Below are 72,089 nucleotides of genomic sequence, written 5' to 3'. Positions count from 1 at the left end.
GGCAGGAACCGTGTGCATTAATGATCATACTACAGCATCACACAAAAGTATCGAGAATAGCAGATCTACAAGCTCGAAACACGGCTACTTTTGAATTTGAAGTGACAGTTTTAGAGGTTTCCAGAAGACAGAGACAATATCTAGCTATAGGATCTAAAGTCTTGTGTGAAGTGAACTAACTAACATAAACGGGCAGTCTGATGTATGGTATAGGTTGAACTAAAACACTGAGACGTTCATAAACAAGTTGGACTTTCAAATGGATTCTGTACGACGCAGTGTAGTCTATAGTAAGACTGGAGTGAGACTGTATTGGTCACATGGCTAATATATAACTTGAAACTCAAATCAAAGTCTAAAATAAACACCTCGGTTTGTTATTTCTGGTTTGATCAAGGTAGTCGGGTAAACAAGTCATTTAAAGAGCTCGTCCCATTTTGCTTCAGGGCCAAGAAATACATTTTCTGTATTATCCTCATTTTAGAAGATTATTTCTCATTGCAGGCAGGCAGTCAGGGACCTTGACACGTCTGCGTTGTTTGGTTCAACAGATTTATCAACAGCTAGCTAACATCATGGTATTCCTGAGGTTATACAATGCTGCAAAAGGAGGAGATCTTATAAGGTTGATCTCAGGTCGACCTTTGTACAGTTAACTTTTCTAGATAATTCCGCCCCCTCTTTTTCATTGACTCACTGACTGATGTAGCTGTAGTCTGGCGGAATGACCTCGACCAAGGGGAAGGTTATGTATGGTCCCAAGGCGAGTGTGTCTTTTTGAGCCTGAGTTTGGCGGAGATGTGTTAGCTTACTGATAGGAAACTTCTGTAGACTGTTGTGTTGTTCACGCCCAGGGCATTCTCACTTCCAAGCAGGGCCAGATTATTAAGAATACTTCATCAAAGGGCCCATGCTATGCACCCTCTTCAGCACCATGGTCCTGGACAGCGAAGGGGGTCAGAGTTGATTGAGAAGAGGAGGAAAAAATACCTTAGTATATCCTTTGTCCACCACTGCAAACAAGACACAATTTCTGTCTGTACATTTGTATGGAGATTTACAGTATGTGCAAATGGGTGCATAAAAAAAGGACAAAAGAATAACCCTCTCTCATATGGTTAGACATAATGCATATATTTTGTATACACAATATGATACACATGTACAATATGGTCACAGGCATATCGTCTCTGTCGAGTGGAAACCATTTTTTTTTCAGGATAGGGGAGGTTTTTGCCCAACAGCAACCCTATACAGTACATATACAGAACACACTCTCTCGTGTGCGCACGCATGCACGCACGCACACACACACACGCATGCACGCACACATGCACGCAGCCCCACACACACACACACACACACACACACACACACACACACACACACAGGACGGCATCCCGCTGAGATACTCAGGAAGTGGTATTTCATGCTGCGTGCCATTTTGAGGGGCCCCGAAGGCAATTCTTCTTTGATATGCAAAAGGAAATAGAGAAGGCAGCATCCACTTGACACAATAATAACACTGTGGGACCAGGAGTGTATCTCTGTAGCTGACTCACATCTTCTTACGCTTTCCCCTTCAAAGAGCTTTTTGTTTAGTTTTGTTTTGTTTCCCCAGGATTGCCCTGGTGGTTCAACGCAGGTATACTATTTTGTTCCACACAGTCTTTAACGTCTTTAGAGTGGTTATACTTTACATGGCTCAATATTTCATTTCTTACCTGTCTCTGCAGGGGGTACCGATTGATACACCCTATAGCTTTCACATTACATGTGAAACATTAAATATGAAAGCTAGGGGGTAGCAATCGGTATAAAATACCAAAATACCAGAATTGTTAGGTCAAATTTTGAACTAAGAATTGTGGTATTTTAGGCATAATATCTCCTCCACCTGTTCCTCCACTGTTTTTTCATTTTACATTTATATTTTACTTTTCTTTCTGCGACCACACAAAAAACATGGCCCTTGTGGTTTTAATGCGATTCATGATGTCATGAATCGCATTCTTTGGCATGGAAAGGTTTGTGAACCTCTATATGACACTGTGGAGACATAAAACCAAACAGTTGCACAAGGGTTTCCAGAACACCGAGTTCCAGGACAAAAAATGTACCTAACCTTTGTGTGTGTGTGTGTGTGTGTGTGTGTGTGTGTGTGCTCTTGGGGAATTGTGTTAGTGTACGGAACAGAGAAAACAGACAAGGTGACAGTTCCCCCACGTGTATGCGTGTACGGCTGATTGAACCTGTGTGTGTGTGTGTGTGTGTGGTGTGAGGGAGGTGAATGTCACAGCCATCAAAGTGCAGGTAATGATGTACTGTAGCCCAGCATCACCCCAGGGAGACGAGCTGCCTGTCCGTTTACCTGCCCACACACACGCACACGCACGCACGCACAGACACACACACACACACACACACACACACACACACGCACGGACACATTCACACACGTGCGTGCACGTACCGCCCACATGTGTGCACAAACACATCACCTGCAGGCTTACAGTATGTGACTAATTTACGCTCACATCGCAAGACGGGGTGTCACAGAACCAGAACCAGAACATCTACAGTACAAGCCTGCATAATATGCCACGAGTTGTGGGTTTGTAGATCAGTTATTTCCGCTTCATGGCAGAGTATGAATCGTCCTTCGGACATCAAGCACGCACGCACACAGACCTTCATCCCCGGGCTGTCTGTCACATCATGCTTTCACAGAGCCCAGTGGAGCGTAGTGGTGTGATTCCAGCCTCATACCACCTGATGGACAGAGAGAGAGAGAGAGAGAGACAAAGACAGAGAACCTCCAGGTGGGGGGCGCTCAGAGACACACATGGACGGACGGACGGACAGACAGGGGCGACAGAGTCACATATACAAACTAGACAACCTCGGAGAGGTCGCAATTTTAAAAAATTGCAGAGTGTGGTTGCCGCAGTGGCTTACATATATATACCCCTCCCACTGATATTGCCAGCCTGTTACAGTTTCAAGTCACACCTTAAATCGTGTGTAAGTAATTCGGAGGGGATTTAACCCCCGAAATTCTGGTTTTTCGACAAACGGTTACATTTATCGCGTTTGCGGCGCCCCCTATGGATGAAAATGGAATTGCTTTTGGAACTCGGTTGAACGAACCACCCCGGACATGTGATTCAAATTTTGGATGGATTGGACATTCCGTTCGTGATTTATGGCATTTTTCGTGCTATAGGCCCCTCCTACTGACTTCGGAAGACGATTACGGCCGAACGATACGCACTACCGAAAATCTGCGTTTGTGTTTTAATCGGATGGGTCCAGAGATCACGTGTACAGATTTTTGTGAGATTTGGACAAAATCTGTAGGAGGAAAAGCAAAAAGTGTGTTTTGGACAAAATTCAAAATGGCGGAAAATCCATCATGGCGGAAATGGGCGTGGCCTATATGGGGAGATGCGTCATGACCCAAGGAATCCAGGGAAAAAATAATTTTGATTTTACGACATACGGTTCAAGAGTTATGAGCCAAAAGGTAAAGTGGGCTGTTATAGCGCCACCATGAGGCCGACCTAAAAATATATATTTTTAAGTAATTTTAGTGATAATTAGGAAATATTCCTCCAAGTTTTGTAACTATAGTGCTTACAGTCTCAGAGGGAAAAATACTTGAATGTGATTTTTTGCATTTTTCCATTGAAGTCAATGGGATAATTTAATTCACTAATAAATTCATATCAATTAAACTATACAACATTTCTCTTAGCAAAGTACACGCCATCGATTCCCGATTTTTCCGGTCAATTTGACATATGGCTCAAGTGCGTACAGTCAAAACTGAGGGAGGGGTAGTGCGTCAAAATAAAGACTAGTGGAAGAAAAATAATAAGTGGAAGTGGAATAAAGTGTTACAATTACAAGAGTCTGGTTGCCCTGTTGGGCAACCACACTAACTACAAAGAGAGGGTCTCAGAGAAGTCAGAGAGAGAGAGAAAATATCCTAGCTAGCTGTCATGTGGTGGGGGACAGTGGAGGTGGATGTGACAGTAGTAATACAGCCTCGCTTGTGTGTGGTTTGGGCGTGTGCATGCTATAGGCACGCACTCTGAAGGTTGGAGGGCTTGCATGTGTTGCACGGAGGCGTACTGTGTGTTTTGTGTGTGTGTGTGTGTGTGTGTGTTTGTATGTGTTTGCCCTCAGCAGTGTCAAAACAACGTCCTCAGCCAGAAACCGGCAATATCGCACGCATGCATGTATGCACGCATGTGTGTGTCACAGTATGACTGGAAAACCAGATTCTAGTTTCATATATTGAGACGGAGGTGTGACCAAATGAGTCGTGCTGTCACGAGGCGTGACCATATATGGAGGCGTGACATAAACGCATCGCTTCACGTCACATTTCAAGTGTGCAGATCTTCTATACTTTGGATGCTTTTGTGTGACACTAGTATGATATGATACTTTATTGTCAGTTTCCACTGAAATTTGTTTTGCGACCCAGCGGTCTTGTATTCAACACATATACACACATTTGACATAACACAGGACAAAAAAAGAAAATACAGTTACATACATAGAAACACAAGGGCAGAGAGCAATGTCTACAGCTCAGTCTGTCCTGGCCAAAATCCTGATTAAGCCTCAAAGTCGACTGATGGACAAAAGACTTCTTCAGTCTGACCTTATTATATGCTGGAACACCATATCTCCTTCCTGAAGGCAGCAACCTATACTATCCATGCAAAATATGGCTATAGTATTAGAGATATTCCTGGCTAACCTCAGGATGCTGTTATCATACGTGGATGTATATAGAGCCTCTGAAGTGGTTGGACAACAATCTTTGAACAAATGTTTAGTTGTTGCAGCAGTTGTGACTTTAAGGCTACAGACAAACATCCATACCAGGTTGTACTACAGTACTGAAGAACACTCATAATAACAGTGAAAAACAAAAGAAGAATCCGTCTACTAGCACCAAAGGATCTTAAACAGCGAAGGAAATAGATTCTTTGCTTTGTTTTCTTACACAGTGATTCAATCTGATCTTTCCACGACAGGAGATGATCAAGTATGACGTGAAATTACGAAAAGAAACAATTTCCCTATTTCAGTATAGATGACAATAAGTCAAGAGTGTGCGTGTGAGTGTGACATACGGCCACATTTCTCAATGTTTTGAAGCCTGCACAGCTCTGAGGCAGCAGCGTCACCTGCTTACACAGAACAATGAATTAATGCTCATGTTCCCGCACTGTTAACCTGCTTCCTAGCGTGACGCAACAAGCCACAACTTCAAACCTTTTTCCTATTATGGTAAACAAGCCAGTTCTCTCTCCCCCGCGTGACTCCCCCATACTCCCTCTAACCCAATTAAAAGAGTTCATTTGCATAAGAGAGATTGATGAGATAGAGGGTGGAAAACACTTTGCTCGCTGGTAAAATATGAGCTCTGTTTGAGACGGAGTGCAAGGATCTGGGATGGGATGCCACAGTGTATTAGAATGGTTGTGCTTCCTTGGTTTTTTTGCACCCTGCAAACATTTCTTTCCAATCTGTAATCAAGCCCTCAGCCGCAACAATAATAATAATGATAATAATAATAATAAGAAGAAGAAGAACTAGAAAAATAATGGACCAAGTCCTTTCAGGACTGCTTGGTCCTTTACTAATAATAATTATTATCTCATTATGGTGACAGTGTTTTAAATCAAGTGGCAGTGTGGAACAGTGGTTCTCAAATGGTTTCACGAAGGACCAACATCTAAAAATATGTTGTGCCAGGGAAAGATGTGTGTTGAAAAATTAGTAGTAAAGATTTTCCAAGAGTATTATTTATTTATTTTTCATAGCGTGTCACAGACAACTCTGTGAGAAGAACCACTGGCCTAAGATAAATTATATTGTGGATGACGGGTGGAAACAGTGTTATATTATTAAACCTGACATTTCTCAAAAATCTGTCCCAAAGGTCCAACAACACTATACCAAAACTGAATATACCCGTTCCATATGTCTGCGAAAATAACAAACTCTAGCATGCCTATTCTGGGGGGGAGAATAGTATAGGGTATGTGCGTGACATCATTATCATTACTCGGAAGTTATGCGGGAACGTCTAGTAGTGAGTGGCAAAACTCACTACTTTCTGGCCCTGGCATACATCCAAACTGAAAATTGTATTTGATTGCATTAAACGACGTTAAACGACATTAAACTGACTTTGTCACTCACTTTGCCACTCGATTTGATGCATGTGCATATACCCTCTATACTAGGTCTACAAGCGGTAAAGCTCTCAATGCATCGCGAAACACGACGTACACTTGACTTTGACGATCGGGTGTCTTAATTACCGCCTTCTCGGCTGTTGAGAGTAAAAAGAAAGCCAACCGATTATGGCGCCCTGGGGGACCCCGGTCAACTACCTATATGTAGGGTTTAAGCATAAAGCATAAATAGGTGGCTGAACAGGAAACGCCAGCGAAAGGCCAGGGTTACATAGTGAAGTGGTGAGGGGTTTTCATTTGCCTGCGGTGAAGATAACGCCTCGATTTACTGCAATCAGGTGCGTACAGCACAGGCCAGGGTACCTACTACCTAGTAGGATATTGTCTCGGTGCATGGAAACCTCATATGTCCAAAACCATTGCCTTGTATCAAATGAAAAATCAGCACAAGTAGCAGATCTCCAAGCTCCCAACGCATAGCTTTACGTCACGTTTCAAGCTTGTGGATCTGCTACTTTTGATGCTTTTGTGTGACACTGTAGTGCAGTGATGAAATGGATGAAAAAACACAACAAGGTAGAATATGGATACGAGAGATTTCTGCCTGACAGAGACAATACTGTGTGCCTTCTACCCCGTAGAGATATTGTTGTCAACAACCCACCTGACGCACGCACACAAGTGACACAACCACGCACGCACGCACGCACCACGCACTCCTTTCTTCAACTCCAGTAAAGTGCAGGTCAGAGTGCACGTCCGACCACCGTCCAGAGGCCCTCCCCCGCTAAGGGAAAGCTCCTTTTCCATTCCCGCCTCCACCTCTAGCGCGCCACAGAGAAAATGGCCGTTTCCTTTCTCCCTTTGTGGCGTGCCCTCCTCGTCCATTCACGCCGAGATTGAAGCATGCGGACAAAACAAATGTTTTACACATCACATTTGGTTTGCCTGCAGGCAAATCACAGGGAAGCCTCCCATTGAATATAAAATAGTAAATAGTTTTTAGTTTTTTTCCTTTGTTACACAGCGGTGTTTTGTTTCATTGCCGTCCTTGTACAAATTGGATAGGCTATTGCAGTGTGTACCGCAGATAGTGGGCCCGTGGGTGCATAGAGAAATTGGACCGCCGTGCCCTATTTACCAAAAAAGAAAGCAAGAGAGAACCTATCTTTTCTGTCGGGCAGAAACGTCTTATCTCCATATTTCAACGTTTTATGTTTTTATGTTAATAGTTCAAAACGCATTGCAAAGCGATGCGTTCTGAGCTTGTAGATCAGCTATCCTTGCCATTTGGGTATTTGAATCCTGAAACGTACCCGTTTTGGACATACAGTACAAGGTTTCCACCCGACGGCAACACTATGCCGAGAAAACCGCACTATGTTTTGACCACAATAAAAGCCAATGCGATTCGGCGTGTTTGCATAAACACTGCAGACGCGACGCGGCGCCAGGCGAGGAGGAAGACGTATACGCGGCGAGACAATTAATTTGCCGCTCACTTGGCCTCATCAGCCGGCACCGTCCTCTGGGTTTGACGTGTGTACCCGAGTGAGAGAGCCAAGCGCCGACTCGGACCATTAGTAAGATAATGTAGTCAGTCCGCCATAGCGAGAAAGGAAAGGGAGAGAGAGGGAGAGGGAGACAGAGAGAGAGAGAGAGACGGATAGCTCCCCCACTTTGCATACCGTCCCCGGGGGGGAAAGAAGTGTAGAAGTGTGGTCATAAATAATGCATCAGCTGCTTAATTTATGGCCAAACTTTAAATATAGCACTGGAGCACACTAAGACAGCACCATATAGTGCCGGACCCGTCATGTGACATTATTTGCTTATACTGATGGGGTGTGCTGGGGGATTGGAAGAACATACATGATCTGAGGTGCGCACGGAATGGTGCAGCACTTGGTAAATATAATAATCACACATCTCACACTCTTTGACACTTTTGGATAATGGATAATGCATTATACCAAAAGTTAACACTCATTATGCAGAAAGTTCCATTTCATGCGTATTTAAAATTGATGCTCTACTTGATCGTACTACAGCGTCACACAATAGTAGATTGACAAGCTTGAAACGTGGTGCGACGTGAAATGTTTTTAGCGTGTTGATCTGCTATTTTTGCTACATTTGAATTTGAATCCTGAGAATTAACAGTTTGGGACATGAGGTTTCCACCCAAAAGTTTTGTGAATCCTTATGTGCTATAGAAATTGTATTTGGAGACCTGCTTGGCCACAGTGACAGTGAATGGAGTCTTACACTGGGGTCCTCACATAGAAGCAGCAACAGATAAGATAATGGATTATAATACACTCTTTACTACGTTTTGTAGAGCAGTAAAACTGTCAGCGGACACAAGCTCGCAATAGAATCATTTCCTTTTTTCTTTTAAAGCCATGCAGTGGAGAAACAAGAAAAAGCCACACACTCTAAACCCAAACCGATCCCACATAATGTGCTCGCGGTCTCGCTGTGATGATGCAACACAGCGAGACTCTTCAAGTCTCTCTCTATATACATTCAGTTCAGTTTTTAAGGCAAAACAGTCTTGGCACTGTTATTGTCCTTTTTTTTTGCTTAATACCGCTTAAATGACACTGTTCTGTTTTGAGCCACAAAGACGTTTCGGAGGCGCCTCGTCTCAGTCTTTTCCACTCCTTCTTTGTTTGTGCCAAGACGTGTCCGTGAGAACCGGACACGTGCAAGTCCCATTTCAAAATGCTTGTTTCAAAAGGAGTTCAGACGAGCGATTCAGTTGTCCAAAATACTCTTACTTGACTTGATAATTTATCTCTGTCTCAGATTTTCTGTGTTTGAGGTTGAATTGTTTCCGCCAGGCCATATGGGGAAAGGCCATTTTGTCTGTGGAACAGCTAATCTTCTGAACCGTTGGTACAATCAGTGTGATAATTTACAGGAACACAGTACAGGCCAAAGGATCTTTTATTTTGGCCTCATGAGGGCACTATAACAGTCCCACTGTAGGACGTACCAGCAACATCTTTCTTTCTTTGGAATTCCTTTGATAAAGATGCAACTCTCCATTTAGGCCCCGGCCATTTGTGCCAGACTCGTTTTTGCTATTTTGTGTCTTCTTCAAAACACACTTTGCTACTCCTACTGGGACCTACAGTAGCAAATAATTACATTTTTGGAGTAGGAAAAAAGTGTTGCACACTCTGGCTCTATACCTCCATCAGTGATTCCCAACCAATGACGTTAGTCCAAATGACTGCCATCTGGAAGATGTCAACAGAACGTCAACACGTTGTTAAACATGATTATTATTGACCCTGATGTCCCTATTTTGGGGATGACATTATAGGCAGAACTCGTAAGAATTGCCTTGTGGGTGGGTGGATGGTGGGCGTCACAAACATAACATGGCCATATGGAGACTGTCAGGGTATGAGTGTTGACTAGGACTCATACAGGACGAGTAGGCAAGGTCAAACCCAAAAGGTTTAGTATCTCACCAAGTTTTCCCAAACAGGGCTGCCAAATGAAACAGTAAAGAAGACACAACTTTGTCACTACTGTCACTGAGATTAAAATAGGGGAGCTTAAATAAACAGCACTAACAGGACACAGGTGAATCGACTGACAATCAGCACAGTGATAGGCTGGGGAAAACAGGACAGAGGTGACCAGGGTTAACACGCAATCAGGGTGGTTAGGCAGGACAGGTAATAACAAGGGTAGACAGGAAGCACAAGAACACTAACTACAAAATAAGATACGCAAGTAACACCTGGGGAATGAGCAGACCTCAGACCTATAGTGTCTATAGACACAGTGTTACAAAACTAAACAAGTAAGTGTAAATCAGGCAAACAAAACTAAAGACCTAAACCGAACAGGGAAGTCCAAGTTGACAAATGGTGACATGTTGAAAGTGTAAAGACTTTTGCGTATTACTGACGTACAATGAAGTAGTGAGTTTTACCCAAAAAGTTGAAATATGGACGTACATGGTTTCTGCTGGACAGCGCTGGTAAACTGGTTGAATGAGATCTTGGGCGTGTTTCAATTAATTGAATGAGTGCCTTCTTGTTATTCCCATTGTCTCAGCCAATTCCAACAAGCCAAGTAAACATAATACCACGCACGCTGCCTCACCACCAATACTAAAGTCAGCGTGCAGTTGCAGGAAGTAATTAAATAAAAATAAATAAGTAATTTACTCAAGTAACTACTGTATACTTTGGCAATTGAAAAAAAAAAAAACCCAAATCAATATGTAAATATATAATACAAGATTGGTATTTATTTACAGTAGCCTACATACTCCTTCCCACCTACAAGGTCTTTCTGCCAATTCGGCCACACCTGAATCCCTTAATCCCTTTAGTCGCTTTCATTGTTTTGCCATGTCGCCGTTAATATTTCATAGAGATGTTTCAATATTTACTTACACTTTACTACACTCTCTCTCTCTCTCTCCCCCAGCGTAGATAAGCGACTCCAACTCCCTGGTATCATACATTTTAATGTGCTCAGTGATCAGGACGTCTCGCCATGCAACGTGTGTGTGTGTGTATTGTGTGTGTGTATTTTTTTTCTCTCTCTACCTCAGCCTCTGTACTTACAAGCCTGTTCATAAATAATGCATAGCTGATGTCTTTGCCAGGGAGCGCAGATAGACCCGGTGTACACTGTCTACCACGCCTATCTGCTGTGTTGTTGAAGATCGTCGGGCCGCGCGGAAACCTTGTATCTCCATGTTTAAACTTTTTTCCCCCACATAAATTAATGCCCTACTACTCCGTGCCCTATAGGGAATGTTGGACGGGAGGAATATGACGAAGGCTGTATGTCTCCTCTCGGTGGGGGCTCCTCACTGGCAGGTGAGTCAGTGGGATGCGAGAGCAAGTGACAATACAGCAGTTTGTGTGTGGGGAGGGATTCTAGTAATTGGCATATTAATTGGGAAGATAAAGGGGTTAAGAAGCAAAACAAAAGCAAAACAAACGCCCTACTTCGAGTGTCACACAAAAGTAGAGAAAATAGCAGCTCCACAAGCCCAGAACTTGCTTTGCAACGCATTGACAAATAAATAAATAATTTTAAAGTGAAATTGAAAGTCTGACATGATTGAATTATTGAACAATAGTCCTCCAACGTGTCAAAAACTCCAATACAATGGTGACTCCATCTAATAGAAAGTGGTGCTTAGGTGTGCAACAATTCAAAAGAGAAAAAAAGGAATTAATGAATCATGAAATTCTATTAGCATCTAATTAAAACGGCTACGTGATGTTACAAGACAATTGCCTCATTGCTGTGACCGTCACATCAAGGTGCAGTAGTACTTAATTAAAGCAGTTCCGGCCATTTAGAAACTTTACCTTGTTTTCTCCCTTTTGGCAAACTGCAAGACTGGATTAAGTTAGCCAGGAGCGAGGCAATGGGCTCCAGGCATAGCCAGGGGAGAATATAACCAGATTTAGGGGACAGTATATGGCTGGCCAATTAACGGAAAATACAATATCGTTGCTGTTCGAAACATCTCCATATTTTAATTGTTTGTGTTTTTCAGCGTTGCAGCCGCTCCAGTGCACAGCTTTATGTCTGTCCTCCATTTGAGCACGGAACTGTCCTTTTAAACACGGAATGTCCGTTTAAGCACGTCATCGTCCGCTGTGATTGGCTGGAAGGACATATATCGACCACTCACTTCACACAAGATCCACAAGCTCACAACGTGTCGCAATGAGACCTGTTGTGAGCTTGTATATCTGCAAAAAACGTATTAGTGGAAGAATAACTATGGAATTGCTTTGATTTTATTAACTTGTTTAGAAAAATGTTAGATTTCCTTCTTTCCTTTTTGTATGAAAAATGATCCACTATGTGATGTTCTTTCTTAAAAAGTGACCCACGAATGGGTCACGACCCACTGTTTGGGAACCACTGCTTTAAGCACTTGAACCCTATAGTATATGCATGACCGGAGTCCCTCAGGGCTCTATACTACTGTCATTTTCTGTTTTCTGTTGTTGTGGCGAAATATATAAAAGGTTGGGAACACACTGGATTAAACCATAATGGTGTGAGGAACTTGAGTGACTCCTATTCAGGGGCTAAATTATGCCTCAAAACGTATTCTTTCATTTGTTTGCAGGTTTGCGTACTCTGAAATAATGGGTTTTTAATGTGGGTTTCATTTGGGTTTTTAATATGCAAAGAGCATAATGTCTGCTCCTCTGGAATTAATGAATAGCTGTCTGCGTCAAATAAGAACCACTTTGGATCTGTGCGGTTATTAAATCCATTAAAAGATCGGAAAATGGCAAATGACAGCCCTATTGTTAAGAAGTAATCTTTTGTAATGACCTCAGTGCCTAGAAATGGTCACTTCACCTCTGAGTTTAACAGGAGAACTGGCATGAACTGAAATGCTTGAAAATAATGGAATTATTTAATTGGAGGTCTGAAAGGGAGAGTGAATTTGAATACATAGTTCGTCATCTGACATGTTTTCGTTTTCTCTCTAGTCAGAGTTTTAGTCAACTAAATAACCTATTTTGCCGGGCCTTGATAGATCCGCAATGCCTGATTTTACACTTGGTTGCATGCTGAAAATAGCCAGAATTATGACACAAGAGGAATGAGAGAGAGGGAGAGAGAGAAAGAGATAGAGAGAGAGAGAGAAGAGAGGAGAAAGAGAGAGAGAGAGAGGGGAAGGACAGGCCCGCAGGGGGCTGAGGTGCTATCATTAGCCTGCTGCCTTCTTCTTCCACATAATCAGCCTGAATGTGGACCGCTCCCATACTGGAAAAAGTACTCAAATGTACTAAAAGTATCAAACAATATAGACAGGTAAAAGTTCAGAATTCAAAAGAACAAAAGTATTGTTATACGGTAGTATAGTGGTTACTGTATGTTTTGTAATAATAAGTAACTAGTCAAAAGTACAATATTTGCCTCTGAGATGGATTCAAAGTAAAAGTGGAAATTGGAAAGACTCAAGTAAAATACAAATACCTCAAAATTGTACTTAATTACAGTACTTAAGTAAATGTACTCAGTTACTTTCCACCACTGACCGCTCCAATACGGACCCACTGGTATTCATTCAAGTAATTAAACTCATTTTCAGTGTCGTCGAGTAATAAAATATCATATAAAAACATCACAAAAAAAAATCAGGATAAGGAAAACAAAAGGTATACATATGAATTACATACGTAGGTTACAAATAGAAGCTAAGACAAATTTCAAAACAATCTAATATATTGTGGGGATCTGTATGCTCACCAAGGTTTTAAAACGACTCAAGGGTACCAATGTGGTCAATTCTAATGTACCGGTAGTTTGCAGGTCATTCCATGTATTAGGGCCACAAAAGCTAAAAGCAGATCTACCAAGTTCAGAGTTGACTTTTGGTACCTTGAATTTGGGGAATTGACCTGATCTGGTGTGGTAGGGTTCAGGTATATATTCATTCTCCATTCGGAAACTCATATCGCCATCCATCACAGACCAAGAAGAGAAACCAGGTTTCCATTATATGCCATGAAAACTATCGGCAAAAAAAAAACTGTGTTAAATTGGCTCCTGAAGACAGAGGTTGGCAAACCGTTCCATGCCAAGGATCCTCAAATAGCCATAGCCTCTGACTGTGGTTGGATCAGTGTAACCAAAGAACGCAGTATTATTTATTTCCTGTGTCTGTATAGGCTATCACAATGAACATTCCCTGACATGCTGGCAACATAAACACATTAATTTGACACATTACAAACGGTGTTGTGTGACATTATTACTGTGCACTGCACTGAAAAAAAGAAGCTGCACTGGATTTCTATAACAGTGAAATAGTATATATATACCGGTACGTAGTCCCCATGCGTCCATAATTAGCCTAACCAAAGTTCAAACAAATCAATCCAGGACCTGGCGGCCGTGGCGGGAGTTGGGGAGACATTAATATTTCATTTCTTTCCCCCTCTGTTATTAATTTAATCACATTTCGCATGCTGATTTGAATTGGCCACGCTCCTCCACTCAGAGCTGCATGCCTCTAATCCCAATCTAATTAGTAATTACACGGCTGCAGCTTGATTGGACCGATCCTTCCAGCCAAGGCCAATTTCACTGCCTCTGATATCGTACACCTTTCAACTTCAATGTCTCCCAGGTTTTGAGGACTGTGTGTGTGTGTGTGTGTGTGTGTGTGTGTGTGTGTGTGTACGCTCGCAGACATACTTTTACTATATGTTTGTGAAGGCCAAATTTCCCCACAAGTGTAGTAGACTTTGAGAAATAGACAGTAACAGAATATTGTGAATATATTTTATGTCCAAAGCTTATATGTGACTTACAATATTTCATCTCTATCGGGTGGGTGGAAACGAAATGTCCAGAACAGTTTTCGCTTTTTCAGTCACTTCGCGCCACGTTTCCTGCTTGTCGATCTGTTACGTTTGTGTGACGCTGTAGTATGATCAAGTAAGGCTCTGCAAATCTTCCACCCCTATCAAACAAAGATTTGGTGGCCCCCCCTGTAGTAACCCCTGTTGAAGACCCACAGAAAAGAAGATATTCTTCTGCCGTTTGAATACTGTATAGGCTGCATTCAAGTATCTTGCATTGCTATTAAGAAACATTAACTGAGTGTGCATGATATATCTGTGATGATGGACCGATGGAGAACACATTCTAATGAAGATATTAAGCATCATTATTAAAACGTGTTTATCACTTTTCATTTGAACAGCAGCTGCCAGGCCTTTTAAGTAAAACCAGTTGACGAGAACATATTACTCCTGTTTTAGAGTTCCTATTGGTTGATCATTATATTTTTACGATTGATTTGAATATTTTACTAATTACTAAAGCTGCACTATGTAACTTTTCTCTGCTACCAAAGATTTGAACCTGGCTGACATTTTTAATAGAGCCCGACTGCTTGCTCACCTGCTTGCTCATTGAATCTATGCTAGACCATCAAGATCCTGCGTCTAGCCTGGCATGGCCAGACTATTATCCCCCCCCCTGTGGCAGATTAATCTGGTTTCCAGGCTAGTCCAGCTAGTGATACATGACCTGAACTGACTACTAGAAATCATGATAGATCAATAACACACCTGTAGACAACGTTGCGTTGTACGCTCAAATAAATACAATAAGACCAAATCAACATTGCATCAGAGCAGGAGCAGCACCTAGTAAGCATTATTTTAATGGCACAGAGTGAAGTCAAAGTGCACAGTTTGAGTTTTGATTGGAGATCCTTCCAAGCCCATGGCCTAATAAAGTAAAACAGGCTTAAGGTGGAGTGTCCGGTCGCTTTGGCGCGACACCTTCGGCTCGTCTGAAGCATTGAGTTAAACATCGGGACTGGCCGGGTGTCAGCCAATAGGAAGGAAGCACTGTGGTTGACTAGGTGTGGTAGGCATTTATAGTTTTCTTTCAGCGAGCCAACCACGTAGATTTGCCAACTACCTGACATCTAATTAAGAGACACCCGGCCAAACCTCCCTTATTTCCAAGAAAAATACAGGATGCCCAGAAAAATATAAAGAGCCACAGTACAGTTTTTGTACATCGTATTAACCACATCCCCTTTTGTAACCACGCACACGTGTTTCGTAAATATCATGTCAATTATCTGCAGAGCCCCGAGTCTGTGAGAGTTCTGACGGTGAGATAATGAGCGGCGTCGCGCAGGGAAACCAACAGGCTCCATGGCAACGGACACAAAATGACCAGAGTATTCCAGCTCCAGTTAACAACTAGCTGCTATACCCAGGCCAACACGTGCTGAGAGAGAGAGAGAAATTACAGCACCATGTTGGTGCGTACAATATACTGTGAGTGGAAACACGCACTCACACACACACACACACACACACACACACACACACACACACACACACACACACACACACAGGGCAGATTGCCCACCGCTGGCGATTCAATAGCTATAGTGGTGATAGTAGGCTATACTCATATGTTTTACTTGACGTGTTATCTCTGTAGAAAACATTGCTGTCGGGCAGGAACCTCTTTTATCATGTCATCCCAATCAATCAAACAAACAATCAATCAATCAATCCCCTCCACCGAAGTCCACAACCTCGGCGTCATCCTTGACCCCACCCTCTCCTTCCAGCCCCATGTCAACCAGATCACCAAAACTGCCTTTTTTCACCTCTGCAACATCGCCCGCCTTCGTCCCATGCTATCACGCATTGCCACTGAAACACTCATTCATGCCTTTATCACATCCAGACTCGACTACTGCAATAGCCTCCTGTACAGCGTCACCACTGAAACACTCATTCATGCCTTCATCACATCCAGACTGGACTACTGCAATAGCCTCCTGTACGGCGTCACCACCAAGGTTCTCAAAACATACAGTACAGTATGATCAAAACGCCGTCTAAGCTGGAAGAAGCTCTTTCGTACTACGTTATTTATCCGTTTGTCCATCTTTAGGTCAGAATCGGTTTGAACCCCTGGCTAGATTGGTGGCAGTTGGCTTTAAAAAAGGGCTCAAAGTGGACCAAGTCATGGGAGGAAACACATGTGCATTGATGGGCCCAAACACCATACGTACTGTAACTTCATTTTTGCTGTCGTTAAAATTTTAAAAGTTTAAAGCCAGTGTAGCATTACGCGGAAGCGGGAATTGAACCCGGGGCTCCCACTCGCCAGTCCAACGTGCAACCTGTCGTGCCAATAGGGCTGGGCCCGATTGGCAGGGCCGTTGCAGGCTGGGTCTTGGCTGGGGCTACACCAGCATGCTTTTACATCCTGCAGGCAAGCGTGCAATGGTTTTATGGTTGGCTGCGCAAGGTTGGCTGCGCCTGTGTGTGCGTGCATGCATGCATGCGCACGTATGCCATATGAATACTATAAATCTGCAAAGTAACTAGTAACTTAAGCTGTCGAATAACTGCAGTGGAATAAAAAGTAACAGTACAATATTTGCTCCTGAGTTGTTTAACCAAGATCTTTGCCAAGAACGGAGAACCTTGTTCTTCTCTCTACGACCTGCCTGTGCCAAAACGAGGGAACTCGTCTTTCTTTAATTTAATTGAATCAATCAATTAAAATTAGACAGCCTACATACGGATCTGACGTGTATGCGCGTGCACGCCTATTTGTCCTTTTTCTGCTCCAAATGAGACAATCTGGGGTCTTTAGGATCTTATAAAACCTGAAAACAAGCACTGATGCTACCTCTGGGCGTTGCTGCCCCTCCATGCCTAATAATAACAACAGCTGTATGGGGGATACACCACGTGGTTAGCCAAAGAGCCTTTCTTCTTCTTTGGGTTTTCACGCATTCTTCGGGCAGTGGCGCAAGTACTCAATAAAATTGTATTAAACATTGTATTTAAGTAGTACAGCACCTGTTCATCTTTTCACAAAGGAGAGTGGTTGTGGTGTATCTTTTGAGGCATGGGAGTTTAAAACTTTACTTTTATTTCTCCCACGCTAATTTCCACCTATAGCGGGGGCTATTTTGAATCTCTGGGGCTATTTTGAATCTATTCTTTCACCCCCCCCCACACACACTCCAAAGCAACATTACTCTACTTTCCTACGAAGCCATTATCTCATACCATCTGAAAGAACGTCAGTAAAACCTTTTGTGTTAAATTAACTCAACGAGCATACGAACAGAACCAAATGGACCCTTTACGCTTTTCCGAGTTAAATTAAAACCGAGGACTTTACTGCGAAAGAACAAATTAGCCCTCGTTTCCCTCTCGGCTGATGAAGGTAGAGATTGAAGTCTCCCCTTTCTAATGGAGGCCCCCGTTTTGCATGTAAGACAATTAGGATCTGGGAGTCATTAAAGCGGTCTTATATCCATCACATCATTACACGGGCCACATCTGAAGACGGCGCACGCGGACATTAGCCGAGTCGCATTAAAATGTAATTGACTGGTAAATCAAGTAAACAAATAAATTAGCCTCGCAGCTGCACACAGCCCTATAGCCTCTGTTTGTCAAAGAACGGGAGGGAGGGGTGGGGGGAAAGAAAGAAAGAAAGGAGAAAAAAGGCTTTCGTTTGAGGCCTCGGCACCAAAAGGCTTTTGACACTTGATTTTGGAGGAATGTCGTCGGAAGTCGGGAACAGCTTGCTTTCAAGGCTCCGTGCCAAGTACAGATTAAATACAGAGTAACTACAGTATGTATATAATCAAGTGAGGTAGGCTACTTTTACTTCACTTGAGTATTTATGTTTTGTTCTGTCATTGATACTTCTATTCCACTAGGCCTAGGATATAGGATATAGATAATATCAAGTAAAATATTGAATACAGGACTTTAACTTGTAATAGAATATTTCTACATTGTAGCATTGCTACTCTTACTAAATGCACAACATTTGAATGTGTCTTCCACCACTGTTGGGTTTTGCTATTTGATTTTGGAGGAATTAAAAACCAATCAATAGCATAATGATTATATAACGCGTTGCTTTCAAGGCAGCGTGCCAGCGCAATACTTTTGAGGATATCGTCTCTGTCGGGTGGAAACCTAATATATCCAAAAATGTTACTTTTAGTATTACAATTCGAAAATAGCAAAAGTAGCAGATCTACAAGCTCGAAACGGAACAGAAATGTAATTTCATATATTCCAGTGTACGGCAAAAACACAATTAAATCGTTAATTGCAATTATTTGAGTGACAATTAATCCTCAAGTAAAGTTTCTCTCCAACAGAGCTGTTTATGACGCACCGCAACAATGGGCCTGATTGAAATGAACCAATCAGCCCATATCTAAATATCAAGCTTGATTAATAAGTAAGCGCCGTTATCACCAGCGCTGATTAAATACACTGCGTTATTAATTACTCCAATAATCCCAGCTGGGGGCAGGGTGGGTATTGTGTCTTAAAAATAAAGGTGTTAGCCAAAGGATTAACTTTGGCGTTCTGGCTGTGATTAAAGCCTGGTTGATTTGCGGTGGCGTGGTTGACGCTATACCGCTGTTAGCCTTGGGCACAGGTCATAAACCCAACATTCTAAATCCTACTCCAGAAGTGCCTCTCACCTACAACAACTGCGGACTGTATTTTAGGGTCGATAATGTATAATTTTAGAGGCGTGCCATCTCAAGCTAACTTGAGCCACGTGAGGCACGATCGAGCAAGGAAAAATCTTTGGCTCTGTTGCAGTGCAACACTACATCTTTGCAGGACTTTTCTGCACACCCCAGATTAAAAGAATCACTGTTGAGGCAAGCGCCTGCAGGGGCACATGGTCAACACGAATAGACTCAGCAAGAGTTTATTTTTTCTTCACCTGAAGCTATCAGAGCCTGCTGCATGCATATTCTTTATATTCAGTTAAATTATTCTCACTTCATGTGCTGTATATGGCCGTGGGAAGATATTTACAGTAGGAGGTGCTGTATGTTCAGCAGGGGGTGCATCTTGTTGTTGTATGTTATTGCTGTTAGCACAGTCTAGCAGTGCATGTCACGACTACATGTCGATGTTTGTACTTGTGTGCACCACTTTCCATCTCTGCAAAACATTTAAAATAATAAAAAAGAAAGACAAATAAGGGAGGGGGGACAGTTGGAGCAAGGGGAATACATTTGTAATAATAAAAAATGTATTACAACTACAGTTCTCAAACTGTGCCCGAACACGACCCGACATTTTAGGACTGGGCCGGGCCTAAAATCTATGGTAATCAGTATGTTCTGTCTGTTTGTGTTTCACTTTTACTCTGTGTAGAGTTCTCAAATTTTTCCCAAACCCGACCCGACGTTTTGGGCGGGATCGGGCCTAAAATCGAAAAGCGATGACAATGTCCCCCCATGGGATCAACAAAGGTCTGTGATACTGAGAGGGAGCCAGCATTTCCTCATTGAATATTAGGATCGTTCACAGAGAAAAGGAAAAGTAGACTCATCATTCGATCTCCTATGAATTTGGTTTTTATGCATAACTGCATTATTGATGAATTTTTCAGGAATACAAAAGATCGGCCATGATCCATGAAAATTCTGTTTTTATTTTTATTTCTTCAGGCTATTCCCCCCCCCCCCCTCCCCCCTGGCTGTGTGTCTCCCGGCTTCACGGAGTGCTGGCTGGCCTGGGTTGAAAACCTCTTTGACACCGCCAAATTGCATGCCGATGAAACCATATCAGTATCACACTCCTCAAGATTTCAATTCGACCTCCTCGGGGGAAATCTTGCTTCAAGCCATTACTCTTCATCAGGGAGGCATCATACTCTGCCAGTGAGCTTGACTATTGTCCTCTGTGGCCCAGCCGTCTCTGGAAACATCACAACCGCCAGCCCCTCCGGCGGTGATCTAATATATATGTACCGTCGTTCAAAAAAGAAAGCGCTAAAGCTTGGTTTCAGTTCAGCTCTCGGAGGGGGCCGCAATCCGAGGAAAGTCTTAACAAAGGTTTCATCATGTATTTCAGGAGGAGTTGGTATAGCACAACACCATGCCACACTCACTTGAAATGATGTAGCTTAAAGCAAAGTAATAACCCTTATATGATTTTTTTTTTAATATTGGAGACATTTTTGGTTGTTTTAGATTTTAGAAAATGTACTGATTATTGCATTGTGTGTGTGTGCGTGTGCATGTGTGTGTGTGTGTGTGTGTATCCAGAGTTAATCTCACAAACCACTGGGCGGATTATTAGCACCAAACATCACATGCACACTCCAGTATGCCACAGAAGTACCCCCACTATTATTTCCTCGCATTTTATACTTTCTGAAACATTTCACTATAAATTCTACCAAAACAGCACTGCACACAGCGAATCACCCCGCAGCTGTCACAGTGTCACACATTCCCGGCTGTTGGGCGCGGAGTAGCGCTGTGCGGCATGGCACGCCACGGCAGCAGGCGGCCGCAGCGCCAATGATCTGTGGCCGCTACGCATCCATCTTCGCCGTGTCACTCTGTGTACGCTAATGCCGCAAATTGCAGTCTCGCAGGGGATTCACGCTGATGTCATCCTCTGCACAAAACTGAGAGTGTGGGGAGCCATGTTGCTTCCCTCGGGGGTGGGGGGGAACTAAATAAGTAAATGCAGCAATGCAACACTATAGTCTAAAGGCCTGTATTTTCTATTTTGGTGCACTACTTGAGTAAAATGAATTACAAATCGTTGCTTCGAGCAGAAACCTCTTATCACCATATTACAAAAGTATCAAAGTAACAGATCCATATAGGCTTGAAATGCAGGGCAAAGCGAGTAGCGACACATTCTGAGCTTGTACTGTAGATCTGCAATTTCTTTCCACCACTGCCTGCAGCGAGGGGACGTGTGGGAGACCCTGCCACTTAGTATCCCTCGGGGGGCAAATGATCCCACCACCTCCCCACCCTGGCGCTCTCAAATGATCCCACCACCTCCCCACCCTGGCGCTCTCGCTGGCGTGGTCTATCTCACCGTATTATTATTACCCCCCCCCCCCACCCTGGCCACTCCCCCCCCACCCGGTGGAACGGAAGATGAATCATACCTGTCAATCTGTGTCTCTGGCGCAGGGGGAGGCCATGTTTGTTTATATCGACCGCCGGCATATGTGGCACAGCTGTTGGCGGAGGCTCTCTCTCTCTCTCTCTTCTCCCCTCCCCCCGGGCAACAGTACAGTTGGCAGGCGAGGGGGCGAGCGAGGCGATATACGCACTCGGCTGATCGATGTGAACAATGGAGCGCAGCAACTCAAGAGCGATGTCAGAGCTGGCCCCCGAACGAGAGTGTTGACGGAGGAGAGACAGAGAGAGAGGGAGAGAGAGAGAGAGAGAGAGAGAGAGAGTGTTAGTTTCAAGGTCATTTTACTTTGCACTGGGAGGGGATCTTTCTCTAATTGCTCTCTGATTCTTTTGCTTTTGTTTTGTTTCAGTGTAAGGCCTGACCTCACACCTTCACAACAGATTGATGTATAGCTGATGCATGAGACGTATTGACAGTTGACTGATGCAAGCTCACAATTCATTTCCAATGGGAGTCACATGGTTTGACACAACATTTTGGTTGTATGAGGGGGAGGGGGGCAGTCGAAACACAGCCGAAAGCCGTACAACAAAAATGTTGTGTTAAACCATGTGACTTCCATTTGAAATGCATTGGGAGCTTGCATCAGTAAACAAGTCTCATACATCTAGCATGCGTCAATGTTGTATGCTATCGAAAGGTGAGAGTCAGGCCTAATAGAGAGGGGGAGAAGGAGCTGCAGAGAGGGGAGAGAAGAGAGAGGCATGGGAGTGTAAAGGTGTGAGTCAGGCCTAAGAGAGAGAGGGGGAGAAGGAGCTGCAGAGAGGGGAGAGAAGAGAGAGGCATGGGAGTGTAAAGGTGTGAGTCAGGCCTAAGAGAGAGGGGGAGAAGGAGCTGCAGAGAGGGGAGAGAAGAGAGAGGCATGGGAGTGTAAAGCCAGATTGATACATTGTACAAAAGGTCTTGTATGAAAATAGCACATCTACAAGCTCAGCTTGTAGGTCTGCTGCTACATTCGGCACGCAACACCGTCGTACGAAGGAGTATAAATTAGGCTTAAGGAATGCAGGCTTTATTGGATAATTGCCTTTTTTCATGTGATCGTCAGATGTTCCGTTTGGCCAGGAGAATGGTCTGTTGCCCAAATGTAATCAGCATCCATGGTTTGGGTTTTTCTGGTAATGGGATCAGCAGAGCATCGTACACAGTTAATGTTACACAAATGGAAATCATTACTGCGACTGCAAAACACACTGTTACTAGTATGTCCTGTTGTTTTGTGCTGAAGCCGCCTGTCCCCACTTGGAAGGTCGTTTGGTCATGCATTTCTGTTTTTACACACATTTGTATTAACACTTTCAACCAATCAATGTGAAGACATAGCAGATCTACACGCTTACAATTTGTGGAATCTGGAATGATGGTTGTATGACGACGTATAAAATAGGGCTTGAAGATTCAATCTACCTTTTATGGGCTACCAGACCACTCCGGGATTCAAAGTCCAGGATTCAAACTCGGCTCCCTGAGACTTGGAGGACAACAAAACACACAACACACAGGGCTGCAAACATTCATCAACACCTTTCACACATCTGGTTGAGAGACAAAGTATAAGCAATGTGGAACCATGGAAAATAACAAGCCAGGATCCCATTTCACTTACAAATGGAGAAGAAGTGTCGAGGCAGGAATGTCAACTGGGCAGATCTCGAAGAAAAAACTTGAGTGAAATGGAAGACATTTGTCAACGGCCTATACAGTATGCACCTTAGAGCGAGAGTGCACCCCTGTAAATAACATCTTCATCCACGGCACCCCTAAATTACATTGTTACTTTATGGCACCTTTTGTCATATTAACGGTAAGTAAATATGAAAACCTTTCCCCCAAAGATACAGTATGTCACAAGCAAAACTGGAGAGAACATGTGTTTCCATTAGGACAAAAATAGACGACATACAAGCTCACAACGCGTCACAACGCAGGCTCACAATGTGTCGATGTAGATCGGCTAGTTGAACTATTTTAAAATGTTTTTCAAAATAGTAAAATAAGTTTAGGGATAAGCACTTGGTGTACTGTAGGCTGAAAAATAACGCCCAAACTACCGTTTAACTTGGGTCTATTGGTTAAACGGAAGTGACATTGTCATTGATAAATTCCAAACATCATCAAAGTATTCTGAGGCACCCCCCTGGACTTGTCTCACAGGGGGTCTCACAGCAATCACTTTGAGAAACCCTTCCCTAGAGGAGAAAAGGGCTTAAGTCCAGTAAGTAAGTCACCCCTTACGTAAAAAGAAAAGAAAAGAAAATGTCACAGCTGTGCGTGAGTGGAATGAGAGCGTGAGAGAAAGTGAAAGATGGCTTTGCGTTGTATGTTCTGTGTTCAGCATTGCACATTATACTACCAGAGACGTGTGGCGGAGCCGTATGTGTGAAAGTGTAAGAGCAAGTGTAGGAAGCGGGGGCAAATTACTCATAGCGGAGCATCTGGCAATGATAAGTGGCCATTAATTGGTGTTAACTGGTGCTACCAGTGTTTATAGAGTTGAAGGATAATTAGTTGGGGTGGGTCAGCGCCAGGCTGAAATTAGCATGTCAAGAATACCGCCGACGTCCCTTGACAGCTAGCGGAGGTCCCGCGGCTCCCGCCAGGGGTATGGGTATGGGTGGGGGGTCCAGGGGGGCTTCAGAACTCGGCAGAATTTGCCTACTGTAGCATAGGATTACTCCATTCTGTACGAGTAGTGGTGGAAGAAGGACTCCAAGTTGTTTTATGTCAGTAAAAGTTGCAATAGCAGTAAAGTACCTGTATTAAAAATGTCACTTGTACAAAAGTATAGTCATTAAAATATGCGTGTGTAATGTCAACAAATAACAGATTCATGAGGACGGAAAAAATACACTTTTGACCGAAACAAATATAGCTTAAGTGCAGATATGCTTATGGGTTCTGCTCTATGCTACTCTGCTGCTACAGGGGCTGATGGGAAAAACGGGCAACAGGGGTAATTCTGCAAATATAGACCCCATGGCCAGGCATTTGGGATCAATATACTGTATGAAGTAGTAAAAGAAATCTAGTACTTCTTCCACCAGCGGTTCCATATCCCTATAGCTAGTGTAAACAGTGAAACGCAATCTACCACGGCCAGGGCCTTGTCTGCAGCCTCTGGTCTGCATAGGGAGGGAGGGGAGAGGGAAGGGGAGAGAGGGAAGGGGAGAGAGGGGAGAGGGAAGGGGAGAGAGGGGAGTGGGAATGGGAGATAGGGGAGTGGGAAGGGGAGAGAGGGGAGTGGGAAGGGGAGAGAGGGAAGGGGAGAGAGGGGAGAGGGAAGGGGAGAGAGGGGAGTGGGAATGGGAGATAGGGGAGTGGGAAGGGGAGAGAGGAGAGAGAGGGGAGTGGGAAGGGGAGAGAGGGGAGTGCAACGGGTGAGACCCAGCTGCAGCACCTGTGTAAACACTGAAGCACAGTGCGGACCGCCACCTCACACAGCTGGGGGAGGGGAGGGGGGGCACAGATGGAGACAGGCTGCTGAGGAGCCAGAGAGACTGTAGTGCTTACAGGCACTGTTACTCCGCTCTGACTTTTGAAAGAGTCGAGTCCCATCATGCATCATCTGGCCCCATAAAAGAAGTGATGGAAAGTAACTAAGTACATCTACTCATGTAAAGGCTCCCTAAACTTTGAGGTAATGCGTTATACTTCTACTCCACGGCATCTCAGAGGCAGTACTTCTTTTCCACTACAGTTATTCGAAAACTTTAGTTACGTGTTGATTCGTAGATTTAGATTATTATTAGGAACCATCTACCATACTTGGGCTATTTAAAAAAAGCAGATCTACAAGCTCACAACCTGCTGCATCACTATGCCTTTACTCAAGAATAAGTGTGAATACCGGTACATTTGTACACTGCAGTGGTGTGAACTAAACTAAGTACATTTTACTCAAGTGCTGTATGCGTTGCATCTCGACGCATTATGAGCTTGTAGACTGGCTATTTTCAAAAGATTTGTATGCAATTTTATTTGAAAACTTGAAATGATACATTCTGCACAATGAGTACTTTCTACTTTTGGTACTTTAAGTACATATTGATGCCAATTTTGTACTTTTACTCGAGTAAAGGTTAAAATCCGGACTTCTGCTTGTAACAGAGTATTTCTACATTGCAGTATATGTTTACTTAAGTAAAAAACGTGAGTATGTTCCACCACTGTTACATTAGGGCATTGCTATTTTTACTATACGTACTACTAGGTAACAGAAAAAGAAGTACTACCTCTTCCACTACTGCCCATGCATCATCTGGACGATAAAAGCAGGGGGAAATAAGCTGGCACACAGTTATAACCTCGGAAACATGCCCAGAGCGCAACACCATTTGTCCAGTGCCAGCTGACTCTGGGAACAATGCATTCCTGAGCTCTGTGGTAATGCACGACTGTCATCCATGCCCCGATCAATATACGCTGCCTGTAATACAGTCGCCCAAATGTGTTTTCGCCCCTAAAATTCATTTTCGGTGGTAATGTGATAACATTTAACGGGCTGAGAATTTGTGGGAAATGGAAATGAAAGTATATTTATGATTCTGTTCCCTCTTTTAAAGCCAAACTCTGGTAGAACCTCTGCCTGCGCTCCCACCTGGGTACCGTATAAGTCCAAATATTGTCCATCATCTTTATCTGCTGCTTCTGTGCTCCGTGAGCGAGGAAGCAGAAGTGCACAGTAAAACTTTTGACTCAGAAGGGTGCAACCAAATGGACCGGGGTCCAATTGGTTCCACTTGTGCATTGCGGTTGTATTTGTTTCGAGGGTTTTACAATGTAGTACTTATATTGCAATAAAAAACGGGTCTCAATGCTTTTGGCATAATGACCACAAAGAGTGCAATTATCCTTCTATTAATTCACAAAATCAACGTGTGTGTGTGTGTGTATGTGTGTGTGTGTGAAAGGGAGTGAGTTCAAGTTGTTCTTGACGCATCTCAAGAACCACCTGACCAATCGACTCCGAGTCCAAACCACCTCACAATTCATTCATTCAATTCTTATTGACTATATACGAAAGGTTCGGGACCTCCAGGGGTCCTTGTGGGTGTTCCATGGTGACCCCAGCTACATGCAATTTGGAACCCTTACAGGTGTAAGTGTACACATTGTGGTTCCATTTTGTACACTCTCAAGAGCTATAAAACCAAGGTTCTACCAAAGTTCAACATCATTTGCAGATCTCTCTCTCTCTATGCACGCCATTCCCTTCCACTCCATCCCATCTGCTGAGCATCATCACATACCGATGTCCAACACCGTGATGCATTCACCCGATACGTACGAAGTACGAAGCCTTCCACACAGGCCGTGGGAGAGACTTACGTGGTCCGATACGTGATGATGACTGCAGCGGAAATGGGACAAATTCCATAGTGAGATAACTTATCTCTGTAGGTTCTGTGGGTCTCTCTCCCCCTCTCTCTCTCACACACTCTGTAGTATGCTGTTATGGGCCTCTGTTTCAATAAAAGAAACAAAAAAAGTTAAAACATTTTGCACTGTATCAGTGCTGATACAGATTCTCGAGCTGAGAGAGTATATCAGTATATTTAACATTGGATTCATTGCAAACGCACCACTAGTGAGCGAGCCCAACTCGTTTGCGATGTTTTTTTAAAACATTATGTCCATACCCAACACCATGCCAAACATCTAAAATCACCATCACCAAGTGCACAATTTTAATGAATTCTGTCCCAGGTATAGCAACCCATAAGAAAAGGTCCAGGACCGCGACCTACTGTTTGGGAAACAGTGCTGTAAATAGAAAGATGGGCATGGAGGGGTCGATAACATGGTGTCTGGATTAGATAGACAGCCAGCTTGCAGCCAGACAGACAGCCAGACACTGTCTGCCTTGTTGCTTGTCCACAGATGCAAAGATTGTTACTTGGATGTTGTTTACACAGATGTTAGGTTTGATGTTTTCCTGGTATCCTAGTTACTTTGTAGCACTTAATCGATTTAACTTTGCACTCTAAATGACCAGCATTTGCCCTGCTGTTTGTTGACCAGTGTTCATGCCTTTTAGTCTAAGCCTCCACTTTGTTTGTAAGTCTCTCCGGATAAGTTCTCTGCTAAATGCCTAAATTGTAAGAATGGATCGGAATTGTAGAATTACTGAAGAGTGTGAACGCCACATGTCCCTGTACAGGGCCCTGGCAGACTAGCTTAGGGTAGATTCACAGAGTCTGATTGATTCAAACTGTTCCCAAATACGATAGCCTGCATGGTTCCCACTGGCCGTGACTCACATTGGCCTTGATTCTTACTCACCCAAATACACTTCATTTAACTGTAATAATACTTATGTGCCTCAGAGGAGTGCTGTGGACTATGGTTCTTTGAGAGACAGAGAAAAAGAGTCACTTGTCAGAGTTTAGGTGGAATAATAAAGTTTGACTGCGTTCCTGACGTTGTTTGAGTCATAATAATAACATAACAACAATACACAACCAAAGCAGACGCCGATGGTCTCTGAAAACAGCGCAATGTTACGTCTACGGTGACGTCAGACTAAACCTTGGTATTTTTGTCCTAGCTGCAGTGCTCCTTACACGCTTTCTTTGTCTACTTTTTTCACAGGTCGTGCTACTCAAACACTAGCAAATTATTATTTCTTGTCAACATTGAAGTTAAGCTACCAGAAGGTATACCGCACTTAATAAAAATATATAAATGATATATGATTACAGTCCACTTCTTCCTTTTAGTACGGATGGCTTTCACAGTCATTGCGGCGTTCCGTATCCCAGCGAGTGCACTTCAATCGGTCCCGCGACTACCTCCCCATGCGGTCAACTACCATATCTGCCAAGTGGTACCAAGTGCGCACAGGGGACCATAGTGTGAATCTGCCCTTAGAACATCCGGTTCTGCCTGATGTGCAGCAGTGTCTATGTTGATGGATGCAGAACTGTATCTTGTGCTCTTCTGGGGGGTTTGTGGTGTCAGATTCTGTATCATGCTTGCGCAGGTCATTTGTTATATCACACCGCCAAACTAAATGCAATATCATTGCTTGCAACAAATGGTGAATGATTTATAGTTCACGTCATTGCTATCGTGCTTGGGTGTGCTTGTCCCTTTTTAGACCCAGTGAGCTATCGTTGTACCTGTTGACCGATGCTGCTGGTAGTGGAGGAAGGGGTTGGCATCTGGCTATACCAAGGCCAGATCAAATGCAGCGAGGGGTCCGACACCGACCATAACAGCCTCATGGACAAAAGTGTCCTTTCTCCGAAGGTCAGGAGGTCATGGGAGAGGGGGAAAAAATAAAAGAGGAATTAACTGAATGTTCCCCATGCCTGTCTCAGATGTCAAGGATCTCACATCACCCAGATTGTTCTTTTGCTTACAAAAAAGCTCCTTTAATGTCAAACACACAGCATTCCATTCACTCCCATTACCAAAAAGAAAAAAAGTCAGACAGCACAGATTATGCAAAGGAATGGAAGAGAGGAATGACCTTTTGTGCATCATTACACTGTAACTTTAAAGGCATCGTATGCAATACATATAACTATACATTTCCTTTGCCATCGTTTCCCTCTATACTAGCAGTTTTCAGCCACTGGAGTAGTGTGGTAGTGTTTACCTGCAGAAACACATCGCATATGGGTGTCTTCGCTGTTTGTTTCGGTAGACAGGCATGTTTTTTGGGGGGCTACCAAAACAAAAAGCAATATAGCAATGTTTTTCTGCAGGTAAACATCACCACAACATGAACCCCGGTATAGATAGAAATGGTGGGTAAGAAAATATTGTTTTATGTAAACACAGGGCAAAGTTACATGTTATCCCTTGAATAAATGTCAATATCCGACACCTTCACACGTATTGCTCTACAGATTGCTTATTTTGCTGTGTGCCAGTGTGGAAAGCCACAAATAGCTGATTTACAAGTTCGTAGATTGGCTATTTTGTGAAACAGTGGACACGCCCTATAAGTATGAATCATCAGTTAAAAAAACACACACTAGGATGATCGAGAAAAACATAAAGCCGTTTGGAAAATAGAAAGTCATTGAATTAATGAATTTGCATCAAAATACAAATACTGTAGCCTCCCGTTCTGAGCAAGAATGCGGTAAGAAAAACAGCAAATGGACCTGGCTAACAAAACCTCTTTCAAAGAGTAAAAGCGACATGTTGTCAAGTGGAAGGCCATGTGTTCTGGAGCCCTGAGCCTCCCAGGTTCAGAATACAAAGAGCAAGGTGACGGCAGGAAAGAACCAATTCTTCATGTTCCCACGAGTATAATGTATATTACTGTACACTGTCGCTATTGAGCAGAAACCTTGTATCTCCATATATCAGCTTTTATTTTATTTATTTTTAAATATATTTCATTATATACAAGTCATACAAGTATGTCGCGCAAAGGTAGCTAAAATAGCCAATCTACGAGTTCACACCACGGTTTGACCTCGTAGGTATGCCATTTAGCTCGTTTTCAAAACAGTGAAAGTGTCTGGGGGTTTTAGGGAGGCCAGGTTGATAGTTTTTAACCATGTAGACCTGAGGCCCATTATAAAATGCCTTCTATATCCTGACATAAGTTTTCTGAAAAATGTCAAATATTTATTCAAACATTACTTGTTGCTTTATAGTGCATATAGCAACAACTACCCCAAAAGGGGTTCTTGTCTTGAAAGGTAGAAACCGCAAGAGGGATTCCCGTCCTAAATGGGTTAAGTCTGTCAGTGGGTTTTTATAAACTTGCAAGAGCTTGTGACTAAATAATATCTACATTGATAATATCTACATTGAAGCAACATCACAACAGGTGCTTTTTAAACCTAATTTCCTGAAAAGTAACTGTCTTTGCGTACAAGATTTCTACCCGACAGTGACGATATGTATATATATATATGGTCAAAGACCACAAGGTGTTCACATGAAGCTATTCAGCCTCCCTATGTGAAATGAAAAGCTGGCAGGGTCGTTATTTGTAATGCTAATGGTGTGTGTGTGTGTGTGTGTGTGTGTGTGTGCGCGCACACGTAGTGTGGATGTCCGTTAGTTTCTCCGGGTTCTGGTTGGCATTGTTCTGCATTCCGCGCACGCGTTTCAATCAAGGAAGAGAAAGGGCTTTTGTGATCTTTTTAATCTCACACTTTCGCGACTCATCTTCCAGATCTCTGCCGCGATGAGAGAGAGACAGAGGAATGCGAGGCCACGGTCTCGTCTAAGACGTGACACGGATTTACATTTTTTCCATTAGTGCAGGAGAAGTGGGGGAGTGGGGGGGCATTACGGAGCAGGATATTGGCTATCAGAGCGCTGCTCGTCTCTACTGGGGTTAGGAAGACTCGAATCCGACATTGTTCGTAACTTGTTCTACAATCTACACTTTTGTTCGTTAGTTGTTTCCTAACAGTTTCGCTGTCGAGCAGAAACATCTTATCTCCATATTCTAACTTTTTGTGCTTTTTTGTAAATAACTCCCCATTTGACCATACTACAGCGTCACACAAAGGCATCAAAAGTAGAAGATCTAAAAGCTTGTAGATCTGCTAGGTTTCTTCATTTGAGTCCTGAAAATTAACAGTTTTGGACATGCAAGGTTTCCCACCAGATAAGACAGAGACGATGTCCAAAACATAGTTACTTTTCGGGAAATGGGCAAAAGAAAAAGAACCAACTAGTTGATCGACAAGCTCACAACATGTCACATCGCAACACACAGGGGGAAAAAAAGGTGCTTATTGGTCTTGAGAAGCCTCAGGTTGGATGGGGGGGGGCAGTCTTGGAGACTTCTGCAGATACGCCGTTATGGCGGTTTCTGTGCGTGTGTGTGTGTGTGTGTGTGTGTGTGGTCAGTCCATATCGTTGTCCAGGTTAATCTCGGTGCTCAGGTTGAGGTAGAAGAAGGCGTAGACGCACAGCACGAAGAACACGATGGCCATGATGACCAGGAAGGCATCCTGAAGGGAAAATAACGATACAAGATCATGACATTTCATTTGACTACGTGTAATGAAAATAATTGCAGTTGATGATTAAATTGTGTTTTTTGGCATTGAACATTGGAAAATATTTAAAAAAAATATGACTTTGCATCTGCACAGGGGAGATTATGACAAATAACGTACTGTAGAAAGAATTGACTGAAAAGGGAGGGAGACGTGCGTGCGTGTGAGAGACAGTAGATGTCTTGGAATTCCTCATGTAAATGTAATTTTATGGGTTATTACAATGAAGTCACTAATTCACTCACTAATTTCATCTCCAACAGGAATTCCCGTATTCCACCAAGTGGAACTTTGCCGGAGACTCACAACTGTTGGATTTGATAATGTTCAACAGTGTTGGGGAAAGAGGGGGGGGGGGGTTCATTATCGCTCTCTCGCGCGATAACAATCAGTGGGCGTTTCATTAGGGCCGAGTGTTGAACAATGCCAGTTGTTTCGTAGTGGAGAGACGTCATTAGCAAGGGAACTTTCTAATCAATGCTGAGGGCTGTTTTAGCCCATTTAAACCTGAGGATGCATCTGTGTCACCTTATAGCTTTTAACCACTTTAACAATTATTTTAAACTTTAGCTGTTGAAACATAGCAGTAAATCTGCTATTTTTGAAAAAACAAGAAAATGTGGCGTAAATCTTTGAATATGTATTATTTCAATTCAAAGCAAACGTTTTTTAACTAATAACTCTAACCCTTGCTTCTGGGGGGTCCCTGGAACAACATATTTTGAGATGAGGGTCAATTACTGTACATACAATTGTTGTGGTCCTTGACATGAAATAGTTTGAGAACCACAGACATAGAAACATACGTTTTTCAGAAAACCGATTGGATTAAGAAGACATTTTTTGCAAGAATTGGCCTCAGGTCTCAATGTATTAGAAGAGCTCAGTGAGCAGCGTGAGTGACTACAGGCTATTAGGGAGAAGACAGCCCAACGAGGGGGTGGGTGACTTTAATGTGGCGGAGGGTCACCAAAAATGTGTCTGTGACGCACACAATTCTCTTAGACCTGTTTTTTGACGGCAGGATATAGTTGTGTTAATGTTATACTGATTTCACAGGTATGATTTATTTTAGTAAATGAACATTCAAGATTCAATGTTCAAGATTTGCTTCAGGGGAAAAAAATACAAAATTATATCATGTTTCTCCTCCTAACTAAGACAGCAATTAGTTTTATAAAAGAATAAATAAATAGTGCAAAGGTATACTGCATCAATACCAGTAAGACGCCCTGAGGTCGAGAAGCGGCAAGGTCGCGCTGAAACAACAGAGCTTCTTAATACGGCACAGTTGAGAAGCAGGAGTTAAACTATTCATCTGGTGTTAGTGAGGTCAGATGTAGAGTTGCTGGCCGGCTCCATATATGCAATATTTGCAATGTAACGACACTACGACGACTTTCTGATGGAATAAAAACATTATTTTAACATTCCAACTGTGTTAATGTGGCTAAAAACGAAAACCACCCTTGTGGGTGAAAATACTGGAAGGGGTCACAAATGTGGCCTACGCTCGCAATAAATAAATACATAAATCCTTAAACACTAGAAGCATTCATGTCATATAACCAGATAAAAACTATATAAAATTCTAGTAATTTTTTTCAGTAAAAGCCACCGGTTTAAGCTCCAAAATGTTTCCATCCGCTACAGAGGCTAGGGCATATTATTTTCTATTATAACTGTTAGGATTTTTTTTTTTTAGATTGAGTCTCAGCCAGGACTAAATGGGTTTACTATTGCAGCGTTATTACCAAAGATACTAATTAAGGTTAGTGTAGCAGAGCTTTTGCAGTGAGCCAATAGCAGCACGATGACCTGAATGACTGTATAGCCCTAACTTCAAACCACATGGCACAGTCACACAGACACCTCCAGTGGCACCAGGCACAGTGGCACCAGGCACAGGGTACAGTGGCACCGGGCACAGGGAGACAGTACAGTGGCACCGGGCACAGGGAGACAGTACAGTGGCACCGGGCACAGGGAGACAGTACAGTGGCACCGGGCACAGGGAGACAGTACAGTGGCACCGGGCACAGGGAGACAGTACAGTGGCACCGGGCACAGGGAGACAGTACAGTGGCACCGGGCACAGGGAGACAGTAGTGGCACCGGGCACAGGGAGACAGTACAGTGGCACCGGGCACAGGGAGACAGTACAGTGGCACCGGGAACAGGGAGACAGTAGTACGAGACCAAAGAGGGAAAGAGAGATAACACTGGTTACAAATGCAGAGGAGCTCATTATAATTCCTCCCTGACGTGGAGTTGGGGAGTGTGTGGGTGTGCTTGCATTCGCTCACGCATGCAAGAGTTATGTTTACAATGACGAACAGATTCAGGCTGGGGTTACGATTAGACATTTACAGTATACAAGTTAGATTCAGGAGTTTTACCAGATTTATGCTTAGTTGTGAGTTAGTTGTGATGCTTAGTTGAGCAATAAAATATCTTCTATTTTTGGCTTTTGGCTTATGGTGTTAAACATAACATTAGATTGCTGTCCTAAAATATTAGATGTCTTCACAAGTATAGTACTATGTGTGTGTGTGTGTGTGCGTGCATGTGTGTGACTATGTGTGTACACTGTACATGCAGTATTGCCTAGTCATCAGCAGAGTTGGTCTTCATTAGCTGCGGTCCACATTTATCTCCTTCCCGGCAGCCTCCAAAACAGCTTAAAGTACCCTTTGCTTAATTGGAAAACTTTTACATTTCATGCACTTTAGTTTCATATATTAACTGGCGAGCCTCCTACGGCTTGATTTATTTTTTCTATTTCTCTGGGGGTGAGGCGGGGTTGGGGGAATTGTTATCAAATGGAATGTTTTTTTCTTTGGTTTGCTGCCCCTCCCTTATGTTCTCTTAAGCTTGATTATAAATTATTCTTTTGCTGCCCAGCAGCAACGATATAGTTCACCTTTTCATGCATGATTTTATTTTATTTTATAAATTAAACATTTTGGCGTGAATTATAATGCCCTACTTCGCCTTACAAGCGTGTCTTCCAAAAGTAAAGGAAACTAGTTATTTTAAAATGTTTTAAAAAGGTTTCCACCCGACAGCAACAATATTCACTTTTTGAAGATAGAAGTGCTCTATAGAAGTGCTCTTGAATAATACAAAATGCACCCCAGGCGTGTCGTGTCATCATCAAAATATTAGCTAATCAGATTTTTTTATGTCATTAAATACTATCCTCTTAAGTGCTTTGCCAGTTATTTGGGACCACAGGTTGAGAAACGCTGCTCTACAATGACAACAAGATGTGGGAGCAGAACACCTGTGCCTGATTGAGATCACTGTGCAGGAGGAAGAGTGTTCACTCCGAAGACAGTGAAAAAAGAATGGACGAGGGGGGGGGGGGGCGTGACGTCACCCATTGGTTTACTTTATACAGACCCATTTGAAGCCAAAATAATCGTCCGCCTCTCATTGAAAAATAATTACCAAGCAACAGTCACTTCCTGTGTGAAAAGGCCTATCCCTGTTTAAATGTACTAGACCTCTGGGAGATGGGATGCTGAGGGTGGAGCGCAACACCTACCATCAGCTCCCAGTACTTACCGCACGACATCAAGCCGTGCTACTCACAACCTAACCTCTAAATGTCTAATCCTACCCACAACTTGAATCCTGTCCCACTTGTAAAGCCCTAACCACACCAAAGAGTCACCACGCAACTCCTTGGATCCAAACGGTTGCAAGGAGTTAACGCTAAAACAGTCTTGACCCTTTGGTGTGGTTAGGGCTTAAGCCTCACATCCTTATTTTAAACAATTGAAGAAAAAAACATCTCTGTTGTGAGGACCAGGATAAATGCATTATGTATATATTTCTGAAATTCTACTATACTATTCGGCCATCACAAACAATACAATGACACACACAGACACACACAGAGCCTCTGGTTCACATAGAGACCTGTGGCACGTCATCATCATCTCCAAGTGGACGGCAGCTGTGGCACGCTCTGCATGCTGGGAGCCCGGGTTCCCGTCGCCCTGGCGACCAGCCATGGCTCAGCAGACGTCCCCTCATCTGTGTCTCCAGTTATGCTTTGTCTGTCTCTGTGTGTGTGTGTGTGTGTGTGTGTGTGTGTGTGTGTGTGTGTGTGTGTGTGTGTGTGCGTGTGCGTGTGTGTGTGTGTGTGTGTGCCCTAACGTAGAATTTGACAAATACACTGATGTCCTCACTATGTGTCTTGGTCCTCATAAGATTAATGGTCGTTTAATATTTTCAGAGTCAGGATTCCAATTTGGAAAAGATCCAGATCCATCAGCCATTAAAAAAAAATCTTGATTAATAAAAAAAAAATGTTTGAGAAACACTGCTCTACAAACAGCATTAGACATTGACTGACCTGCCCTTGTCGCTTATTTTGGGCCCTATTTTCATAGACCTGGTTGCTTGTTCCTCTCGCAAAACCTGGCAACTCCATATCACTGCTGTAAAACAAGCGTGCAGCTACCGGCTCATGCTGCGCGCCAAAATACATACGACTGTAAATAAATTGGTATGGGAGGGCCGTAAAAGCCACAGGCTCCCATACGCTGGCTGTCAACGCACATAAAAGGCACTTGGAAGGTGTGAGAAAGCCCTATAAAAGCTAACAGCCAGCGCAGACAACACATCCAACATGAGTAGCCAGGACAAACACACGTAGTGGACTGGTTCCAGGTTGTTTTTGTTTTTTTCTTAAAGCAGGACAGCTGTTTTTCGATGGCACGGTTTGAGTCACTGCCTGGTTGCTTTGTTTTTTTTGTTTTGTTCATCAGGAAGAGCTTAACCACAGTCATAGACCACTGCATTGATATTCTAGGGGCAAAATGAGCCAGAAATAGGAAATAGAAGAAGGCTCTGTTTGGCGAAGAGGTTTGTTGTAGAGGAGGTGGGGAAATAGCCCAAGTACAGAGCCAAGAGTCCTGTTTACCAAGTCTAGAGGCTTTAAAGTGATTCACCCATTTTTATCTTCATATAATTGGTCCTCAATAATGGGCATAATTTCTATCTACTCAATCTTTGTCATACAAGAGGGTTGTGGACATTTCAGAAACCTGCCATCATTGGTAGGCAGCAGGCAGGTTTATTTCAAACAACATTTAGAATAAGTTATTTAAATGCATGCAAGGACAATGGCTTCCATTTCAGCATGCCAACTTTCCAGGGAGAGGATGGCTCTAGTTTATTTATTAGCTGGGAATCTCCATCGATGATGTCAACAGTAGGTAAGTTTCTGAACTGTCCGTGGCCCGTTAATGAGACACAGAGTGCGTTGACGGGAAACTGAGCTCTTCCTATAATCTTAATGAGCTTTAGTGAGACCAATTATATGAAGATAAGACTGAGAATGTGTGGAGTTTAAGCACTGTATTAATAGGATCAGAGGAGAGGCTGAGTCAAGATTGTAAAGGCAAAATAATCTAGCCTAGAAACTAGAGACAATTACAGCTCCTGTGACTATAAATAAAATATCTGTGCCATTCAGTCGATCCACTGTCTCTCTCCTTCCCCGTACAGCAAATCGTTGTTGTCACTTGGAAACCTCATATGTCCAGAACTGTCGCTTTTCAGGATTCCAATTCAAAAGTATCAAACGATAGCAGATGTACATGTAAAAGCTCAAAACATGTCGCATCGCAGCGCATTTTGAGCTTGTACATCTGCTATTTGTAATACTTTTGTGTGACACTATAGCATGGTCAAGCCGAGCATTCATAAACGAAAAAACATAAACATAATATTATTAAAATATGGAGATAATGGGTTTATGGCCTGACAGCAACGAAATGACAGCTGGGAGGGAGAACCAAAGTCATTATCTGCAGCCTGGATCCTCTGCCAATTCCATAAGCGCTTTTTCTACACTTTTTGAGGCTCGGTGGCTAAACTAAAAAAAAAAACTGCAGAGTGAACAGAAGGCTAGCATGCCAATTAGACATGCCATCAGGCTGTGCTTCCTATGCTGGGAGCTATCGCTATAGAGCAAACTTTTGCTGGCAGTGTACTGTACTGTACTGTACTCCTGCAGTAGGATATTTCCATGTCAGTTTTACGCAGCGAAATCCCAAGTGTCAGTTTTAAGCGCAGCACATACTCCTTCCGACAGCGTAACATCTCCCGGTTCAGTTAGGCGAGTCAGCACATTTGGAGGTGCACAGGTTCCGAGGAAAATTCCGGGAACACCCGTCCGAAGCTCGGAATGACGTCAATTTTTTGTAGTTACAAAGAAAGGTTAGGTCGTCAGAAGGAGTATGAATTGTGAACGTATGAACGTGTAGGACAGTGGCTTGAGAGCCTTACTGTATGTCTAACTTCATATACATACCTGCTGCTATGTAGACCTAGTACCGATGCGTTGACAACTTGACACTCTTTGAATATTATGTCTTAACCTTATATACTGTAGTGTACATACCTGCTGCTTTATGCCATGCTATGTACGTATATACAGTACATGTAACCAAGATGTATTATGTCCATCCCATGATGAAGCTTACACGAAAACAAATTTCACACACTGATTTACGCCTGCAAACATGTGAGTGACGATAAAACTTGTTTCTGATTTTAGTTCTTAACTTTCAATTATTGAGCTGTCCTGCAAGGCTTACAGAGTTGCTGTACAAATCATAACGTTTCAAAAAAAGTAAAAAAGTTTGCCATCCCATTGAACCGGGAAGGGGCCCAGGATTTCAATGGAAATCAGGGGGGCCTGAGAGGTTTAATATAAATGGGATTAAAATGCTCATCTCTGAGGTATTTTTAATCCCACCTCGGAAAATTCTTCACATCTTCAGCGTAAAAAAATGAATAAAAAAAATGAATTATTCATGAGAACTATAAATATTTGAAGATATGGACGACTCTAATTGGATTAAAGACGTGCTTAATGAGGCCGCGCGTGTCGCATATTTTAAAACCGGACCGTTTTGCTCCAGGCACTTCATCCTGGTCATTTAAGAATACATTATTTTATCCAATTTGTATGGCACTCCTACAGTACTGTACGGTTGATACTAGATAACTAGTAGTAGGTTGGATGTGGGCTGCCTACTCCTCCATTGACTCCTCCAGGACCCATGTCTGGGTCGTGAACTGGACTGGGTTTGCGAATTGCGAGTAAACGGGGGTGGGGGGCTGCGTCTTGTTTCATTGTACCAAACACGGACAGTTGACTGTACCTAAAAATGTAAATAATAAGCAGACTTGGTAACCTGACTGTAGAAAGTAACAGTACAGTAAAGAACCTGGGCGTTATTATTGATTCTGAATTGAATTTTAATTCACACATTAATCATGTTACCAAGATTGCCTTTTTTCACCTTAGAAATATTGCACGAATCAGAGCCTATTTGTCCTTGGACGATGCAAAAACGCTAATCCACGCCTTTGTTTTTTCTCGGCTTGACTACGGCAATGCACTTTTTTCAGGACTGCCTAAGAAAACAACTGAAAGATTACAACTTGTCCAGAATGCAGCAGCCAGAGTTTTAACTAGAACTAAGATGAGAGAATATATTACTCCAGTTTTGGCATCACTGCACTGGCTTCCGGTTGTTTTTAGGATTGATTTTTAAATGATTTTACTTGTCTATAAAGCTCTCAATGGTCTCGCACCTTCCGACCTACATGAATGCCTGCCTAAATATGTCCCAAACCGCCCCCTAAGGTCTTCCACTGCTGGCCTGCTCGCTTTGCCAAAAAAAATGGCAACTAAAAAATACGGGGAAGCAGCTTTTTGCTTCTACGGGCCGTCGGCATGGAACAAGCTCCCAATGTACCTTCGTCAGGCAGCCTCTGTAGACATTTTTAAAGCTCAGCTCAAGACCCACTTCTACAACATTGCTTTTAATTGATCTTTTATTTTTTATTTTTGTTATTCATGTCCTCACTGTATTGCATTACTGCTTGTTTTTAATGTTGTTGCCTTGCTTTTCTTTTATTCTCCATTTTTCTGTAAAGCACTTTGAGCTGCATTTCATGTCATGAAAGGTGCTATACAAATAAAGTTTTATTATTATTATTATTATTATTACCTTCCTTGAACTGTACTTGTACGATAATTTTTTCAATCAATCTGTAGTACGTATGTTTAGTGGATTTGTATGTTTCACTTTCAATCAATCTGTGTGTAACTGTAATGTCTGTATATAAGTGCAGGGCTGCAGCCTGCAGGCTATCAGATATGACTTTGGACAGATGGAAAAAACTTAAGTTAAACTTGTAGAGTGACTTAATTTACATCTTCTGCAGTTGTACTTGAATGTTGACATGGATGACATAATAATCCCATCTAGTGTTTCGCCTGTGCATAGGACACAAGGTTCTGCCTGTTGTCTCCCTCGTGTGAGACCTGGGTTTAAATCCTACTCTGGACTTAAAAGTTACAGATGGCAGCCTTGAACTAAACATCTGACAGGGGCTCTTTAAAGGCTGGTGACTTTTATTTCTCATTCATCTGTTTTTCTAATTCCTTTCTTTAAGTTCTTTAACCCTCTAAGACCTGCATTCATTTCTACTTGCAAAAAATAGATTTCAACCTTACTACTACTTTGTACTAGTAGGACTAATACTAAATAATATGTTAAAAAAAATAAAAAAAATAAAGTTTGATGAAAAAATTATAATAATTACCGGTATATAATAATGATATAATAATATAATAAATTAATAATTTACATTTGGGGGATATCTTTCACAATAATGAATAAAACATGTTCTAGACATTCTAATGATCACAAAAAAACATATATTACAATTATTTTACCTACTTTTATTAGGGTAAAGGTCAAAAGTCTTAGGTTAAAAAAAAATCTAAATTGTCTGAGTCCAGACATTTTTAATTTGTGTGAATTTCAGCTTCTGTGGGGGGTATTTATATGCAAATATCATGACCAATGGCATTGAAATGGCATTGCAATGAACATCACTGATGACGTTTAGGTGAAAAAAGAACAGAAATAATAATTTAGTCATTAATTAAAATAAAATTGTTGCTAAAAAGCAACGCTGGGTCTTAGAGGGTTAACCAACCATTTCATGTACTTTTATGTTAAACTGAGGGCACTAACTTTTTACATTGGTTTTCAACGTCAGTCACTGAAAACTACAGGACATAAAAGTACGAAAGTAAAATTATTTCTGTTAAAACTATTCCAAAAATTGCAGCTCTACAAGCTCACAACCTGTCGTGATGTAGTCTCTCGAGACAGATTGTTGACCAACGTCAATATTCAAAGGAAAGTTGATCTTTTAAATTCATTGTTATTCATGTCCTCACTGTATTGCAATACTGCTATTATTTTTATGTTTTATGCCTTGCTTTTCTTTTCTTTCCTCCATTGCTCTGTAAAGCATTTTGAGCTGCATTTCATGTCATGAAAGGTGCTATACAAATAAAGTTTTATTATTATTATTATTAAATCTATTAAGTAGCTTGAAACTAAAGTTGTTGCGGATTACACAACAGCGTGATTTGAGTCTGGCTTATTAGCCACTAGGCTACAAACATTTGCCTCCTTGATGTAATGGAGTAGAAATAAAGAAACAGACAGGCAGAATGATGATGTAATGGAGCAGAAGTAAAGAGACAGACAGACATATTTTTACCTTGAGACCAGTATTAGTCCTCTTGGCTTCCGCTTGCATTCGTGTGAATTTCAGAGAGAGCTTGGTCTTCTTGTAATCTTGTTTGCCTGATAGAAAGAACACACACATGAGAATGTCAGCTGACAGGACCCATATTGTTGCTGTTGGCGGAAAACTCCCATATTCTAACTTTTTGTGTTTTGTGATCACTTGGATTCTAAGGGATCCAAATGCCTGACATCAGTTGTGGCGACTGAGAACTTTAATCCGTTCAGTCGCCGTCATGCTGCTTCCAACAACCGCTTGATTGCCGTCTCCAGGGACGCAACACCATCACGCAATACTGATCTGATAAAAAACCTGTTCATTTTCATGTTTTATTAATAGCCACCTAGCAGAAAATTCGGGAAAACTAATCACAAGTGTCTCACGTGCTTTGCATGGTCCCTGACAATGAGGGATGTTTATATTATTAAAGGACCAAGCAGTCCTGAAAGGACTTGGTCCTTTATTGTTATTGTTAGCTTTTCTAGTTCTGGCGGTGCAGTTGGTTTTCGCGAAACTTGGCAACATGCTAGAGGTCCATTGAAAATGCTAACTTTGAACGCACATAGCTCATGAACCGTTTGACCGTTGGCAATGAAACCTCAACACAAATATGCGTTCTCCTCATACCGAACAAGTTTTGTGCTCTTACTTTTGACCTCTGACCTCTAGATCACCCGCCATTTTGAATTATATGAAAATCTATTAAAATGCATCTCCTCCCAGGGTCTTTGATCAAAATGCACGAAAGGTTTAGTCAATGTTCAGGTTGGGTGGGTGTAATTGAGGCATAACCTCTAATAGCCTGAATATTTTCATAATTGTAAGCCTCTAATAAAAAATCCCTTTCAACCATAAGACAAGCATTTCCCTTGTGAGGACCAGGAAATATCTCAAATTCTACTACAGTATACAATGTAGGGACATTTGGCACTCACCGCTTTAGTAAAACAAACACACACACACACACACACACACACACACACACACACACACACACACACACACACACACACACACACACACACACACACACACTCAGAAGCAGCCTTCTGTCCACTTTGTGTGTGTGTGTGTGTGTGTGTGTGGGGGGGGGGTCACCTGTGTTTTGGCTGTCTACCAACCTCTGGGGCAAACCTGCCACCTGGCACTGCATGTAGGTTAGGTGAGGCGTGCGTGCATGCATGCATGCGTGCGTGTGCATTTGTGTGTGTGTGTGTGTGTGTGTGTGAGAGAGAGAGGTAGAGCAGGCTGTCTTGGTCTAATTAGAAAACAACCACATTGCAAAAAAAAGTCTTTGCTAACAATCGGGCGGATGGGCAACAGCTTGAGCAGGCTGAACGGTGTGTGTGTGTGTGTGTGTGTGACCGAGCCCAGGGTCAGGCTCAAGGTGGTCTCCAGCGTGACGTGTTAAAGCCACTTCAAGTTTCCATCTCTACCAGCCAATTACGCCTCATTTGCATTGGAAGGAGGCGGGGAGCGGGCGAACGAGAGAGAGACGGGAGAGAGAGAGAGAGAGCGAAGGAGGATGGAAGGTGTCCTTATCCGTCTGGGGTGGGCGAGAGAGGGGGAGAGAGAGAGAGAGATGCACATAGAGGGCTGTGTGTGTGTGTGTGTGTGTGTGTGTGTGTGTGTGTGGGGGGGGGGGGGGTAGTAAAGTTGGTGAGAAAGAACAGCAGCTTAAGGACCAGACTAATGGCCCTGTCCCTCTCTGCTGTCCCCAGACGGACCACCATATGTGCGGCCCAGAGGACTAGCTCTGCTCCCAACTATCTGACAGGCACACACACACACTGTGATGCACGCACGCACGCACGCACGCACGCACACACACACACACACACTATGTTTTTGTTTTTTTTGGGGGACAGACAGTAGGCTGAGTGGAAATGGGGGAGTGACATGCAGTAAAGGCCGTCGGGATCGGGAGTCGAACCCGCGGCAGGCACACTGCCAGACTCGGACTACCGGCCAAGATGCCTGGACCGCTGAGCCAGGGCCCAGGCACACACACACACACACACACACACACACACACACACACACACACACACACACACTTGTCACATCACAGGTTTACAGGTGAAAAACAGTGGCTTAAATTCAGTTCTGTCATGTGCAAGCTCCATCGTTTTTGTTATTTCCAGAGGAGGAAGAAGAGAGATAAATACAAAACAAACAAATGATCTACATACTGTATTTACACATTGGTATGGGATATCTATGGACGTTAAAAGGGCGGTGTTTCCTTGCCGTTGTCACAAATGTAGGCTACTACAATGAAATGAATTATTAATTTACAAAAATCCACAGTTGCTTTTGCCACACTTTCCAAATTGCAGCGAGATACGCTTTGCTTTTTCACCCATCTGTGGTTTAACAAGCCACAAAAGGCAAGTGGTTCTTTGCAAAGGTTTTACGCCACCTCAGATAAAACACCACCACATCACGACGCACCTGTGCTTGTTTTGGTGTGTGTGAGTGTGTGCGTGAGTGAGTGAGTGAGTGAGTGAGTGAGTGAGTGAGTGAGTGAGTGAGTGAGTGCGTGAGTGAGAGACTCGAGTGAGAGACTCGAGTGAGAGAGAGAGAGAGAGAGAGAGAGAGAGAGAGGACTAATTTAGCTCCAAGTCTACATGGATGCATTAGGCCCCGCACGAGAGGAATTCATCTCAACCCAATCCACCCATAGCCATCTGGTAGGAATCAATAGTTAATTGCAACAAAATCAAAATAATTACACAGCCAGTAGGAGTATGCAATGGTGCTATGCATGGGGGAGGGGGGTTGCTTTACATCAGGCTGTGTGAAAAGTATTGTAATGTCGTCATATTACAAGCACTGTGCTCCTGAAAACTGTGTTCTGTTCCCCCTGTGGTTTTGTTTACAAAGGTGCACGCACGCACGCACGCAGACAAAGTACCCTTCTTAAAAACCTCCATGGGAATCAATCAATATCACACACACACACACACACACACACACACACACACACACACACACACGACACACGACACACACACAGACACACACACAAGAGCTAAAGAGCACTCCTATTAGCCAGTGCAGTCAGCGCAGTGAAGTCACTTCCCTGTCAGACCATTATCTACCTGCCCCCTCCCCCTCTCTGCTCCGAAAAGGCATCGGTGTCCTCGCCAGGTATATGGCTCCATGCCCCATGGTGACAATGCCACGTCTTCCCAAGGAACATTAGCCCTCGTCAGGCAAGGCAACCAGCCCCCGGGGCGGAGCTAAGCGACCTGCTGAGTGGCTCTTTCAAAAGAACCCCTTGCTTTCATGTCAAACAGAGAGACGGAGTGAAAAGAAGACATCTCTTCCGTCAACCACAAACCATTTATGTCCCGTTTGTTGTTCTGAGTCTGACGCCTTTGTCACTAGCTTGTCCGTCCGTTCGTCTGTCGGCGAGTTGATGTCTGATTAAGCCATTATTCTACTTAAGGACCCCTTAGCTGAGAGAGAGATGAAACTGAGACCTGCCCACTACATATTGTATTATGTTACTTTTACATAAAACGTTTTCATGCCATTTTTTACCCATTAAAAAAGACAAATACAACAGGGTTTTTCGAGTCCCAGTCCGCCCGGATGGGGGAATTAGCAACCACGACGTTACGTGCGCTATCGTGAACACATGCACACACTTTCGCAGTAGCCTAAAGGTGTTTCTAGACCCCAAAATGGAATGAGTGGGTCCATTTTATATCTGTTATTGTTATATCAATAATATAATCCACGCCCAGGCGGTGGCGTAACCGTCTGGGATAGAATGAGCACTTCCGCATTCCATTGTTACAGTGAGAGTCAACGCTAGTGTCGCCACTCTCTTAATATATTACTCTGGGTTGGACAGACACACTTAAGCCAAAGTTCAAGTTTGATCTCCGATTAACGGCAAATGTGCCCCCCAGAATAGGGATGTTAAAGTAAAGGTTAAAGTAGTCACCAACACAGGGAGAACTTGGTATAAGCCTGCTATTGCTTTCATATTGTGACGATAGATAGATAGATAGATAGATAGATAGATAGATAGATATCTGGAAGCTCATAACGCATTGAGGTTGTAGATTGGATTTGTTAAATGGTTAACAGTGTTTCCTGGTGGTGCCATAGTTTACTGGCTGCTCCATGTATATTCCTGGCCAATAATGACAAGCATACTCCCACACAACTGAAATGTCAGGAGAGAGAGAGAGAGAGAGAGAGAGAGAGAGAGAGAGAGAGAGAGAGAGAGAGAGTCATCATGCCCAGGGCCGAGTTGACACAGCAGAGGTGGTCTGTGCGCACATCCACATCAGCTGTCCTGGGGACAGCAACGCACTGACAGCGACTGTGACAGTTCCCTATGCTCCCATCCCACCGTCCCCGCACCCGTGTCTGCATTTTTTTACATGCATTGAATACATTCACTCAAGTACTGTACTCAAGCACACTGTTACTTTTTACTTTTTACTAAAACTTTCTTTAGGTATTGGGTTGCTGTCGGGGAGAAACCTCTCATCTCCATATATATATATTAATTTTCTTTTGTAAATTAACGCTCTACTTGATCACACGAAAGCATCGTGTGAGCTTGCGGATCTGCTACTTTTGTAGTTTCATAAATTCATATACAAACCCATTGCAACTTTGTAAGTTGAATCTTGAAAAGTAAGACTTCTGGACATATAGGAGATTTCAAACCAACAGAGACGATATACAGGGGTGGGGGGGCTGATGGCGAACGCAGTGGAAGTTATTTGTGCCTTGTCGCTTGCATCCCGTCAGGACAGAGAGAGAGAGAGAGAGAGAGAGAGAGAGAGAGATGAGGGTTAAGATTCTCCGGTGGCAGGGGACAAGTCACACTGGGAACAACCCCACCACTCAGACGAGGTGACAGTATGGAGCTCATCAAGGCTCGCTGTCACAACCCGAGTCCCTTTTTTAGGTCTGGAGTTTATTTTGACAAGTGATTTGGGTCATAGGTGGTGGTCCGACGTTTCAAGAATAAAAAACACCCACCCACGCGTACACACACACGGGCACGCGCACACACACACACACACACACACACACACACACACACACACACACACACACACACACACACACACACACACACACACACACACACACACACACACACACACACACACACACACACACACACACACACACACACACAGTGTGATTTATATGTCATTGCATCATTTCTACGCTGTGAGAGTGATGTTTTTGTAAAGGTTTGACACTTTGAGTGTGCCCATGGCACGGCACACTCAAAGTGTGCCATGGGCACCGAGAAATGGCTTAATTTCTATCGTTTTAGTTGCCCTGTGGTGTATTCAATATGAGGAGAATTTGTCTGGAAGATATTCCTTCATAAATTCATGAATTTAAGTAAAACAGAGGCCAAGATTAATAGAAACCCATATCTGAATTCTGGTTGAAAAAAAAAGAAAAAAGCTCTCACAGAAAATTTAAATTAAATTACTGGTTCTGAATGTCGGTTTTGAGATAATTATTATCGGTCAATAACCCAGCCCTAGCTTCTAATCAGCCCTATAGCCTAGACTGAGATAATTATTATCGGTCAATAACCCAGCCCTAGCTTCTAATCAGCCCTATAGCCTATCGGTCAATAACCCAGCCCTAGCATCTAATCGGCCCTATAGCCTAGACTGAGATAATTATTACCGGTCAATAACCCAGCCCTAGCATCTAATCGGCCCTATAGCCTATCGGTCAATAACCCAGCCCTAGCATCTAATCGGCCCTATAGCCTAGACTGAGATAATTATTATCGGTCAATAACCCAGCCCTAGCATCTAATCAGCCATATAGCCTATAGACTGCTAAGGTTTTTATTGTGCATGTTTGTGTCAGACACAAAAGTATAAAAAATTGCAGATGTAATGCGACAGGTTTTGAGCTTGCAGATCTGCTTTTTTGTGCTAGCTTGTAGATCTGCTTTTCTGTGCTGCTTGTAGATCATTTTTGACATACAGTTATGAGGCTTCTACCCGAGATGATATCTGTCCTCTGTAAACCTCATTATGTGCAAAAAACTATTCTGTTCCTATTCAGTGTTCAAATTAAAATATAGTTGCAAGCAGTGATAATGACGGGGCCAAGCCATAAAAGCAATAAAGAAAAAAGCTATATGCAATATGAACGTGTTCCGGGCTCTTCGCTGTTTGGAGACTGGAGTTGACGGGCACTTTTTTTGGTACGCTGATTGGCTGAAGGTGTCGTCTGTCAACGCTGTACTCCCGTAGCCAACCATGCATTAGCAGGGTCCAGACTCTTCCACACAAATTAATGGAAAGTGGATCAGTGGATCATATAATTCATACAATCTTATAATTCACCCTTAGTCAGCCTTCTGATTAGTCCCTGACTAGCCTCGGAAACCCAGATGTTTTTATTTCCAGGGAGGAAAAAAAAAGTCTGGGGCCGAGTCCACTTCAATTCGGCATACACAGTAGTGCAAACGTTTGTCTCTCTCTGCTGATTTCTGTACGTCTGCACCTTTGTTAAATTGACGCAGACACACACACACACACACACACACACACACACACACACACACACACACACACACACACACACACACACTTTTGTGCGATGCTGTAGGATTATCAAGTAGGGTGTTCATTTACAAAAAAACATAAAAAGCTAGAATATGGACATAAGAGGTTTTTGCCCGACAGCAACTATATGAATATTTTATTTTACTTTACATGGGACTTGTTCAGCGGGCGGCAGCACAAATCGCCATCAGGCGGTTGGCGGGTTGACCGCTGTCGTGTCCAAAGCGCTATACCAGGCAGCTCGGCCTCATCTTGCCTCGTTCTATTTTATTTTTTTCCCGCGGGGTGACAGCCTCGGCGCAGTCAATTATTTGGACCTAATAATAGTATTTAAAAGTGAGTGTGTCAACAGTAGGGCCCTTGACAGGCCCTTTCTGCCTGTGACATGACAACAGCTCTCCGGCGATAAGGAGGAGGAGGAGGTATATACGGGCTTGACAAGACGACGGCGGCGGTGGCGGCAGACAGCTGCTGTCGGCCGCCATGAATTACCCACCCTATTACGATTTCAAATTACCACATACAGCCAAACCGTTGCAACTCTCCAGAGACCCGCTATTTCTGAAGACTTCCTCTCTCTCTCTCTCTCTCTCTCTTTCTCTCTCTCTCTCTCTCTCTCTCATTGCGCCCTTAAAATAGCCAACCTACAAGCTCTTAACGCGTTGCAGAAGCAACATGTTAAGAGCTTATAGGTCGGCTATTGTAGGCATACGACAAGAGCAGAAATTAGGCTTCTCTCACCCCCCCCCCCCCCCCCATCCCCCACCCCAACATCTCTTTCTGTCCTTCTCTCTCTCAACTCTCCGGCTTCTGCTGCTGTTAAACAGCGGTTTGCTGAAATTGCCTGATAGCCACTCTTTTCAAAAATCGACAGACGAGAGGGCGGAATTGACTGGAGGTGTAGGGTGAGGGGAGGGAGGGAGAGCGATAGAGACTTAAGTGTCCCTGAACCCCCAGCCTCCACACCCGCATTACATATTCTTGAATTGATGAGACGTGAAGATGGAGATGGTTAAAAAAAAGAGAGAGAGAGAGAGAGAGAGAGAGAGAAGGATGATATCTGCGGAGTGGAGGAAGGAAGGAGGGGTGCGACAGTGGGAGATGAGCTTGTTATATTATGACTGAATCTCGGTCGACGACAAAGCCGCCAGAGGTTCTTATTTATTTTAAAAATAATGTATACAATGGCTGGCAGTTAAGGGATATCAGCAGGGAGAAATAATCATTTCTGCCGTCACACTGGCAAAAAACACACAAAAAAACAAAACATGCAACGGCCCCGGCGAGATTAAGAGAGTAAACACGAGCGACTGAAATTGCCCAATAGGTTGTCATACCCTTAAGAGAGACAGATATAGCCTATCGGTGTCGGCGTGACAATGTCATCCGTTTTGTCCCTCTTCCCTTTGTACAAACGATAGGAACGCTGCACGGTAACAGATAAAAGTCAATACCTCACTCTGTGCTGAACGACATTGTGGCGGCCGTTCAAAGGGATCAAAATGTGTTCGCTCTCAAGAGTGAGTATGTAGCATTGCCCTGTGTTTACTTAACAATGAATACATGTTTCACATGTCCCTCTATACCGGCAGCCATCAGCCTTTAGTAGTAGTAGTAGTAGTAGTGGAGTTTACCTGCAGTAACACACTGCCCTCTCAGTGTATTTTGGTGTTTTAACTGTTTGTCTTGGTAGACAGGGACGTTTTTGGGGGGCTAAAAGACATTAAGCTCCCGATCTGATTCCGATCATTTGATTTTGAGCCTAGAACACGTTTATGCCATAACACAATGGCACAATATCCCAAACAGACAATTTCCAGTCTAATATCATATGAATATAATATTGATACTAGGGATGTCCTGATCACGTTTTTTAGCTCCCGATCCTTTTCCGATCATTTGAAAATGACATGATCGACTCCGATTCCGATCACCCCCCTCCCCTCATGTCTGAATGTACCATGTTATTTTATACAGTAGTCAATCAAAATATATCAATCAAACTCTACAGTATTTTTACGCAATAGGCACGTGTTCCGGCTCGAGTTGTTCGCTACCATGCATGTCCTCACTAGTATGCATGTCCTGTCCTCACACGACAAACCAAGAAGATGACAGTGGGATATGCTCCCCCCCCAAAAAGAATCAATCTTGATTGATCCCTACCACCATACTGCCTTAGTTAAGTATCCATGATCTCAGAGAGAAGACATGGCTGGAAACTAAATACGGTTGGATTAGAGCGCCATTCAAATTTGACCAAACAGCTTCTGACGTGATATCAAAGAACCTTTCTCTTCTTTTCTTTTTTTTTTTCTGTAAGCATGCCATTCGCCGCCATGTCAGCGGCGGTGACCTCAAATGGCAGCCGCTCTGGCGTTGTCCTGCTGATAATAATTACTTCCAGGGACTCAACAACATCCTGGCTCCGGCGGTTTCGCCCAGGCCCCGAGGGTTCCCCCGTTCGAACCGACACATGAAATTCGGGAACCATTTCCCAGGACGATTTGGAAGAGATGTGATGATTCTTGCCAATGTTCATCACAGTCCTCTAAAAGCAGTGGGTCTCAAACGTTTTTCTTTTAAAGCCCGGGTGCATGTGTATAGTTAGACATACCAACAGTCAGGACTGTTGGTATATGTCTAACGTATGCACCCCTAAGTGGTGAATCATTTTGCCAGGGATCTTTGACCCCTCACGTTTCCCGTTGTCTGAGAAGCGCTGCTCTGAAGCGGGCTGGACTTACCTATTTGTTTCCGGTACTGATCAACAGGCAGGTTGGCTCCGCTGGCTCCGCTGGCATCCTTACGGCCCATGGTCACTGCTTCCTCCCTCAGTCTGTGCGTGGAGAAGGGGAACACAACGTAACGATGAGCACTGAACCTCACAGCAACACTGAACCTCACAGCAACACTGAACCTCACAAAGTGTTGGCTCTTTTAACCCATTTTGACCTGAGATCAGATTCTAAAAATGTCTTCTACATCAGTTTTCTGAAAAAGCTATGTTTCTATGTCAGTCGTTCTTCGAATTTTCAAAAATAGCAGACCTACAAGCTCGTAGCGCGCCACTCGGTGGTGCGCTATGAGCTTGTAGATCTGCTATTTTTCAATAGCTAAATTATAACAAAATGTTTAAAACACCAAAAAAGGTTCCCGCCCAAAATGGCTAAAGACAGACAGAAATGCGAGTTCACACGCAAACGTATAACGTTGGCGCTTTATAGTTGCTATTTGTATACATTGCCATATGACAATGTATAAAAGCATCAAAAATATGAACATTTACCTACAGTATCTGCCCAAATCAGGGAGGCCAGTTTGAAAGTTAAGTGTGCTGGTGGGGTTCATAAATACTGAGCCAATGGAAAGTATTAACAAGAGCTTATGACTACGGTAAATAATAACGACACTGGATACTGGCACAGTTTTTTCTAAAGGGGTTATTAGGGACACACCTGTACAACACGACACCAACGATATACAGTATTATAGTATTATCGAGGCAGGCCAGTACAGTAGTCAGTTTTGATAAGGCAGATGGTTTATCTTGCGCATGCATCTCCTGGTGGTAATTAAATGGATTCTCACCACCTTCCATGTGTGTGTTATGTTCACAGTGTGAGCGCCTGCTATCCATCTCATTTAGGCTAACACACACCACTTCCCCTCACACCGCCGTATCTGTTTGATTACCATCACTACTCACGCTGCTATAGTAGCACGGCTGTTCCACCTGTGCGCGTGCGTGTGTGTGAGTGAGAGACTACTTGTATTGTTGTACTTGTGAGGGCCAAATGGCCCTCTCAAGTACAAAATATCGCAATCCTCACAAGTATAGTAATATTGCGTGTGTGTGCGTGTGGCTCATTGAGCACCCACCGCTCAACAACAGGAACGTTCAACGGTGCAGCAATCAATAATAACTGTGCAGTTTTGTTTTACAACATTACAAGAGTGGAAAAAAATGGAGTACGAGTTGCAAGGGACTTGCATGCTTCAAGACGTTACTAGACCCCCCCCCCCCCATCACCACCACCACCTCACCCCGTGACCCTGAGAGGAGGAGGTCCATCTGAACGCATCCACTTCCACACCAAGGTGGACAAATAATATCCTCGCCACCGCTAGGGCTGGGCAATTAACCGGAAATATATCGTAAAAACGTAGATGTTTTGATATAAACGAATCGACACAAAAGGTTGTAATGGGTGGTTTCTAAATGACTAAATTGATTAGTCTGTGTGATTAATCACTTGACCCTGTATTACAGTATGCTTCATTGTACAATGGTGGCAAAAACAGTGAACATAGCAGCACTAGAAGCTCAAAGCACACACTAGCATCACGACAGACACGAGGGAAAAGTTAGACATAATTGTCATATTGATTTGAAGTCAAATCAGCCTATTCCTCACTGTTCCACACAATACCGGCCCAGAATTCATGTGCGTCCGTGCGTGCGTGTGATTCAGAGACAAACAGGGAGGAAGAAAACAGCGAGATATAGCGATAATATAATGGAGACTGATTGCACACACACACAGTCACACACAGGTGCATTTTACAGTGCGGGTGAATGGAGAACAAAAAAAAGGGAAGAAAATAGAAAAAGGGAAAAAAATGTGTCTGCGTGCATCGGAGGAGAACGAGTGTGTGTGGTGGAAGATTCTCACGGTGTGGTCAGGGGAATAGAGAGAGAAGAGACTGAATTAGCATGTTCAAGAAGCATGGCCGCCTGCCTGATGGGCTTCCCCTGGGGTGCAAACAGCCCTCAGAGAGATACGTTTGTTTGTTTGTTTGTTTGGGGGGGGGGGGTACGTTACGACTAAGACCACTTTTTTCTGCAACGTTTTCATCAACAGAATCACACGAGAGAAAGAGAGAGGGTGAGAGAGAGAGAGAGAGAGTTAAACAGTAAAATGTCCCTTTATATTTATATTATGTATTATTTTGCTCTGTGTTTTTGAATAATTACAGTAGATATACAGTACTGTCACGATTACAAATTTAAGTTGACGAATAATTGTCACGCACATTTTAATGAACAATTCCATTGTGTTTTTGGCATTTAACATACTAGAGCGGTGCCCGTTGGGCACTGGCCTACTTGAAACGATGCAAGTTGGAAATGCATGCAGCACCCAGTTATTATGTCTGTGTCCCTTCTATGCAGATGTAACAGGCCAGCTCCATAGTCCATAAATGCAGATATACAGTATGGGTGAGGCTTTTGTGCTGGTTCTGGACAACCGGTGACACCGGGCACTGCACTCCCTGTGGTGATGTGGAATACTGTACGTGTGTCGTGAAGTCGGTGGAGCAAACGGTTCTCGAGTTACGTGGATTACAGACATACTGTACACATGACACACGTACGTACACACAGACGTGGTGCATTTATAGATAGATGAATATACAATTTAAATTTATGTTTGGTTTTTAGGGTTCATAATCAAAAAATGCACAGGCCAGATAAGACAAATAACAAATGTACTTCAAAACTTTGGGACGAGTTGTAAGCTAGTAGATCAGCTATTTATGCAGTGTTTGTATTAGCATTTTCAACATGGTAAACGATTATGTGAAAAAACTGTGATTAACCCAAAAGATTAGAATCAGACGATTATGTTATATATTTCCTTGTTGAAATGTGATATACACTGGAGGAACAACTCGGTACCGGGCCGGAGTGGTGACCACACGATCGGGCCCTGCCGAACCTGACTCCCAAAGCCCCCCATGCCATATATCGACGGTGACGCTTGACATCGCGTAACATCACTTTTAAACAAACATATCCCAGCAACTGCAGATACGTTGCTCTCTCAACTTCATTAAGGTACCGTAGTTCTTTGTATGCTTGCAAGAACCAGACCGCGGAGCTGCAGGTAAAAGTCCCTGCACTACAGTGCACGGGACAGTACTGTAGGCCTACTGTAGCCTGCCTGCCTAGTGCCTAGTTTCCACTTCCACCATGTTTAACGTATATTCCAAAGTGTGTACACAACTACACATTGTTTAAGTCCAAGATGAGCAGCTTTCATAATTATGGTAATATAAACTTTGGCTAAAGGCAATGCACCACCACCATCACTTCTAATTAGGGATGCACCGAAATGGAAATTCTTGGCCGAAACCGAATACCGAATATAGGAAACCGAATATCCGAATATGATTAATATTATACACGGCCATTGCTCTCATGGCCGTACCTTAAAGCTACCTGATTTATGGCAAAATAAATGGTTATGGCAAAACTTAACTTAAATAATAATCACTATTATGGGTCCATAAAACATTTATTCAGCCCTTTTGAATGCATTAATTGCATACACTATTCGGTGATATATTTTCTGCCTATTTGGGCCGAAACCGAATAGGCCAAAAATAAAAATTTTGTCAGCGAGAGAAATAAAGAGCCACAGAGAGCTGGGAGAATCATGTACTGATGTTATTATTCAAGCACCAAGGGAACAGAGGTACAGAGGCTGTCTACGGGAAGTATCACCTAGGTAGCACTTTGCTGGCAAGATGGCTTCGATCTGAATATGGCCAATTATATAGTGATAGATCATGAAACGAAAATGCATCAATGTAGATGGCATGCAAGTTATTTACACCAGTGCTTCTCCAAGTGGGGTCCAGGGACCACCAGGGGTCCTTGAGGTGGTTCCAAAGGGTCCCCAGCAGAATTAGGCTATAGTTAATATAGCATCAAATTTTTATATTTCGAGCTTTTCAAAAATATCCGATTTACAAGCTCACAATAGAGGGTATGCACATGCATAAAGTGAAATATGGGAAAGGACTGCCTTATGTCCCTATAGAATCAATTTGGAGAGGAATCTTTATGCCACATTATCTGAAACAAACTCCCAGAAAGCTGCTACAACAATCAGTTATTTTAAATCACAGCTTAGCAAAAAAAGTTTGACACTACCTTTTATTGACATATTTAATTATTCTTCTGCACTGTTATTTTACTCTCTTATTCTCTGTTTTAGTTTTACCACTTTTGTTTTTACTGGTTTCAATTATCCTTTTATACTATTTTCAATTCCCATTTTTACTGAATAAATTCAATGTGTTTCCTTTGTTAAATGTTTGATGAATGTACATTGAATTGCCTTTAATTGTTAATTTGTTGTCGAAAAAATGTGCTCTACAAAATAATCTTGCCTTGCAGTGATTGAAAACAATGCTGACTGTACAAAACGTAGCACGAGCTTGTAGATCGGCTGTTTTCGTACAACAAATGGTTTAAACCCTACATAAATGCAGTTTATTGCATTCATAAAGAGATAGCCTAATGCTGTGAATACTCACAGTCACTTGCTCGTTGTTTGTGGAGAATGTGTCGCTCACTGTAGGTGTTTGCACATTATGGAAAGCTGCTGCATAAATGGACACTTCAAATTTCTAAGCTTTACTTTTTTCTTATCTCTTTTTTAATGTACTTTGCTCTAAAATCCTCCCGGAGGGAAACGCCAGCGCATCACGTCCTCTCAATTATTATTACCAGGACTTCCTGGTTACGCTCCTTGGTTACACGTCTACTGTCGCTGACAGACAGCCGTTCTGTCCAATCACAGGCGAGCATTTTGTCGACCGGACCAATGGCGAGCTTAGACAGGCGGGCTTTGCGGACAAAAACATTGAACAGGCGTGTGTTGTTGTGGTTACTATGTTTCGTAGTGCGATCGTGTCGCTCGTCCAAAAGAACAGATCTGCCAGTAATCACCGCGTCGCGATGATACGCGGTGACAGCTTGTAGATCTGTTCCTTTTGCCACGCATAGCCTGCAGCCAAGAGTAGTGGTTTCTTGGTTAAATTAAATATTTAACCAATTACGTAGATATTCTGTAGTGCTTAGGGTAGTGTATTTTCTCTCTCAGTGGGTCAATCCAGCTCTTCATTAAATAGAAAATAAATTTTCAGGTCTGGATACCAATTGTATCCAGAATCAGTGAAATTGGAAGTGAAGACAAATAAGCAGACAGAATTGAAACTGATATCTGGAACACTATAAAATTGAAGATACTTCCCGCTGATTGGCTAGAAAATGTAGACCTACAACCCACCTGAAAATGTGTTTTAAATATCTGGAGAGACAGCTACTGACTAACTATCACAATTGGTTTAATCTAAAAAAAATAAAATAATAATAAACGTTTTGTTTTTTTAACAAAAAAATAATAATAAGAATAATAAGAATTAGAAATATAGCTGCAAGCAGTGATAAGACGGGACCAATCAATGAGGAAAATCACACCTGTGTGAACTGAGCGGTGCAGGCTGCTCAACAACACCGCTGGCTGGCTGCAGTGCTCAGTGTGAGTGGCTCTTTTAGGCTGCTCAACAGTGCCACTTTCGGTCACCCAGCGGTATTGAAGCTGTTCTTAACACAGACAGACAGACAGACAGACAGACAGACAGACAGACAGACAGACAGACAGACAGACAGACAGACAGAGACAGACAGACAGACAGACAGACAGACAGACAGACAGACAGACAGACAGACAGACAGACAGTTAAATAAAGCCTGGGCTCCGTCCTGGTGCATTCATTATGAGGCCACTAATCACGCCCTTTGAAACGTTCAAATGAATAAGCTGAGAAATGACAATCGTGTGCATGTGTGTCAGAGACTCTCGCCACTCGCTTGCTAAAAAAATTAATCAGTTGCCGTGATGATGAGTGCAAATTGCCTGAGATGATGTTGCCACGTCTCCAGTATAGCAAGAGGAGATGGCGCATGCACGCACACACACATGCACATGCACACACGCACACATGCGCACACACACACACACACACACACACACACACACACATTTAGCCTGCCAGTGGCCCTGGGGGAGCAGCCTTCTCCCACATTCTTTTTAATGTCTGGCAATTAAGAGGGACGCTTAAAGAGAGAGAGAGAGAGAGAGAGAGAGAGAGAGAGAGAGAGAGAGAGAGAGAGAGAGAGAGAGAGGTGTTGGGTAGAATGGTCATGAAAGAGTGCGCAGGGCAGTGTATAAAGAGAAATGGGGTGGAGGTACAGTAATTTCAGAGGGACAGACAGACAGACAGACAGACAGACAGACAGACAGACAGACAGACAGACAGACAGACAGACAGACAGACAGACAGACAGACAGACAGACAGACAGACAGACAGACAGACAGACAGACAGTACTGAATACAGAACTTTTACTTGTAAATTAAATTATGCTAAAACTCCATAATATTGCTAAAATCAGAATAGGCCTACACAACACTCTGAACGCTTCATCGTGTACATCCGCCTATACATTTTTGCTCTCATTAGCAGTTTACACTCTTCATATCTGTCAGTGTGACGTTGGTAGCATGTTGGTTTGGTTCGCTCTACGGGTGAAATTAATCACGTAACACGAGTATGTTGGAAAAATCACTTTTCATGCTTCCTGCCGAGGTTATTTTGTTAACGATTGTATATAACTCTTGTTGCTGTTTTAGGTAAACTGTGCGGGTTTTAAAAGCAGTATGAAAAATAGTGTAACGTTGTTGCATTAAGTTTGACGGCCGCTAATTGTTTAATCCAGGGTTCCACCGCGCGTAATACGGCATTCCCGCCTTTTGTTTTATGTGTTTAATTCGCCGTATTTAATGATTAAAAATAAACTCCAAAATGTCAATTTTTCAGGAAATGAAGAAAACCTTATATTATTTAAAACAATGCAATACTGCCTAATGCCTATCAAAGTTGGAATTGTGATTCTATATTGTCATTTACTTGCATGAGAGGCGGAGAAGTGGTGGAGTTAAAGGACAACTTTGTGTAAAAAAAATACATATTTAGTCTCATGTTCGAAATCTGAATATTTTTTAAACCAACACGCAGACGTAAATGGTGTTCAATAGCTTGATTTATGAAAAGTCATATAGTTTTGTTTCTGAACAAACTCTGAATCAATCTCAAACCTTTTCACAAAGGTTTTGTTTTTACCAAAACACTTACACTAGCCTTAACTAAGCATAATTTAAACCCGGCGTTCCTACATTTTCTCAAATGTATTTTCACACAAATACACATTTTCGAACAACACCATGGCATGGAATGAGGAAGTATTTAAAAAAAGACTCGATACCATGGCATGAGGAAGAATAAAAATATATGACTCGATATCATGCAGGCATGAGGAAGTATACAAATTTAAAATATATTACTCAAGTGGTTAAAACAGTAATTTTCCATGTGTAACTGGAATCAACATAAAAGGGCACTTTTTATGTCCAATGTCACACATGTCATAATTTCTTTTTCTGCACTATATGAAATGACCAAATCTACCTACCAATGTTGTAGCTGAACTGTCATAAGCCCTGAGACACAGACACAGGTCCATTAAGCAGATTACACATCTATTAGTTACTGCTGTGCAACATGCAAATGGTGTGCCCAGTGGGAGTGCAGAAAATAATTTTAAACTTCAATAAGTTACAAGCGGGGGCAAGTCGCCCCTTTAATCTGTACCAAGCCCCCCAGGCAGTGAGGGCTAGATGCAATTAGGAACAGAATATAGAATTCAACACAATAAACAAAAAGGAAACAAATGATGAGACTGAATTGAAGTGTAGGATAAAAGTGTATCAGTTTGATGAGGTCTGCTCTTACGTCTAAATTACAAACGGCACCGTTTATTGACAGAGATTACATCACTATGCCATTCTCTAAGAAGGTGAATGCTAGGTGCGTGATGTAGAGTCCGAAGATCTGAGTGCTATAGGGCTTGGAGATCCATTCTACAGGCTCACATCATGAAGAGCTGAGTGCTATAGGGCTTGGAGATCCATTCTACAGGCTCACATCATGAAGAGCTGAGTGCTATAGGGCTTGGAGATCCATTCTACAGGCTCACATCATGGCACTTTATGACACGTTGTGACTGTGAGCTTGCAGATCAGCTATTTTCAAATAGCTGAAGTATAATTTATGGGGTTGATGTGGTTAACTCATCCATCGCCACTTTTTTGTTTTGTTTTGCCCAACGTTATACACGTCTGAAAAAGACGATAAAGACGTCGTTGGCGCTGTGGGATTTGCTAAAAAAGCAGTCAATGAAGTCGTTGGCAGACATTGAGTGTTTTGTAATCTGGGAATCAAAATCTAGTGACGACTACTCAAGTTTTCATTATTGTAGTTGAGTAAAAAAGGATTGAAAACTGGAAATACTCCAGTAAAGTTAAAACTCCTCAAAATTGTACTTTAGTAGCGTACAGTACTTGGGTACATTGGGGTTACTGTTACTTTTCAGGATTCAAATTCAAAATCCAGGATATACAAACTCCAAGCGGCTTCGCACCACACTTCGAGCTTGCAGCTCTGCTACTTTTGTTGCTTTTGTGTGACACTGCATGTAGTACAGTAGCATGATCAAGTAGGAGGTTAATTAACAAACAAACAAAAAGTTAGAATATGGAGAATAAGAGGTTTCTGAACGACAGCAACGATATTGTACTTAGCCACTTTCCGCCACTGCCATTAAGCATGTCGTCAGGGCTTAAGGAAATGCGGTGGGGCGGATGCTGTCGGCAGCACGCTCATCTAAGTCAGGCATTAGGACGCTCCTCACAGAGCAGAGTCGCGGGAAGACATCTAAGCTGCTGCATAACACCGCAGTCCCCCCGTATGCATTTATGTCAGAGTCTAGCACACTGCAGCCGTGCTGCGCCAGGCTCATATAAAGTACAGCTGGAAAATGTATAGGCTATGTGTATATATCGCTGTTGTGTGGCAACTTCATACTCGTATGTCCAAAACTGTTACATTTCAGGATCCAAAAAAAGAATAGCCGGTCTACAATCTCAAAACGCATCACATCATGACATGTTTTGAGCTTGTAGATCTGCTATTTGTGATACTTTTGTGTGACACTGTAGATATAAGCCATTGTAGATCAAGTAGGCCATTCATATAAATAAAACAAAACAAAATATAAAAAAAGTTTGAATATGGAGAAAGAGATTTAGAAAGACAGACAGAGAGAGAGAGATGGGGGGGGGGGATGTTTGCCCTAAGAAAAGCACTCGTAGACACACAAAAGCACTCTCAAAGTCAAATGAATAGAGAGAGAGATAGGATGGGGGGAGGGGGTGGTGTAGTCTATAAGATTTAGACTCTCGTAGACATTCATCGATTCTGACATCCCCAAATGAGTGCAACTGGCTGCACAACACTGGGGCGCTGTTGCGCAGTTGCAATCGAGGAAAGATCCAAGATGGATTCCAAGACAGAGTGGATTAAAATACTTTTTTAATGAAAACTACGAACCTACGGGTTTTAAATGCTGCATGGACGTATAGAGGACAAGCACCTTAGAGTTGGCATTTGCACATGTTCAGACAGAGCTCAAAAGCTTATACTTTCGCAGATTGAAAAAGTCTGAATCGATGAATACGTCTACAAGAGTGTAAATCTTAGGCTAGGGGTGGTGATGTATGAGAGTGTAGCAGCATCACAGGCCTGTCTGATCAGCGTCCTAATGGGAGCTCAGCAGTGTGTGTGTGTGTGTGTGCGTGCGCGCGTGCATGTGTGCGTATGTGTGTGTGACAGAGATAGGGACTAAATGAGTTCCTGCCGTGAGTGACCCGTCACCCGAGCGACTCACTGCTCACCGCTCCGTCACCGGAGCATGACCACACACACACACACACACACACACACACACACAGGACAAGGGCTGTACCCAGATAGGTTACCATGATCATGCTACAAGAACAGGAAACCGACTGTTCTCTGACCGCCATCTCACCAACCATTCGCTAAATAGCTGATTAATAAGCGCACGGTGCATTATTGCTTTGCGTGTAGATGGGCTATTTCCAACGCCCAACGCCGGCCCACATTGAAATAGAAGTTTCAGTGACGTCTGGTTTGCAGACACGTCAGCCTGCAGTGGAAACATCCCAGCATGCATCTGGCTTTAATGTACATACAGTACAGTACGAATCTGATACACAATAAAGAGGGCCTGCGAATATTTACCATTACATTAAAACAACAGCACATGGTTCCATGTGCATATTCACATAATATGGAGTGGCTGGTATAAAGAAATATGATTGAATGCATGCTTTAGCGCATGTCAAAAAGCCAAACACCATGTAGGGCGAGCAAAGACCCACGCCTAGCATGTGTTCTTTGGGAGCGTGTGTGTCTATGTGTGTGTGTGTGTGTGTGTGTGTGTGTGTGTGTGTGCGGGCGTGCGTGTGGTGCGCACACATGCGTGTTATTCCTGTATGCATGTGAACAGTGATCCTAACTGCGGTGATAATTATGATTCATGTCTCGACAAACAACCGTATACGAACCAGAATATTACTGCCTAACGTCAGTGTGTGGGAAAGTACAGACGTACACATTGTCTGTGTGTGTGTGTGTGTGTGTGTGTGTGTGTGTGTGTGTGTGTGTGTGTGTGTGTGTGTGTGTGCGTGTGTGTGTGTGTCTGTGCAGTCTGGCTGCAGCATAATTAGTCTTGGTGACATACCACACATGACTAACGAGCCAGATTTGGGCGCTGGGCGGGGAGCTCATTTGTCACTGGAAGGTAAGGTACGGCCTCGGAGCCTTCAGCGAGCGACGGGATGACGCGGAGGTCACGGCGAACGCTAATACGCCGCCCGCCGCTTGATTAATCTTCCCTGCCGTTCAGCGCCGTGCCGCCGCGAGCCGATGGATCTACGTCAATTAGCGCCGGTTCGAGTGAAGCGACGCAAGGCCCAAGGTCTCAGGGCCTTTCCTTTGTCGTACACTTTGTAGTTTGCTGAAATTAGCCGATTTACAAGCACTTGTTGGTCACAATGACCTGAGGACAATTCACAACTGGCACCATTCCACACCAGGAAAATCCCTACCTTTGTCCCTGACAATGCTATCCACTGGTGTTCTTGCACTGCAGTGCCAATGACAGGCTCTTTGAAACTTTGGAATGTCACATCTGTAGATGGATCCGGACTGACGCTGCATTCACACTGGCTGCTACAAACGATCTAAAGCTATACAAAGCATATATCGGCAGAGCTACACCATGATTTTCAAAGCATGTGTGTGTGTGTAACATACACAAGCCCCGCAAAAGCACACACACTTTGCACTCTGGCAGTGCGTATACTGTACAACAGGTTAATAAATTACCAATTTCAGTATCATCGTTCCCAACTTAAAGTATATACATTTGAGAATAATATAGTGGCAGCGTGCATAAGAAATAATGGTCCAGTGATTTGCGGGATTACCCATGGAATTGCTCTCTCTCTCTTTCTCTCACGTGCATGGCTGCACGCATGCACGCACACACACATTTCTAGACGACTCAGTACCTATCCCATGCCGGGAAAAAAAGAAAGGACAGAATGGCCATGCTTCCTAAACATTTGCATTCATGATCAGTCTCTGGAACATTGCCTTCACGTGAGAGAGAGAGAGAGAGAGAGAGAGAGAGAGAGAGAGAGAGAGAGAGAGAGAGATATCCTTTCTTGGTGAAGTAAGCTCACAACCTGTTGGTGTTAGTCCCTCAGGTAATCCCATGCTCACCAGTGCATGGAGAAACACGCCATTGTGTGAAACGCACACGATCCTCTCCGTTCCTCGGAGGTCTCTCTTGGCTCACTTGGTGGCGACAGGACATTTTTGAGTATAGAGAGTATGCACAGCACATGCATCACTTTTCTACCGGGACACGTCCCCCCCGACCTAAACTATGTTGGTTTGCAGGAAATGCAAAATGGTAGCCTACCAAATTATCAGTCATACATTGTACATACTGTAGCCTATGTCATGACGTCAGGCTGGTCACATGAAGTCTCAGATACATAATAATAAAGCTTTATTTCTATAGCACCTTTCAAAACAACGTTACAAAGTGCTTTACAAAAGGAAACAGCAAAAGTAAACAGCACACAAAGCAGGAACATTGTAGCAACGGCATTGCTATGTGGATCTTATAGGTAACACATCCCTAAACTCGTGACAAATCTCAATTGACTCTGGCAGTTCCAACCAGTGCAATTTTGCGCTCTGGCTGAGCTCCCCCCTCCCTCACAGAAAAACACGTCACTGCCAATGTCAACATAAACAGTGGAAATGTTACCTTTAAAGCCAAAAGCATAACACAAAACAGGCCTGGGGACTATGTATTCAATTCATCAACATAGCATACACAATAAGTATATCTCATCAACAAATACAAACACCATAATGTATGTACAAAATAGATGGCCAAATTACATTTACCTCCAATTTTGAATGAAACCAGTGATACAAATGTTTTACTTGGGTGCAGGCAGAGCAGCAGAAGGAGAACTTCCAATAAGGGTTATCCACTGCATCAGCCAGTCTGCAGGGCTGAGATGTAACCAACACACTGCAGGGAGATACAGTAACTGTACGAGGAGGCGTGTTGGCAAGCTGCTCTCTGTTGTCTTGCACTGCTGCCAAAGCAACCCTGACCTGGAGCTAATATAGTAGCTTAAGGCGGGCACATAGTCTGGTGTTAGCGTGACAAGCCGCTTCCGACATCACATGACAAACCCAATTGCATCTAACACCATTGGATTTTGAATTTCGTTTTCTCAAGGTCGGGTCCGGGGACCACACCAAGCAGTCCAAATGGACCCCTTCACTGGCCTTCAGGGTCTGTAAATCTGACAGTGTAGAATGCAACCAGATAATGGACTCATAAGTGTCCATTTGGTTGCATTCGTACACTGACTCTCCAAGTTAAATGAACACTGAGGATTTCTAGATTGAGGTTCCAGTATTGTTTAAGTTGATTGATCCCCAGCATAATGTCAAGGACCCCCCCCACCCTTAGTTCGATGAGCATTAGGCCACAGACCGCCATTTGATAACGTTTCAATTCAATTCAATTCAATTAAATTAAATTAAATTCAATTCAATTCAATTCAATTCAATTCAATTCAATTCAATTCTGTACTATACAATTAAAAGGAATCTCTGAGATCCACCACTCCGAGTCCACACCTTAACATCCTCAGTGCATATGTTAAGTCCCAGAGTTGCAGACCCGTAAGGGTCCGCCTGGTGGTCCCCATATCTTACTTTGAGAACCAGCGTGCTGTATTGTAAAGTAGTGACGTGTGCCCCTCCATTCCATTGCAGAGGCCAGCAGGCTCTCTCTTTCTCTCTCTTTCTCTCTCTCTCTCTCTCTCTCTCTCTCTCAGTCTCAAGTGGCTTCCTACTCAGATGGTTTACTCAAGGTGTTGACTCTCCTGGGATTTGAGAGGGTAGGGTGTCCGCTGACGCCTCCCGGAACTGGCTGGCTTCCAGTGTGTGTGTGTGTGTGTGTGTGTGTGTGTGTGTGTGTGTGTGTGTGTGTGTGTGTGTGTGTGTGTGTGTGTGTGTGGCTGCCAAACGGAGGGACTGGGCAGCGAGCCCAGGTGCAGCCGAGCCCAGGTGTTCCTTTCTGTGAAGAGCACAATGAGAGACTGTGTGTGTGTGTGTGTGTGTGTGTGTGTGTGTGTGTGTGTGTGTGTGTGTGTGTGTGTGTGTGTGTGTGTGTGTGTGTGTACGTGTGCGTATGTGCATGCGTGTGCGTGTGTGTGTGTGTGTGTGCATGCCTGTGTAAACACGGAGGGATGGAATTGGACAAATGGAGAGGGATGGGATCACAGAACACACCTGTTGAGCAGCTGTCCTGTGCTGCTCTCACATGCTGCTCATATACACATAACACATACATGTTGTCAACTACACTTAACCGTGGTCTAGGTATGTTTATATTTTTGTTATGTACTATGTATGTATGTATGTATGTATGTGTATGTATGTATGTATGTATGTATGTATGTGTGTGTGTGTGTGTGTGTGTGTGTGTGTGTGTGTGTGTGTGTGTGTGTGTGTGTGTGTGTGTGTGTGTGTGTACTGTATGTGAGCCGACTCAGCAGTTGTGTTCCGATAGGGACAGAAGCCTGAAAGAACCCTAATCCAATTTACACACAACTCACAACAAGCAATGCCTTAAAGGAGCATTCAGTGATTTGGAAAAAACCCCGGTCCGCCTCTGTAACAAGATGTGCACATGCACGCACTACAGTGGGGGTGGGGGGGGGGGGGGACGACAGGCCAACAGCACACACACCAAGGCCCGCCCCCGCTCGATCATGATTGGCGGAAGGCACCTCTCTATCCTGATTGGATGAAGGCTTGGCCACCAATCCAAAAATGAAACCTAACGTGTTTTGACCCCAGGGGTTAACTGGGGACAGGGAGGAACTCCTTATATGGTCAGCACACTCTATAGTAGGGAAGATTATCACATCAAAACAAAAAAAGGGAAAGTGAAATTTGAATTAAGTGAAATCACTGAATATACCTTTAACCAAACTCTGAATCTATAAACTTAAACCAAAAACTCACCATGAACCTTAAGATTTAATGTACGATTATACTTTGACTTAACCTATTTGGCGTTCAGAGACGTTTTCATTGAATGGTTCTTTGGATAGGGTTGTTTATTTTCCAGCGAAGTAGCTGGTATAATTTATTTGACACATTTCTCCCAGATTTGAGTATACGCCAACTGTAATACCGTAGACTATACCACACAGCACAGCAGACAAATTAGACATCCATCTAGATAATTACAGCACACTGCTCACCTCTTAGCACTAGAGAACGACTGTAAAAATAAATATTAATAGGAACGTGGGCGAAAGTGAGTGAGTATAGCTGAGTGCCAGAGTGCAGTGTAAAAGGAGTCGTCATGATAGATAATTGATGCTAGACGCCGGTAGATGCACTGAGCACACAGCTGAGCCCAAGACATCGTTATGGAAGGCAGAAAGTAATAATGGCAGGGTATGTGTGACACATGATGCACAGTAAAACACTCTGGGAGGGCACACATGTGTAACCAAATGGACTCGAAGGGTTACAGCAAGTGGATACATTAATACTGAGGATTTTAGTGTGTATGCAGGTATACAGCGAAGTGAGCCCCATCGCTCTGCAGAGGAATTTACTGAACACATTTGCTGCATTAACCCGTGGAAAGCATCATTATAGATGTTCTATGTTGTCTGTCTATACAGAAATAGCAGATGTATCAGCACACAGCGTGTCACAGATTTAGAGCACAAAATGTTTTCTGTTCTGGGGTCACAGGCACAAAAGATGGGGGCTATACGGCCTATACATATTATTTTGGGGGGTCCTTAATTGGCACGAACAAGTTTGAGAACTACTGATTTAGAAGGTACGCTATTTTTAGACACTTTTGTTTCTCCTCTCTCGTTCACCTGAGAGATGATGAGGGGTCTTGACCCGTGCAGGGGGATTACATCTATGTTGAGGGGGGGGGGGGTGGTTGGGGTGGGGGGGGGGGCATGAGAAAGAACCTCAGCACAGAGAGAAAAAGAGTGCGGGACCCCGGAACGGGTTCAAGGTAGTAAGTGGTTCATTATTGTTCGTCGGTCATGGCCTCTTTCCTGCTCCGCTCATCAAAAGACACCAGAGCTGTTCCCTAGGGGGCCGGAGAGAGAGAGAGAGAGAGGACCCATACCAAACGTGCATCCTACTCTCACTTATTTCATTGTGCTCTCTCTGTCTATCCGTCCAAGACACTACGTAGCCTATACCCACGCATGCAATTGCACGCACGCACATTTCTGCGTCTACCTCCACTCTTCTCCCTTTGTCGCCCCCCCCCCTGCAGCCCAGAGGTCAGAGGAGGTCAGAGGGGATAGCATTCAGTCAGACAGAGGTCAGAGCCTCTCTCTCTCTCTCTCTCTGGTTACACTCTGTGGGGTATAGTCTCTCCTCCTCTGTCAGACTAGAATAGTAATGGAGACCTAAACCACTACTAAAGAGTAGTGTGAGACTTTCTTAAACAGAATGTGAGTGTGACAGAAATGTGACTAGAAGTCATTTTGACTGCAGGCGTGCAAAACAAAATTTGAGTTTGAGAAAAGGCTGCTACTGTAATCTTATTCCTTTTGGACGGGTTCCAATTACAGAACGAGAGAATAAATGAGAATCCATATTAGTGGTAGAACACCTACAGTAGCATCCTAGTGGAGCTTGCCGCTATAACAAGATTAGCATTTCATCTTTACGTCTGCGTGTATAAATAGAATAGATTTAACATCACCCGGCAGCCTGCTGTCTGGTCTGACTACAAATACTGTACAATACTGTACGCACATACTGTATACTGTAGAAACTCTGTACAGTACACAAATACATGCTGTACAGACAGACAGACAGACAGACAGACAGACAGACAGACAGACAGACAGACAGACAGACAGACAGGATGAGGTCAGACCTTGTCTTTATCGTTGCATCATCACCGTGACCTGCTGGGGGCACAGGACGGGCTACGGGCTCTCTGAAAATCAATTACAGGTGTGTGTGTGTGTGTGTGTGTGTGTGTGTGTGTGTGTGTGTGTGTGTGTGTGTGTGTGTGTGCATGCGTGTGTGCGTGTGCGTGTGTGTTTGTCCATGTGTGCGTGAGTGTGTGCACATGTGCCACCTGTGAGCTATTACAGCGGAAGCTTTGTGGGTCATCTGTGTGCAGAAAACGTTTAGCAGGTCGCACTCAACACAGACGCTCATGCACACACACTTCCCATCATTCCCTGTCCATCCCAGTACACCCTCATGCCCCCCGCCCCCCACATAACACACAGATAGCTCCATGCATGCATAGACATGGCGGAGGTGATGCAGACACAAGCCAGGCCTCGTGGCCGGCTAGTACCAGGGTGCGTCAGGGTGTGCATCCCCCGCATACCGGCCCCCTGACTCAACCTCCATAGTGGGTGTCAGTGCATGGGTGAGCTGAGCTCATACTCCCCATTCACGCTCACGCTCTCTCTCTCTCTCTCTCTCTCTCTCTCTCTCTCTCTCTCTCAATGTAACTCCGAGAGTGTACACATTCCATGTTACAGTTAGATTTCTACACTCTCGGAGGTCTAGAACTTGAAGTCAAGTGATCAGTGACATTATAGGGAAGGTGTAGGCTACTCTGCAGGCCAAAGAGTTCACCTTCCCCTATGCCACTGATCACATGTCCAGACAGGGACGTCGCTGACCATTTGGTATGAAAAAGGTTGAAACCCACAGTATGCTTAAAAAACTGCTAAAATATAGACAGTCTACACATATATAGATCCTTAAAAAACAGCAAAAAAAAGACAGTCCATTCCATACAGTATAGATTATATATTATTTTCGGTCTCACTTATGTAAAGGAGCCGCGGCAAATAAATGTTAATATCGCAGCATATGGGAGACATATTCTCATTAGCATGAGTCGCTAATTTACAGGTTTTGGCACCCATATCTTTATCATTGTTTCAAATTAGCAACACCGCTATTAACCAGCCCCATCCCCCCCCCCCACCACCCCCTCCACACCCACACACATCTCGTCTCATTTCTGCCCTGTTGTTGGAAACAGGCTTTGCATGAAATGACTAATGTTATCACTGTGTCAAGTCATGTCCAAACAAACGTAATGATTTATGAAGTGTGTTTGTTAACCTTTTGTAAAACAAAATGTCCCATTCATAGTTCTGTTTGACAACGCTGAGGAAGGCCCACTAGGCCGAAACGCGTACGTTGTCTGCTCGTCAGAGGTAAATAAATCATGTGAAAGGGATATATTGAGTGCTGGCATTTTCTTCTTTCTATCATGTAACATCGAGCCTTGCGTACTGTATAAAGATGTTTTTCTCTAACCTGGAGTGCTGCAGGTTGTCTGCTTCGGCAGTCCTTTTCTTCTCTATTCATATCTCTGCAAACTGTAATTGTCTCCACCAGGCCGAAGACATGGGGAGAGAGTATGTTTTGCACTCCGTCCGTGTGTCCGTCCGTTAACAGCTAATCTCCGGCACCGTTAACCGGGTCGATGCTTTACACACACACTCCTAGGATGCCAACGACGAACCTCTGCCCCAATTTTTCCAGAACGGCCTGTTAGAGGCAAAGGAAAAACGTTTGACCTGCATTTTTCAGATCTGCCTTTTATAGTGCCACCAGGAGGCCGACTTTTGTAAAACATTACATGTACAGTATTACTCCTCCAGATTCTGTCCAAAAATACCACAAATCGTTACACAGTATCTCTATAGTCATGTGCTCAAGATGGATCTGCAGTCCGATATGTCATATTCCATCCTAATTGGCTAACATTGGTTTCCAAGGTTTTTCTAGTTTCTCTCTGTGTATATGTGTAGGCTATGTGTATCTGTCCTTCACATATCTCGAGAGCCATCCAACTAATTACCTTCCCATTTGGTGTGCATGCTGCAGTGTCCTCCTTGACCATGCAGGAATAACAGTGAAAATAGCAGATCCAAAGAACGCGTCACATCACAAATTTGTTAACAGTATACAGATGGAACCAAAAGGACCCTTACCACACATGTGCTCTCGGAGTTAAATTGACACTGAGGATTTTGCTGTTTACATACGTACTGGCACGCCGTTTGCATCCGTGCGGCGGGAGATTACACAGAATTGTCAGAAGTCGCGCCGGTGTCGAGCAACGGAGCGTGGCGGGCGCGGGGCGCCATAATGGGAGCAGCGGGTGGAATGGCTTTTCCTCCTATTCTCCGTACGCCAGTTCCAGGGACCCCCACACACCCACCCTCCTCTTTAAGTGCTCTCTTTGTGTATGTGCAAGTCGCGTGAACGGCCCCCGTAATGCACTTCCATTCACGGGCAGGCAATTCAGGCCCCTTTTCAGAGTAACAACATTAACCGAGATGAATAGACCATCAATTTGCGGCACGGAAAATGCGGCGGGCGTGTGCCAAAGCACCCCGCTCCAAAATTACTCGGCGGGCTGCAAGTGGCATAGATTATGTTGTCTCCTCTCTCTCTCTATCTCTCTCTCTCTCTCTCTCTCTCTCTCTCGCTCTCTGTCCTATGCAAGCTTTCATTCCAACGTCTTTTACAAAAAGACTTCAGTTAACATTAGGCCTTAATATATGCGATGCGACAGGATGTGAATTGGGGAGAGATCTTTTCATATTCGCCGCCGATGGTTTTTAAGGCACGACAGGAGGAGCGCGGGGGGGGGGGGGGGATGCCGAAGGGGGGAGGGAGTTGGTAGGATCATGGCTGTGTGCGGAGGCCATTGGAACGCGGCAGGAATCCCATTTATCGGCGTTGTGTTATTCATATGGTGGAGTTAACATAGCCAGCCGAGCCGCAGGGATTTTTCTATAGCGTGTTGTAAAAAAATATACTCACTCAAGCAACAGGCAACTGCAAATACAGTTTGTTACGATTGTTAACACACAAAACTTGGCACAATTTGCACAACCTTCACTTCATGTACCTAATCACTCGACACAATTTGCACTACATCACACTCCCTTATCTGCATTAGATTCTGACTTTCCATCCCAATGAGCAATAGTCGGCTAATAGACATCTAGAAATGGGATATAATTGAACTGTAATAAACATCCCTGGTCGACGGGCTTCACATTTTCAACGTACATGTAAATGGTGGATATTGAAAAGACATGACAGTAGGTGAAAATGTATATAGGGTCCTAGTTTAGAACTGACTCATGGCGGATGCTCCTTGTCCTAATGCAAGCTGGGTACCTACAGTATATGACCTAAATTGAGTTTTAACACTATGTGCGTGCGTGCGTGCATGCGTGAGAGAGACACAGAGAGAGAGAGAGAGAGAGAGAGAGAGAGAGAGAGAGAGAGAGAGGAGACTGCATGTTGCCAAATATAATTAGGGCTTCCTGGGGCCACTTGCCACAGTGTGGGCTGGTTGTGTCTGCAGGGGGGATTGGAGGGATTTGGAGAAAATAAGGGCTTATTCAGTGGACTATAAAAAGAGCAGTAAACAAGCCCACACTGTAGCTGCTGCTTGGGGGACACACACCACCTGCATCCACTGATTGGCTGACTGACTGACTGACTGACTGACTGGCAAGCTAGCTGGCTGGTACTGGCTGGCTGGCTGACCACATTGGCTAGATGGATAGCTTGATGGTTGCCTGTCTGTCTGTCTGTCTGTCTGTCTGTCTGACTGTCTGACTGTCTGACTGCATTGGCATCTGCCTGGTGCGTTTAATTGACTGGCGTGCTGATTGGCCACTTGGCCGTGCAGAGGCTGGCTGGAAGGTCGCTGTTGTTGTCCACCGTGACCTGCTCACCCCGCCTGCCTCTGCCAGCTGCCTGGATGCATGAAAGAATGCATGCCATGGGAGAGAGAGAGAGAGAGAGAGAGAGAGAGAGAGAGAGAGAGAGAGTGAGAGTGTGTCTGGGTCGTTTACACCTGTTGCTCTGCAGTCCTGCATGAGGAGAATTCCTTGATTGTGTCAAATTTGTCGAAGCGAGGAAAACAGGATTGTTGGTTGTGAGGCTATGTTCGACTCGGAGGAAATGTGTTGTTTTGGATGCCTGCTTGCTTTCCAGCCAACATTACAGAAAATTAAAAGAAAGAATCTCTGGGAGCCCAATCTTACCTATACTGTATGCCCTATGCAAAATCCTCAGTGTTAATTTAACTCAGTGTGCGAGTGTTCCAGTTGGCACACTCTCAGAGTTACAGACACGTAAGGGTCCATTTGGACAATTAAAATACAAGGCAATTAAAACACGTGCACGTCGTCACGTGCACACCGAATTAGATAAACCCCCCCCCCCAAAAAAATAAAAATATAGCCTATAAAATATTTACATTTCATAGCACAATTCTGCGTGCGTGTGTGTGTGTGTGTGTGTGTGTGTGCGCGCCTGCGCGCATGTGTGTGTGTGTGTGTGTGTGTGGACGACATCCAGGTCCGCATCAATCTAGCCTCCTCTGCCTTTGGTAGACTGCGCTCTCGCGTGTTCGAAAACCACCACTTGAGAACGAACGAAAACGAACCCCAACGAAAGTGGCAGTCTACAGAGCAGTGTGTGTGTGTCCACTCTGCTCTATGGGGGAGAAGCCTCGACTGTCTACCGTCGCCTTGAGGCGTTTCATATCAGATGCCTCCAATACATCCTTGGCATCATCTGGCAGGACTGTGTCCCCCACAGTGATATATCCTCCAACGTGCTGACTCCATCATGGGCAGCTCTTGTCAGCCAGCAGGAAGCCTGGTGGTCCAAA

The 72,089-nt window shown here is 43.5% G+C and overlaps 1 protein-coding gene across 1 annotated transcript; it reads right to left on the bottom strand.

Moving 5' to 3' along the window:
* Positions 1-30,999: 30,999 nt before the first annotated feature.
* On the bottom strand, positions 31,000-55,462 carry triqk (triple QxxK/R motif containing). Its single transcript, XM_080788156.1, has 5 exons — positions 55,290-55,462; positions 50,708-50,799; positions 41,350-41,435; positions 31,335-31,686; positions 31,000-31,132 (listed from the first exon to the last, which is right to left on the bottom strand). The coding sequence occupies exons 2-4, from the start codon at positions 50,775-50,777 to the stop codon at positions 31,579-31,581; spliced, it is 264 nt and encodes an 87-aa protein (XP_080644282.1). The 5' UTR covers positions 50,778-50,799; positions 55,290-55,462; the 3' UTR covers positions 31,000-31,132; positions 31,335-31,578.
* Positions 55,463-72,089: the final 16,627 nt, after the last annotated feature.

This window comes from Protomyctophum bolini, assembly GCF_963924005.1.
Source record: "Protomyctophum bolini genome assembly, chromosome: 17".
NCBI classification, from domain to species: domain Eukaryota; kingdom Metazoa; phylum Chordata; class Actinopteri; order Myctophiformes; family Myctophidae; genus Protomyctophum; species Protomyctophum bolini.
The sequence above is the reverse complement of the archived record's forward strand: the minus strand, read 5'-3'. Positions and strand labels throughout refer to the sequence as shown.

What these genes read in the sequence shown, in the direction of transcription:
- triqk (XM_080788156.1), bottom strand. Translation starts at nt 50,777, where the DNA reads ATGGGCCGTAAGGATGCCAGCGGAGCCAGCGGAGCCAACCTGCCTGTT. An exon ending in TCAGTACCGGAAACAAATAG is followed by an intron (nt 41,436 to 50,707) that starts GTAAGTCCAGCC and finishes TCTTTCTATCAG; the next exon opens with GCAAACAAGATTACAAGAAG. An exon ending in GGACTAATACTGGTCTCAAG is followed by an intron (nt 31,687 to 41,349) that starts GTAAAAATATGT and finishes TTTTCCCTTCAG; the next exon opens with GATGCCTTCCTGGTCATCAT.